The sequence below is a fragment of the Humulus lupulus genome, chromosome 7 (assembly GCF_963169125.1).
Source record: "Humulus lupulus chromosome 7, drHumLupu1.1, whole genome shotgun sequence".
Taxonomy (NCBI): Eukaryota; Viridiplantae; Streptophyta; class Magnoliopsida; order Rosales; family Cannabaceae; genus Humulus; species Humulus lupulus.
In genome coordinates, this window is record NC_084799.1 from 38848337 (window position 1) to 38920425 (window position 72089).

Genomic DNA, 72089 nt, shown 5'->3' on the forward strand with positions numbered 1-72089 from the left:
AAAGAACTCAAATAATACAACTAGTTAGAATACTAACTACTCATAATTGAGATTGAATTGACCTATGGCCAACTATATGATATGACAAGAATAGATAATAACTGTATGTTTACTTATCTTATCAACTATCAATATCGGTCCAGTCCGATGTAACAAATACATCCGATCTTATCTACTTAGCTAATGTTCTGGAAAGAACATAACACTGTAATGTGTAAGTAGATCATATCGTAGATTGGCAAGTCAGTGTAAATCCTGTGCATTGACTAATCTTAGGACTAACTTATTTTGAACATATAATCATATTTATATTCCACTGTGATTACGTCGCTATAAATAAGATTAGCTATATTCTCGGGATTTAATAGAGGTTTATATTAAAGAAATAATCATGAAAATAAAACATGTGAGCAAAGTGATTGACCAAGTTAAAAAATGATTTCTATTCTTTTATTGGTAATAAAATGAGATTACAAAGAATTTTGTTTTAATTAGGGCATAAAACCCCAACAAACTCCACTTGCACTAATTGAAACTAATGCCTTAATTCTACTAATCCCATTTCCTTGATATGCTTATCAAATGTAGCTTCTGGTAGTGTCTTTGTAAACGGATCTGCAAGATTGTCTTCAGTTGCAATCTTCATAACCTTCACATTTCCCCTAGCCACATTCTCGAATAATGTGATACTTCCTTTCTATATGCTTACTCCTCTCGTGACTTCGAGGTTCTTTCGAGTTGGATATCGCTCCTGTATTGTTACAAAACAACACAAGCGGTTTATCCATCTGGAATAACACCAAGATCCGAATAGAACTTCTTTAGCCAGACTATTTCCTTAGCTGTTTCTGATGCGGCTATGTACTCAGCCTCCATGGTGGAATCTGAGATTGCAGACTGCTTTACGCTTCTCCAAATCACAGCTCCACCCCCAAGAGTAAACACCATTCCAGAAGTAGACTTCCTGTCATTGACATCATTCTGAAAATCTGAATCGGTGTAGCCTACAGGGTTCAGAACACCACCCTTGTAGACTAACATATAATCCCTAGTCTATCTCAAATACTTCAGGATATGCTTAACTGCTATCCAATGTTCCGGTCCTGGGTTTGACTGATACCTGCTCACTACCACTGCATAGCAGATGTCTGGTCTGGTACACAACATGGCATACATCAGACTTCCAACTGCAGATGTGTAAGGAACTTTTCTCATTGCATCTTCCTCTTCAGGAGTCTAGGGAGACTGCTTCTTTGAAATATGAATTTCATGGCGGGATGTAGACGCCCTTTCTTGGAATTTGTCATTGAGAAACGTTCTAGCACTTTATCTATGTAAGCTGCTTGAGATAGAGCTAAGAGTCTGTTCTTTCTATCCCTGATGATCTGGATACCTAGAACATAACTTGCTTCACCCAAATCCTTCATCTGGAATTGAGTGCTCAGCCAATTCTTCACATCTGATAATTTCTTAACATTGTTTCCAATGAGTAAGACATCATCTACACAAAGAACCAGGAATACCACTATTTGATTTGCCTTCAGTTGGTAAACACAGGGCTCATCAATATTTTGTTCAAAGCCATTGGTTTTGATTATTTCATCAAACCTAAGATTCCAGGAACGAGAAGCTTGCTTAAGTCCATAGATGGACCTATTCAACTTGCAAACTTTTCCTTCTTGTCCAGCTACTTTAAATCCTTCTGGCTGATCCATATAAATGACTTCGTCAAGCTTTCCATTAAGAAAACCTATCTTGACATCCATTTTCCAAATATCATAGTCGAGAGCGGCTGTTATGGATAGAAGGATGCGAATGGATTTGAGCATGGCTACCGGACTAAAAGTTTCCTCATAGTCCATGCCTTCTCTTTGGGTATAATCCTTTGCCACTAATCGAGCTTTATACGTCTCGATATTTCCATCAACACCTCATTTCTTCTTGTAGATCCACTTGCACCCAATGGCCCTAAAGTCACTAGGTGCTTCCACAAGATCCCAAACTGAATTTGAGTACATGGACTCCATTTCCTGTTTCATGGCTTCGAGCCATAGTTATTTTTCAGGGCTAGCCATTGCCTATTTGAAAGACAACAGATCATCATCACTAGTGACCAACAACCATATTGGTTTCACCATCCAAATCCTAGTGAACTGGGTTCCTAGAAACCCTCCCACTACGACGAGGCTCCATGACTGTTTGCTCAGGAAAAGTGGTACTTTCTTCATTTAAATCGACTTGCGTAGATTGGAAATGAAGAGTGGGAATTTCATTATCAACTCCCGTTGATGACGATGGAACATTGGTTGGAGTCAATTCTTTAACCATCTCCTCTAAAACTACTTTGCTGCGAGGTTTAAAGTTCTAGACATAGTCATTTTCCAGAAAAGTAGCATTTGTAGAAGTAAACACTTTCTTTTCTGAATGACTATAGAAAATTCCACCCTGAGTACCTTTAGGATAGCCAACAAACATGCAAACTTCAGTTCGCGGTTCTAGCTTTCCATCCTTTTTCCTCATGACATGAGCGGGACACCCCCAGATTCTATAATGGCATAAACTAGGTTCACGACCATTCCAGCATTCTAAAGGTATTTTGGGGATTGATTTAGACGGCACGACATTGAGAATGTCATTCACGGTTTCAATTGCATGTCCCCAGAACGAAGTTGGTAGAGTTGAGTAACTAAGCACGCATCTAACCATTTCCAATAAAGTTCTGTTCCGGCGTTCTGCTACACCATTTTGTTGCGGAGTACCTGGGGCAGTAAGTTGAGATAAAATCCCAAGTTCAGTTAAATGATCTTGGAACTGCATATCCAAATATTCTCCACCCCTATCAGATCGCAAGATCTTAAACGTTTTACCTAATTGGTTCTGAGCCATTGCTAGGAATTCCTGAAACTTTGAAAATGTTTCAGATTTCCTATGCATTAGGTAAAGACATGAGTATCTAAAGTAATCGTCAATGAAAGTGACGAAATACTCAAAACCACCCCTGGCTTGTACATTCAAAGGTCCACAAACATCTGAATGCACAAGACCAAGTGATTCTTTGGCCCTATCACCCTTTGCAGAGAATGGACGCTTGGTCAGTTTGCCTTTTAGACAAGATTCACAGACAGGTAATTCACCTAAGGTGAGTTCCCTCAAAGGTCCATCCTTTGTAAGTTTTTGAATCCTATCATAGCCAATGTGGCTTAGTCTCAAGTGCCATAAATACGTCATATTATAGTTATCGGTCTTTTGACGTTTATTGGTCCTAGGTTTAACTACTTTGAATAAATCATTATTAAGAGCGAGGGGTTCGTTAGGTCGCAGAATAAAGCCCATTTTCCAAACATGCAATACACAATTATGATCCATTGAAATAAATAGATATATTAGAACTTGTGAAAGTCATAACAAATCGTTCTAATTGCAACATGGAAACTAAAATTAAATTTCTAATAAAATCCAGAATAAAAAATACATCATTTAAAATTAAAAATTTATTTCCGAACTTCAGACGAGCTCTTCCTCTAGCTTGGACCGCAACGAACGCTCTGTTCCCAACTCTAAGATTTAAGCCACCTTCGTTCGCTTCCTCCCACGATTCAAGAAGTTGTAAAGAGTTACAAACATGGTTAGTAGATTCAGAATCAATAATCCAAACAGATTTATCATTCTCTATAACACATGTTTCCAAGATAAATGAACTATAATCATTACCTTTGTTTTTAGCTGCTAGAAACTTGGGGCAATCTCGTTTCCAATGTCCCTTCTCTTTGTAGTGAAAACATTTACCTTTACCTTTCTTGTTTTTATTGTTCTTCCCCTTAGGCGTTTGTGCACTTGGTTGTGCACTCGCCTTTGCAAGCTTGGGGCTATTGTTTTGTCCACCTTTCCTCTTGTTTCCAGCTTTTGAAGACGAAGCTAGGTTAGCTTCAGCCTTAGCTAGATCAACAACAACATCAATAGTCTTATTTTCACCTCCTTTACTAGGTCCACCCACGATAGCTTCAATAATTTGAAGCTTGTTCATGAGATGCGTCAGACCATAGTTGAGTTGATCATGAACGTACAGACACGATGCCATTCGAGCATTTACGGTGTCTTCACGTATGTGCGGAGACGGTGCTATCCAAGCATTTACGGTGCCATCACGAGCACTGACGGTGCCGTCACGAACGTGCAGACACAGTGCTCGTTCTGGGGATTCTTCAATCATGACGAACTCGGAGTTGTCACCAATCAACTCTATGTTGATATTCTGCTTCCAATTAAGGAAGTTTTCTCCAATGAGTTTCTCCATCGAAGGTTGAGAAAGGATGGAAGTAGACACATACACTACTTAACTTAAAACTACAAATTACCAATAAAATAGAAATCAATCACATTTGCTCAATAAAACTTCTATTCACACATATTTCAAGAAATAGCAAAACATATACCAAAATTATGTAAGATATGAGAAAAAAAATACCAAAAACAATCATATCTCTATTTCTTTAGGTTTTTAACTAATCTATGATATCCTTGTCCCGGTTGGCGAGAGTAAAATATACCACTAGTTAAATAGAGTTGTAAATACATTTAATAATGGACACCACTATTAACAACCTACTATTCGATCAAAATAAGAAAACAAAATATTTTATTTTATGAGCTAGACCCACGGTTTCAATAATCATAGATTTAGTCCTAGTAGTCACCGTAGGGGTGAGTCTAGTAGAATTTGACCTATAATTATCTATCTTTCGAAATCTAACCTTGTCAAAATAACTAATGAACACCTTCCATAAGGGGACGAATCAAAGCACCTCGAGGCCCCATTAAGCTATTGACTATGTTAAACCAACGGTGGAGATCGAATATAATTCTTAAAATAAGCTCATTATAAAATTTAAAAATAGTATTTTTATTATTTATTTTAGAAAATTAATGACTATGATTTTTCCGAAAAAAATTAAACAGATTAAATTTTTTAAAACCAAAGTCCTATAATTTCCTATTAATTCTAAAGTGTCACATTGAAACAAATCCAATTAATTTAGAATTAATTTGTTGCTAATCAATGTTTAGGTTTAACTAATATAATGAACCTATACAATTAAGTCCAACTCAAGTAAATGTGCCTTAACAATTGGGCTTGTATGGATGAGGGCTGGGTCCAGTATATCGTTCCCACTACAAAGGCCCCCTATCTTCCATACAAAGTCCAAAAGACAGGAATTTAAACTTTCGTTTTATTAATTGTTATTAATTGGTTAGGCCCACTATAGTCATGCAAAGCAAATGAGCATTCACAAGTGGAATCACCCACAAGAGATGAATTTAAACTTTATATTTTCTAATGGGCCCAAATAAAACCTATCATTTTATGAATATTTTATTTGGCAAAATACCACATTATCTAACAAACATATAGGCCACTATATGCATCTAAGTCCAATTGCAAAAATGCCACATATAGTGCAAACATACATGTTATAATTGGATGGGCCTAATCATGTTACTATATGAGCAATTCTATGAATTTATGCAAAAAATACCACAATTTATTTCATTTGCAAAAATACCACAATTAATTATCTAGAATTTATCAAAAAAATCCAAATTAATTAAATTTTTACAAAAAATAAGTCAATTTAAATGAAATTTATCAACAATTAACAATAGTTAATTTAAATTTCATTTATCAACAATCAACTTGGTTTTTGGTTAATTTGAAAAAAAATATTAATTTAATTTAAATAGGATTTATCAACAATTAACCAAAGTTAATTTAAATCCCATTTATTATCTAATTTTAAATGATATTTTTCAAAATTTAACTAATTTTAAATTTTAAAATCAATATCTTAACTATTTTCTAAAATATCTTGTGTTGTTATAACTATTAGCTAATATTTTAACCATTAAAAATAAAATAAAATATAAATAGTTATAGCAATCCTAAAATATCTCAAAACAGTTAATCAAATTCAAATATCCATAAAAATATCGAACTAACAATATTCAAATTTCAAATAATTTAAATATTAAAAACTATAGAATAAAAATATATTTATATTTTCAAATAAAGATTTTATAAAAATATCAAGAATTTAAAAGAAAATATCTTAAATATCTCATATCTTAATTCTAATAATTTATTATATTAAAATATTCAAAATTAAGTTGTTAGTCTATTTTTAAATTTGAATTTGAATCTTTGTAGAAAATATCTAATTATTTAAATCTCAACTAACAAAAATTGTTATTTTTAGAAAATAATTTTAAATACAAACAAATATGATATTTTTAGCTTTGATTATAAATAATAAATTTTCACAATTTTAATTTTCTTTATTTTTCAAAAAATAAAATTAAAAAAAAATTTCTGGATGAACAGTACCCGATACGGGTACTGTTCACTGGTTGCAGGAGGTGCACCCGCGCAAGAGGAACATGCCGAGGGACGCGCGTGCGCATGGCAGGTGCGTGCGTTGGTGCGCACAGTGTGCGCGCGCGCATGGCAGCCAGAAGAAAAAAATTTCGGAAATTTTTTGTGTGCAATTTTTCAAACCAAAAACATTTTCTAATTAATTTTTAACATGTTTTACACAAAATAAAGTATATATAAAATTTATATCATAGAAAACACGACAAAATAACCTAAAAAATTGTTAAAATTCACATAAAATCAATATGCTTCATAAAAACATGAAAACCATCCAATTATTCAAACACATTAAACAATCCAATTTTAAACATGTTCATGCATGGAAATAAAGATTACCAAATGCTCTGAGGCCAGTTGTTGGGAAAACTTATACATGATCTTTATTTATTTTCATGTATATCTAATATTAAACAAATTAATACGAGATAGCCTAAAACATGTTTCTAAAATTGAATTCAAAGAAAAACAATGAATAGAATACTTACAGTATACACAACGAAATTAAAGAGTCATTCCTTCAGTTTCTCTAACTCTTGTATCCTCTCTGTCACAGAGTATTATCGAGAAATTGAACTGATCTTCTATTTTCTTCACAGTCTTCCAATGTATCCTTAGAATTACCTAGACTAGTGTGGGCAATTCTCAACACATGAGATAGATATAGAGAGAAGAAGAGAAAATAACAAAGAGGCTTAGAAAATGACTTGTGTTTAGAGAGAATCTAAAACTATCAGAAAACCAGTAATTAAACTTATATGTCGTCTGTTTTGACTTCTCTCTAAGCACTCATTTTATAGACTCAATTAGGCTATTTAATTTAATTAAAAAATCAATAAAATAATAGCCATTTTAAAGCCCTAGGTCGAAATTATCATGGGCTTTAGGCCCGTGAAATTTCCCATTTGATTATAAACCCATTGGACTTAAAATCAAGGCCTGTATTATTTTCTATTGATTTAATTAATTAAATAATTATTTAAATCCTTTATCAAATTAATTATTTATAATTTGAACCTTGATTTAAACTTATTTATTAATTTAGATACCAAATTATTTTAATTAATAAATCTGCCCTAATTTCTCTTTTCTTCTCTAAATTATATAACTTTGTGAAACTATCCAAAATTGACTTGGTCAACTTTGATAATTCTAATTGATGATTAAATAAATTAAATGAGACTATCTAGATGATTTTATCCAAGGTACAATGGGGACCATGGGCCTATGAAATCAAGCTCCAATAAGTTATCATAAATCTAACAAATAAATTTACTAACTTATTAATTCCCCGTGACTCCATTATAAACTCGGAATCGCACTCTTGAATTCATAGAATGCTCTATAACAAATATAGATACGCTATTAATTATCCATTGTTACAACCATAATTGTCACTCAATCCTCTGTAGATGGTCTACCATGAGATAGGACTAAAATACTGTTTTACCCCTCATTGTATTTTATCCTTAAAACACTTAGTTCCTTGTAAATGATATTTCAGTAAAATAATTTAATTACTCAAATGAGATCTCTATCATTTAACACCTTGAACCAAACTAAAAGGAAACCATTGTTTCACTTCTTCATCAAAAGCTATAGATGTTCATATCTATGATTAACACTCCCACTCAATTATACTAACGAGTTCCCAAGATGTAAGTATGGGCTAGTCCATAGGGTAAGCTAGTAACGAACAAGTCAAAGAACTCAAATAATACAATCAGTTAGAATACTAACCACTCAGAATTGAGATTGAATTGACCTATGGCCAACTATATGATATGAAAAGAATAGATAATAACAGTATGTTTACTTATCTTATCAACTATCAATATCGGTCCAGTCCGATGTAACAAATACATCCAATCTTATCTACTTTGCTAATGTTTTGGAAAGAACATAACACTGTAATGTGTAAGTAGATCATATCGTAGATTGGCAAATCAGTGTAAATCCTGTGCACTGACTAATCATATCGAAGATGATGCAGATGAAAGTTATGAATAAATGGACAAATAGTTCATTTGATGAACTTTTGAAGTTTATGAAATTTTCATTCCCGAAGGAGAATAAGATTCTAGTTTCATTCTATGAGTCTAAGAAAAAAATGAGGAAGTTAGGGTATTGACGGTGAGAACTCGTCAACGAATAAAGGTCAGAAAATTCAAAGACTTAACCAGCAACTTATAAACTGAGGAAAACTTATGGAGACTCAGAGAACAATGGCAGGAGAGTAATGAAAGAAAACATGTATATTGCTCTTTGAATAGCCTGGCATTACAAGAAGTTTCCAACCCCTTAGTTTGAGAGGTGGAGGTCTATTTAAAGCTTGGCTCTAATGGCCTTTGATACAAGGTGGTCCTAGGGGGCAAGAAGACACTTGGGTACACTGTCATGGTAGTGGCACAGGTCGTGGTGTCGATGCTTGTCCGTGGTCAGAGGCATGCAGGTCATGCCATCACTCCTCGTACTTCCACTACTTGCCAGGCATGGATGTCAGAGTCACGCCTCTGTCCTTCTCAGGGTCGTACATCCCGTACTCATGGGCATGCCTTGTACCTGATGGTACTTCTTTTATTTACAAGATATAAACTCTCTCCAAGCTTATTTACATTTTGCTAAGTAATGAAGAAAATTATGAGTTCTTCATTAATATGAAGCGGATTTCCTGCACACAGCCTCCCGTTGAGGCATTTGTGGGAGATAGGCCTTGCGTAATGAGGCCCTGCTACGTATCAGCCCCGTGGCGTGGGGTTTGGAGAACTGAGCCTTCCTGATGGACGATGTGCTCTTTGGCGTCAAGGCATGCGCTGTCATGTGGCTGAGTGGGGCTCGAAGTGCTTCTGTGTGGCCGAGGAGGTGTCCGCGAGGCCCTGGTGCGAGGCGCAGGGGCATGTCCGCGAGGCCCTTGTGCGAGGAGCAGGGGCATGTCTGCGAGACCTTGGAGGAGGCACAAGGGCGTGTCTACTAGTCCCTGGTGCGAGGCGTAGGGGCATGTCCGCGAGGCCTTGGCACGAGGCGCAGGGGCATGTCCGCGAGGCCTTGGCATGAGACGCAAGGGTGTGTCCACGAGGCCCTGGCGCGAGGCGCAAGGGCATGTCCGTGAGGCCTTGGCACAAGACACAGGGGTGTGTCCGCGAGGCCCTTGGCGCGAGGTGTAGGGGTGTGTCTGTGAGGCCCTGGCGTGAGGCGCAAGGGCATGTCTACGAGGCCCTGGCATGAGGCGCAGGGGCGTGTCTGTGAGGCCCTGGCGTGAGGCGCAGGGGCGTGTCCGCAAGGCCCTAGTGCGAGACGCAGGGGAGTGTTCACGAGGCCCTTGGTGCGAGGTGTGTGCGCTAGGCCCTTGGCGCGAGACGCAGGGGCATGTTCACGAGGCTATTTCCACCCCAAACCTATGTTTTGAGGGTCACAAGGCGGGGGGCCTCGTTCAAGCTGAATTTTGGTATTCACATAGGGTTAGGTTATCAATCAATTCATGTTTGCAAGTACGACTGTTGTTTATTCTGGAAGGAGAATTCCCTAAAATAGAGTTGTCTTGTATGTGGTGAGAGCCGTTGGGTTGACAAAGACACAAAGGGGAAAAAAGTCGCCCACAACGTGTTGCGGTACTTCCCTTTGACTCCTAGGCTGAAGCATCTTTATGGTTCAAGGCATACAACAAATGATATGACCTGGCATAGTACGGTACCATCAAAAGAAGATGGTGTGATGCTCCATCCTGTTGATGGGGGTGCTTGGAAACAATTTGATTCTAGATATCCAGATTTTGCCAAAGAACCCAGAAATATTCTGCACGTACAATATGCCTCATTAGTTGTGCATGAAAGAGTCATCATTCATGCTGACCTTATCGATTCCCAGTCTGAAATCACCCGGGAAGGATATGGTTGTCTTTTTGAGGCTTGTGGTAGACGAATTGAAGGAGTTGTGGGATGAAGGAGTTCAAACCAGAGATGCTGCAATGAACAGTGTATTTAGAATGCGTGCAACAATATTATGAGCTATCAATAATTTTCCGGTGCGTAGTAATTTGTCTGGTTGGAGTGGCCAATGATATATGGCATGGAAGGTAGTAGAAGAAATCAATCATCGAAAGATCTGGGATCATACAAGTATCGATGATGATAATGAGGTTGATGTCGTGCATGATAGTACTTTTTCAAATTTTGTACTTACTGTGGAATTATGAGAGTTGGAAGTTATGCATTTGGATCGACCTGGTCACACCAACATAATCAGGGAACCGTCTCGATCTGTTCCGGATGTGGATGATGATTTCATCAATGAAGATGATGATGACAAAATTAGTGAAGATGATTTAGAAAGTACAGAGAAGGGGGAACCTACAAAGAAGTTTTTGATTTTGGGACATTATTCACGATACTTATTGGTAACCTTATTGGTCACCGTGTCCCATTATATTATGACTCGGGGTAGAGTGTTTCGGATGAGCACAAGATAGGATTGATGCAAAAGATTGAGGTAATTTTATCAACTTATTCACATGTAATGTTTTTTTTTGTAATTTCAAAATTCTAACCAATTTAATTTTTTTTTTAGGAATTTCTCATTCTTCCCCGAGCTCTTCCTGAGTAGTGACTAATAGAGACTGGGATTGAGCGAGAGTTTTAGGATCGCTACAAGAATAGAAAAGGTCGCAAGAAAAAATACTTCGATGAACATGGAGGGTATGATGACATCGAGACAACTAGAAAGAATCCATCAGAGGACATGGACAACGAGAGTTGGCAGAAGTTGGTTGACCTTTTCACCACTCCACAGTTCCTGGCACGCTCAAAGGCAAATGCTGCCAACAGAGAAAAACTGAAGTATCCAAGTCTCTATGGATCAAACACTTATGCTTCTGCTTGATTTAAGAAGGTAAATAAAAATATATAAATAATTTGAAATATTTTTAGTTATCTTAATAATAATTTCAATATTTAACTGATATTTTGTTTTCTAAAGATGAATCTTCAAACTAAGGAACTACCTAACATTATTGATACGTTCCATGACATGCGCAATCATCCAGCACGTGGATGGGTGAACATGAATGCTAAGGATGCATATGTAAGTAACTTTCTAAGTTTTGTATATATGTTTATTATTCAATTATATTATGTATTAATTTTCTTGTTTCTAAACTGCATGATGCCTTACAGCAAGAAGTCCAGACACAATCTCAATCCCAATCCCAATCTAAATCTGAATCTTTAGGAGGAAGTGCCTCTATCGATGAGACACAAGTCATCTCAAAGGTATTTGGTCAACGCCGTGGCCACAACCAAGGTATTGGATGCAAGTTGAAGGGAACTAGTACCTTTGCCTCAGGCGCCACCAGATCCTCTTCACAATCAGAGGCATCACCATTTCTGTCCACCATAGTCGACTCTCCAATGGTACCAGCTTAGGTTTTCCAGTCCATGGTTCGACACTTCAGTCAAGCCATTATGACTTAGAACAATAACTTCTAGCAAATGCAACAATTTATGCAAAAAACAAATCCGAACATCCAAGTTCCACAATTTCATCTTGTCAACTTGGACATGAATATGATATAGTCCATGATGGAAAACTTTCCATGCTCGGGCCAATTTCCACCCCAGCAGCCACAACAACCACAACCACCACAATAGCCTGACGATGATGATGACTTTGGGATTAATTTAGATGACATTTTGTTTGGTTATATTATTCTTTTGAACTTATTAATATTTTGTGTTTTTTATTTTATTTTGGAGACTATACTACTTATGTTTTGTTTTTTACATTTTGGAGACTATACTAATTTTAAATTGGTTTTATTATTTAATTAATAAATCTGTTTTCTTATTTAATTAAATAAATTGGTTTTATTTATTTGTTTAGTTAATATTTAAAATTTTATTAAATAAATTTTAATTAATATAATTAATTATTTAAAAAAAAAAATTATATACCTACAGCGACGACCTGTCGTTCGCAGTAGGGTGGTTGCTGAACACGAAAATATGAGATTTCGTGACTCTACGGCGACAAAATGTCGTCGCTGAAGGCATATAAACCTACACACTTTACAGCGACAACATATCGTCGCTGTAGATGTTGGCGGTTGACGGACCTACAGCGACGACATGTGGTCGCTGTAGGAGTTTTTGAAATTCAAATTTTGTACCACCTACAGTGACGACATGTCATCGCAATATCCCAGTCCAACCAAAAAAAGGGATTTCCTACTGCAACCGGCATGTTGTCGCTATAGTAAAATACTACTGTGACGACTGCGTTTTGTCATCGTTGTAGGTCGCTACACATACGAACCTACATCGATGTCATTTTGGTGACAATATGTCGTCATAGTAGATCTACAACAGTGACTTCTTGATCCACAACGACGATAAAAGTTGTCGTTGTAGAGTCTTTTTCTTGTAGTGGTGGCTTTTGGGTTTGTAGATGGTCGGACTAGGTTATAGAGCAAGAATTTATGCATTTGGATAGTGAATTAGTAAATTAAATATGAGATTGAATGTTTGTTGTTACAAGATAGTTAGAACAGGAGATTAAAAGTTTGGATATTGAATTTTTTTTAATAGATTTTTAGTTTATTTTTGGATAAATTTCATCTTAGGTTGTTGTGTCGTGAAATGCTTTGTATATGATGGTGTTGTTCAAATCTGGGTTATGGTGATGAAGAACACAATGGGCAGAGAAGGAGAAGAAGAAAAGAAAAAAATGTTTTTATTTTAACTTTTTTATTATTTTTATTTTTAACTGATTTAAATATTTGTTTTTGTTATTTTTTAAAAGTTAAATGTATTTTAGTTAATTTTTTCTATTTTAAATTCAATTTAAATTATTTAAAAAAATGATAAGGTGGATCAATCATAATACACCACTTGTGCACCCAGTTAGCGTTTAACAAAACTGATATAGTGGGTACCAACAGAACCCGACAAAAGTAGACATTGGGTACTTTTTCTACAAAAAAAAAGGTGGTTACTAATTCACAGGTTTTTAAAAATATTTGGCACTTTTGTTGCTAATTTCCCTTATATATATAAATTTATACTAAATATTATTCATAATACAAAATTTGCTAAGTATATCATTCATTATGTTTATTAAGAGCACTCACAATAAATGATATAAAATAAATATAGTTTCAAAGTATAAAACAAAATGGTAAAAAAAAAAGCACTCGAATGGATATTCTATTTTTTTTTTTTTACCTTTAGCTATAGTGTCTTCTCTATACTTAAATATTCTTATTTATAATTCAAACATTTTTTAATAATATATTTCCCATTTCTTATTCTCTTATTCTCTAATCTCTTCTCATTATTTTATTTTTTAATTAATAAAAAATATAATATTTAAATAATTTAGAAAAAAAACAAGTCAATGTAAAAAAATGAGATTTTTGTGATGTATTTTGAAAAATAAAGTAGAAAAACTATTAAAAGTGCTATAAAAAAATTAATTTTGGTGAGCTAATATAATCCTTAATCAAAATTAAGAATTTTTTTCCAAAATCATCCATCTCACACTTTATATTTTTCTCTACCTATCATTGTTTGTCACGAACAAAAAGGAGTATCTGTTAGGCCCGAAAAATAGTTGACCTGGGCAAGAACTCAATTAAACGTAGTTATTGGGCCTAAAGCTTTTGGCTTGGCCCAAATAACATTTTTATAGACGATCAATACGGAGTGTTTAAGTAAATGAATTCATGTAAGTTCAGAAGCCAAGGTTCGGGGCGGAAAGTAATAGATAGTCTGCCAGCGAAAGTTGTAAAGAGTATCGTTAATAATTAAATATATTTGACCTATGCGAGAAGAGGAGGAAGTAGAGGCGGGAAAGTTGGTTACATTTTAACCAATCAAATACTCCCACTCACTTCGAACCTTTTCTCAGAATATCTATAAATAGTCGATGATTTGAACAACAAAGGCATCTGATTTTTCTGGCAACATTACTTTGCTTGAATAAACACTCATCTGATTTAAGCATCAAGAGTTTTCTTGTAGGTAACCACAAGACACTTTGTTCACTTTGGAGATTCAAGATCCAAATCAGAGAAGAGAGCCAAAGTGACCAGAGAAGAAAGATCAATTTACCAGATTACCTCGACAAAATTTTTGACATCAACAATTGACACCGTTTGTGGGAACGAAAAGTTTCAAGAAACAGTTACCAACAGTTCCCAGCTAATAACCGTGTGACTTAACGAAGAAGAAGAAGTCATCACTTTAATAACCACCACCTTAGCGTTGACTAACACAACAGACATCAACAAACAACTGAAGCGGATGTGCAAACTGATGGAAGCATCGCACCAACGTTCTGAATGAGCGATCAAAACTTTGAAGGAAACCCAAGAAAAGTTGGAAGTTAAAATGATGACACTTCGGAAATAAAACACAGAATTGAAAAACATAATCCCTTCTCCGTCAAAAGAACCAGTACCTGTCCAAGTTCTGGAAAATGACGATGATGATCTTGATCTGAATACACTTCCCAACGGCCATGCCGCCGACGAACGTGTACATGCAGGAGCACAACCTGTTCGCCAAACTGAAACTCACGCTACTATGAACCAGGATTACCGCTAACAAGGTTCTCAATGCCAAAATCAAGATCGTGAAACTTCCCACCACCAGATGGGCCTGACTGAATGTGCCGAGAATGAAACCCGAGATGTTCTCAAGAACCAGTAAAAGTTTAAATACTATGCCTCACAAGGAAATCCTCTACCGGAAGGTTGGAAAGAAGAGATGATGAAAGAAGTCTTGCAGAAGTTCTCAGAAGGAAGGTCCTCCTACCAAATGGAAGTCGCAGATTTGTCCATGAGAAGAGCTGACAAGACTCTGTTTACAGATTGGATTGTGCAAGAGCCAAAGCCAAAAGACTTTGTCATACCAACCCTGCCAGCTTTCAACGGAAGAGGCGATCCCTTGGATCATATCTTTCAATTTCAACAAAAGATGTCCCTAGTATTAAATAATGAGGCCATTCACTGCAAAGTCTTCTCCACCACATTCACTGTTCCTTCGCTTCTATGGTTCAGGCAACTTCAACCATGTTTTATCAATAGCTTCAACGATTTTAGAAGGCAATTCTTGCAACAGTACAGGGCTAATCGAGAAGCACCTAAAACTATGGGAGATCTCTATCACATTGAACAAGGTGAAAATGAACACCCCCAAGCATACCTTCAACGGTTTATGGATTTGGTACACCAAATCCATAATGTTGACACTGTCATTGCTGCAAACTTGTTTATCAAAAACCTGCAAGTTGGTACACTATTGTATGAAAACCTCACTTTAACCCCACTATATGATCTAGCCGATATAAAAATCAGAGCAGAAGGTGGCTTCCATGTCCTAGAAGCAAGAGACCACACACAAAAGAAGTTGGCATTGATTTTAGTCCTAGTTGTCAATAACCCACCTTTGCCAACCACAAAGGACAAGCGAAAGTCCACCAATTTTAACCAAGAAAAAGGCTCAAAGAGATCCAAGAACAGGGGGGAGCGCTACGTTACTCGTATTTCGATTTCAATACCCCTCGAGAAAAGATCTGTGAAGAGAACAAAGACTGCCAAATTTGGTGAACCCATTCAAGATGTAGTCTCCAACCGACCGAAAAGACAAGAACATATATTGCATATTTCACAAAGATCATGGCCATACAATATCTGAGTGTAAGAGTTTGTACGGACAGATCCAAATGCTCATGAGAAATGGGAAACTTACCCAGTACATTAAGGGATCATCTCTTACCAATCCACTTCCTCCAGCAACCCCGATAACCACACAACCCGCTGCACCCATACGACCCGTAGAGGCAGCACCCACTGAAACAAGTCCTCATGATTCATGGGATAGTTAAGCTAACTCATGAAGATGAATGAAAAGCCAAAAATTTGAAACGTATGGAAGAGCATGTCAAAAGCTACAAATCATTGGGACACACCATCAACTTTATATCACCTGAGGATCGCTTCTACCCCTTATCTCCAATTACTTTCACTGAAGTGGATCTGCGTTGCTTACAGCTTCCACACGATGACCCGCTAGTGATTAAGCTCCAGGTTGAAAAGTGCATACTAGGATAGGTCCTGGTAGACGGCAGAAGTGGCGTGGACATCATATTTTGGGAAGCCTTCCAAATGATGGGCCTCGATGAATCCCATATTTGACCCTCAACATTTCTTGTTCTAGGCTTCAACATTTTCAAAGTATACCCAAAAGGCGCAATTAAAATTTGGGTCTACGTAGCAGAATGCACGTTAGAAGTCAATTTCGTTGTCATAGATTCTCAAACAAGTTACAACGCTATCATGGGTAGAAGTTGGATCCACAAAATGCAAGGAGTCGTATCCACTTTACACCAAGTAATGTGCTGCCAATCCCTTGATGGAAGCTACACCATTGATATTAAGGGATGCCAGAAACAAGCGAGGAAATGTTTTATAACTATGAAATAAGCTATTGACACACCTTCAACAAGCACTTTTTCCCAAAACTATCAATATCAATTAATGGGAAAATTACCAACATTTCTTCAGGCCATCAAAAATGAGGATTCTTTAGAGCATAATCTCACTACAGTAGATGAACTTGAAGAAATTTATCTAGACGCCCGTGACAAAAGCAAAACACTGCCGGTAAGTGCCCGCTTACCCAAAGAAGAGAAAATATTGCTCATCAACTTTCAAAGAAACACAACAATACTTTCGCATGGACTCCACAAGACATGCCAGGTATCGACCCTTCGGTTATGACACATTGCCTTAACATTTCCAAAGACTTCCCAGCAGTAAAATAGAAGCAACGACTGTTCGCATCTGAAGTCAACCAAACAATCCAAGAGGAAGTCGACCGATTGCTACAAATTGGGCTATAGAAGAATGCTTGTATCCAAATTGGATAGACGATTTAGTGATGGTTCCAAAGAAGAATGATAAGAAGAGAGTATGCATCGATTACATAAACCTCAACAAGGCTTGCCCAAAAGATAACTACCCTTTGCCAAAGATCGATCAGATGATTGATGCAACGACCGGATATGAACGCATAAGCTTCCTTAACACATATTCATAATATAATAAAATCCCCATGTACAAAGATGACCGCATCCACACAACGTTTACCACAGAAAAGTGACTCTACTGCCATAAATTCATACCCTTTGGACTAAAAAATGTAGGAGCTGCCTATCAGAGGTTCATGAACAAAATCTTCACCAATCAACTAGGTCAAATAATGGAAGTACACATTGACGCTATGGTCATGAAATATAAGCATCTCTCATATCACATCCAAAATTTGACAGAGTATTTTTGTAACGTCCCCAATTCCCTAATAAGACTTAGTGTCTTGATTAGGGGGCCAGGTGATTAGGAGGCCAGGAGGGCAATAACTGGATTAATTATGTGTTTATATGATTATATGCATGTTATAAGAATTATGCGAGTTATAATATGATATGACTACTATAGCATGTTTAGGTGTATTAAGCATGCGTGTGGGCCTGTTTCTTATAAGAAGGGTATTTTTGTAATTTTGACCCGTTGAGGGTATATTTGTAAATATATGTGTTTTAGGATTGAGACCGCATTATTATGTGGATATATTTGAGTTATTCGGCCTGAGGCGATCCTAGTGAGCTAGTTAGTGGTTCAATCACAACAAGGTCAAATACCCGACTCGGGGTGAGCCTAGGGGTATTTTGATAATTTAGTACATTATCGAGATTTATCGGGTAATGGGAAGTTATTTGGTGATTACTTGGGGATATTGGAATTAATTGAGAAATATGGTGTTAATTAAGATTGGCAGGAAATGGCGGCAAAAGACCATTTTGCCCTTGAGGGCATTAAGGAACTAAGTAAAAGCTAGGGGTGTTTTGGTCTTTTCCCTAACCTTGGATAGACTTAAGCTAGTAGAAGCCTTCAAAAATCAGCAAAAACACTCAGTAATCCTCCCATTTTCTCTCTCTTGTTTTCTCTCCCTCCCTCTTAGTGTGTTAAGTTCTTTGAGTTTTTGAGGAAAATTGGCCTGGGAAATTGAAGGTTTGGAGCTAGGAATTGGATTAGGAGAAACTTAGGATTGTAATTACACAACTGAGGAAAGGTTTAATCTATGTTTTATTGTGATTTTCTGGTTAGTTTCTTTGTGTTCTTGAGCGTAGAAGCTGAAGATGGGATTTTAGGTTTCAATAAAGTTTTAATGAAGTTAGAGCTGTTATATTGTTGCCTATGATGTGTTTTTGAGAGTCCTAGTCTTGGAGCATCACGGTGTGTATGAACTCAAGGGCGTTTGGGGTTCTTTTGAACCACCATAGTGCCGCGACGCATGTCCAATGAAAATAGGGCTAGGGCTCTCTGCTTTGGGGCGCACTGCTACCCTTAAGGGGTTTGCCGTGGCTCTAATGGGAAAGCATGACCAAGTAAGGTTTTGAATTGTGGGGACTGAAACCTAAGGGCTCAAGAAGGATTCTACTATCTGCTTTAGTAGAATTTGAGGTCCCGGAGGCTAGGACTCGGTCCGAAAGCCTTTATTTACTTGATATTGATGGATATCCTTAATTATGGTTATGACTAGGGTACCGCTAGGGCTCGGAAGGGGATCGTGCTCGAGGGTCATTTTTATTTAGCCAGTGCTTGGACTAGAGGTAAGAAAATTGCACCCTGGGTTATGATTAGGACTCGGGCCCTTGTGAATGAGCATGATTATGATTATGCCTTTGATTGTTTGATTAAGCATGCTTGAATGCTCTGTATCTGGATAATTGTTAAATGATTTATGCTTGTCTGTATTATTTGATTAAAAGGCTTGACTTATAAGTTAAGGGCGACAATAGCGCGTTGAGAGCTAGCCGAAAGGGTAGACTTATAAGTCAAGGGTGGTAATAGCGCGTTAAATACTGGTCAATATGGTTAGGCCTATCCAGGAGCGTGGTATATGCTTGACCCTATGGTTGTTTGGAAAATAATGCACCGGGTACGCTTGGTCAACCCCAAGGCTAATTATATAGAGGATATGGAAATGGGCCCTAGGGTGACTCTACAGTCACTTAGCCTAGGGCAATGGGCCCTGGGGTGACTCTACAGTTACTTATATAGGGCAACAGGCCTTGGTGTGACTCTATAGTCACTTATCTGGATTGAATGCATGCATGAATATAATTATTATTGCTAGGCATGCTAATTATGATTCTATAGTATGTTATTAACTATTTATGAGCATGTTTAAGTTTTCTTGCTGAGCCTCGGCTCACGGGTGCTATGTGGTGCAAGTAAGGGAAAATGGAAGCTAGACTAGCCATGCATTGTAGAGCTTCAATGGTGGTGTGTACATATGCAGCTTGCTCGACCACCACGACCGAGGATTCACAAAGGAACTAGGGTTAAGCCCTAATTTTTCTGCTTAGGCCTACTTGTGTGTAACCACCCTTTTTGGTTGTAAATGACTTTGTAAATGTTTATTTTGGGATCCCATGTACGAACTTAAGCTTTTAATGAAAGTAAATATTCCTTTGGCTGAAATTTTACACCCTAATCCGTTAATTACTTCTAGTAACACATTTATGTCCAAATGACTTGATTAGCAAGTCCAGCACTATTTATAGTACACAATGTAATGGTCTTGGCTATCCAGGGCGTTACCATTTTGTTGTTTTAGATCGCTTTCAAATGAAGTTAAACCCGACAAAATGTGCCTTCGACATTTCTGCGGGTCAATTCTTGGGGTACGTCATTAGAAGAAGAGGAGTTGAAGCTAATTCCACTCAGATTGCATCTTTTTCAGAAGTTCAAGAACCACAAACAGCTCGGGACGTACAAAACATTACTGGGAAGATTGTAGCATTAAGTTTCTTCATCTCTAGAATGTCAAATAGGTGCCAACCCTTCTTTCAAAGCATCAAAATATCAACAAGCACACTTTGGGGGGATGAACTGATAAACGAGTTTTAGGCTAGTTTATGGTCTAGTTTTAGGATGGTTTTCATAAGTTTAGGATTATTTTATTGCAGAATTATGTTTGTTTGTTCATGTTTCAGGTTTTCCATGATAAGTTGGTGAAAAGGAGTGGAAGTGGAAGAAAATATAGATAAGTTGGAGAAAATCTTGTTTTTCGGGGTCGATATGTGCGGGTTTTGACGCTGTCAATAGTGCTACGACATTATCAAAGGAGCGCCATAGTGCTAGGAAGGATATGAAGGAGTTGATCGATTCTGGAAGTGGCGCCCCAGCGCTACAAAGACAGTGCCCCAGCGCTATCAAGAACTGAAAGGCAGCGCTACAGTGCTACATGGAGGGCGCTACAACGCTAGTGAATTTTTTTTAGGCGTTTTGGCTCTGACTTTAGCGCTACAACGCTCCAGACACTGCGCTGTATACGCGTTTTGCTGATTTTAAACCACTTTTTGAAGGGAAAAATGGTCTATTCACTTGGGAATCTTGGAAGACTATTTAAGGAACATTATTATGCGATTTTGGAGAAGAGTCTCAGTTTTTAAAAACCATAGATTAGAAGAGGCTGCTGTAATTAGTTTTCTATTTCATCTGAATTATTTAGGTTGATTTTATGAACAATTATTTGCAGTTTATTTCCATCATGTTATTTATGAACTAATTTCTTTTATCTAGGAATTAATATAGTCACTGGGATTTCTATTTAATTTTATTATGATTTTCTATTGATACTTATTTTCTATTCTAATCTATATGATGTTTGTTTAATGTTAGTAAATACTTGATCACTATTTACTTGATTTAATGGTTTTGATTCAAAATTCGAAAGATGAGAATTGAATATGCTATCATTGTATAGACATAGGTTGCATATTGGACGAAAGTACCTATATGACTTGTGTAGTAATTAGGTTTCCATGTTTAATGCCTTCTATATGTTCAAGTTTATCATAGAAATGTAGAAAACCTGCATATAGATTGAGATCTTATATCTTGAAAAAGAATAGGAATCGACTATATTAACCTGCTATTAGAATAGAAAGAAGAGATTTAGAATTGATTATTAAAATTAATAGAATGAACAGTTGATGAAATTAATTCCTAGGTTTTTTTTATTGATTTTTAATTAAGTGTTTCATTGTTTTGTTTCCAGTTCTTTAATTTTTGTTTATAGTTTATTGTATTTCTTTTACCTTTAATTATTCACTTAAATTTTAATTCACCAAATATAATTTGAAAATCAATTAGTGATAATTGGAAGATAGTCTCTGTGGGACGATATCCATTTACTACTTGACACGACTACGTATACTTGCGTATAGATTTTCACGATCAAGTTTTTGGCGCCGTTGCTGGGGACTTATATTCCAATATCATCGTTAATTGTTATTTGTTCTAATTTGGTTATTTTATTTCTGTTAACATTTATTTGGATCAAGATTCTATTGTGTCTCAGGACTTGTTGGTATATGCGAAGCAATAGATACAAGGAGATTATACCAATCGATCTAGAAATTGAAAGAACGTGTAGACAAAACAGGAAAACAAAGAGGAGATTGGAGTTTACCATGGTTGACAATTTGGGAAATGGTGCTAATAATGGCCAAGGGGTTGCAGAGGTTCAAAGGGAGCAAGGACCAAGAACTTTGAGAGATTATGTACTTCCTACTGTTACAGGAGTGCATTCATGCATTAGACCTCCAACCATTGCTGCAAAAATTTTTGAGATTAAGCCAGCAATCCTCCAAATGGTCCAAACAACTATTCAGTTTGGAGGCATGCCAATGGAGGACCCCAATTTACACATAGCAAATTTTTTGGAGTTATGTGCTACGTTTAAGATGAATGGGGTGAGCGATGATGCTATAAGATTAAGGTCATTCCCATTTTCACTGAGGGATAGGGCAAAGAGTTGGCTAATATCCTTACAAGCGAATTCTATCACTACATGGGAGGAGTTAGCTCAGAAGTTCCTTGCCAAGTTCTTTCCTCTAGCAAAGGCTGCAAAACTAAGGGGAGAAATTAATAATTTTTATCAGATGGATGGAGAGTCACTGTATGATTCTTGGAGCGCTTTAAGGAGTTGTTAAGGAAGTGTCCACACCATGGAATAGAAAAGTGGATGTTGGTGCATAATTTTTACAATGGGTTGAATGGAACAACGAGAACAATCATAGATGCTCTGGCGGGAGGTGCTTTTATGAGTAAGAGTGCTAATGAGGCGTATGAGCTATTAGAGGAGATGGCGATGAATAATTACCAATGGCCAACTAAAAGGGGACAACCAAAGAAGGTGGCTGGAATGATGGAATTGGATGCCATATCAATGCTTATAGCTCAAGTAGCAGCTTTGACAAAACAATTACAAAAGACTACACTCCCATCTCAAGCTATGCAAGTTCAAAACCCATGTGAATTGTGTGGAAATACCCATCCACCCAACCAATGCCCTGCTCTAGATATGAATAACATGCCCATGGAAGAAGTACAAGCTATAGGGAAATACCTAAGACAACCCAGTAATCCAAATTCCATGACCTACACCCCAGCTTGGAAGAATCATCCTAATTTTTCTTGGTCCAATACTCAAAATATCCAACAACCTTACCCTCCACCTCAGCCACAATATCAACCTCCACAAAATAGAACACCATATCAACAACATGCACACCAACACCCTCCACCTGGATATTATCAACCTTAAAATATACCACAACAAATGCCAATGAAACCAGCTGAACCTCAACCTGATGTACTTAACCAATTCATGAATGAAACCAGGGCGTCCATAAGGAGTTTAGAGACTCAAATAGGGCAGTTGGCTACTTTAATGTCAAATAGAGCTCAAGGAAATTTGCCTAGCACTACAGAAGTTAATCCTAAAGAACAGTGCCAAGCTATTACATTGAGGAGTGGAACGAGGTATGAAGGACCAAAGAAGAATCAGTCAGAAGAAGAAGAAGGTCAGAAGGGAAATGCACAAGGTAAAGAAGAAAAGAAGTTTAATGATGAAAAGGTTACTGAAGACCGTAAGAAAGAAGAGGAGACACCACCTGTGAGTATTGAGCATCATGTTAAAATTCCATATCCACAAAGACTTCGTAAGCATAATTTAGATAAATAGTTTGCAAAGTTTTTAGAGGTGTTCAAGAAGCTACATATAAATATACCGTTCGCAGAAGCATTAGAACAAATGCCCAGCTATGTAAAGTTTATGAAGGAGATTCTGTCTAATAAGAGAAAGATGGGTGATTATGAAACAGTGGCGTTAACGGAAGACTGTAGTGCGATTTTGCAAAGGAAACTTCCTCAAAAGTTACGAGATCCTGGGAGTTTTACTATTCCATGCACGATTGGGGAGTTTGAATGTAAGCATGCACTTTGCGATTTGGGGGCCAATATTAATTTAATGCCTTTGTCAGTATTTCGTAAACTTGGTTTTAGGTGAAGCTAGGCCAACTACAGTAACATTGCAGCTGGCTGATAGATCTGTGAAGCATCCACGTGGTATTATAGAAGATGTATTGGTAAAGGTGGATAAGTTTATATTTCTAGCTGATTTTATAGTTCTTGATATGGAGGAGGATGAGAATGTTCCTATTATTTTGGGGAGACCATTTTTAGCAACTGGGCGAGCATTGATAGATGTGAAAAAAGGAGAGTTAAAGCTGAGACTTCAAGGGGAAGAATTAGTATTTAATGTGTTTAAGGCTATGACTTATCCTAAAGCAAGTGATAATTGTTTCTCAGTTGATGTGGTAGAAGAAGTAGTAGGAAGAAAAAAAATTAATTGAGGATCCTCTTGAATTAATTCTTATAGTTGATGATGTAGATGAGGAGGACAATGAAGAAGCGATGAGTTATTTGAAGTGGTTAAAATCATCTGAGCCGTGGAAGCATAAAAAGTTGGAAGAATTGGGTGAGGGACCGGAAAGACCTTTACCATCGATTCTGAAGCCACTTGTTTTAGAATTGAAAGTTTTACCAGACCATCTCCGATATGCTTATCTTGGGGAAAAAGAGACTCTTCCGGTTATAGTTTCATAATTTATTTCAGAAGTAGAGGAGGAGAAGTTGTTGAGGGTGTTAAGGGCTCATAAAACTGCTATAGGGTGGACTCTGGCCGATATAAGAGGAATTAGCCCATCGAAAATTATGCATAGAATTCTCATGGAAGACGATGCGAGACCGATTATTGATGCTCAACGAAGACTTAATCCGAAAATGAAAGAAGTAGTGAGGAAAGAGATTTTGAAATGGTTAGATGCTGGAGCGCTTTACCCTATTTCTGATAGTGCTTGGGTAAGTCCAGTACAAGTAGTACCTAAAAAAGGTGGTATGACTATGGTGAAGAATGAAAGTAATGAACTGATTCCAACTAGGACGGTGATGGGTTGGAGGATATGTATCGATTATCGAAAGTTGAATAAGGTAACTAGAAAAGATCATTTTCCTTTGCCTTTTATTGATCAGATGTTGGATAGGTTGGCAGGGCATAATTACTATTGTTTTCTAGATGGGTACTCGGGCTATCATCAGATTGTAATTGCACCAGAGGATCAAGAGAAGACAACGTTTACATGTCCTTATGGGACTTTTGCTTTTAGAAGGATGCCATTCAGGCTATGTAATGCACCAGCCACATTTCAACGGTGTATGATGGCAATATTTTCTGACATGGTTGAGAAGGGGATTGAGATTTTTATGGATGATTTTTCGGTTTATGGGCCCTCTTTTGACACGTGTTTGACTAATTTGGAGCTGGTTTTGAGGAAGTGTGAAGAGTCACATTTGGTGCTTAATTGGGAAAAGTGCCACTTTATGGTAAATGAAGGAATTGTATTAGGGCACAAGATTTCTAAGAAAGGCATTGAAGTGGATAGGGCTAAGATTTCTACGATAGATAATTTGCCACCTCCGGTTTCAGTAAAAGGAGTAAGGAGTTTCTTAGGCCATGTAGGATTTTATAGGAGGTTTATTAAAGATTTCTCCAAGGACTCGAAGCCACTGTCCACTTTGTTAATGAATGGGGTTACGTTCGATTTTGATGAGAAGTGTTAACAAGATTTCAGGATACTTAAGGAAAAATTGATTTCAACACCTATTGTTGTTGCACCTCAATGGGATTTTCCATTTGAATTGATGTGTGATGCCAGTGATTTTGCAGTTGGGGCAGTGTTGGGACAAAGAGTTGACAAGGTATTCAGAATGATTTATTATGCAAGTCATACCTTGAATGATGCTCAAATAAATTCCGCAACTACAGAAAATGAGTTGTTGGCCATAATGTTTGCTTTTGATAAATTTAGGCCATACTTGATTGGGAATAAGGTGGTTGTTTACACAGATCATTCTACGATAAAGTATCTTATGACCAAGAAAGATTCCAAGCCTCTTCTTATTCGGTGGATTTTGTTGTTACAAGAATTTGATGTGGAAATTAAAGATAAGAAATGTACTGAGAATTTGGTGGCTGATCACTTGTCTAGATTGGAGGTTGATGAAGATTCTCTTGACAAAGAAATTCAGATCAATGATGCTTTTCCTGATGAGCAGTTGTTTGAATTGAGTGTTTGTAAAGATGTTCCATGGTTTGCAGACTATGTTAATTATTTGGCTGCAAAGGTTATACCTCCTGAGATGACAAGGCAACAATTTAAGAAATTCTATTTGGAGGTAAAGCACTATTACTGGGATGAGCCTATTCAGTATAAACATTGCCCTAATCAAGTTATCAGAAGATGTGTGTCCGAAGAGGAGATGTCAATCTTGACTCACTGTCATACTTTGCATTGCGGCGGTCATTTCGGAGGAACAAGAACAGCAGCAAAAATTTTGCAGAGTGGGTTTTACTGGCCTACATTATTTAAAGATGCTAATGTCTTTGTTAAAAGTTGTGATCGTTGTCAACGGACTGAGAATATATCAAGAAGAGATCAAATGCCAATGATTGGTATTTTGGAAGTTGAGTTGTTTGACGTATGGGGAATAGACTTTATGGGACCTTTCCCATCATTGTATAATAATAAGTATATTTTACTTGCGGTGGATTATGTTTCTAAATGGGTAGAAGCTGCAGCAAATCCTACTTGTGATGGGAAATAGGTACTTAGATTCCTTCATAAAAATATCTTTACTCGATTCGGCACCCCCAGAGCAATTATTAGTGATCGGGGAAGTCATTTTTGCAATAAGTGGTTCACTGCTCTTTGTGCTCGCTATGGTGTTCATCATCGAAAGGCGTTATTTTATCATCCAATGGAAAATGGCCAAGCTGAAGTGTCAAACAGGGAAATAAAAGGAATTTTAGAAAAGACAGTAAATACATCAAGGAAGGATTGGTTGAAGAAGCTCGATGATTCATTCTGGGCTTATCGCACTGCATTCAAAACTTCGATTAGGATGTCACCATATCGATTGGTGTTCGGTAAGGCATGCCATTTACTGGTGGAACTGGAGCATAGAGCTTATTGGGCTGTGAAAAAGTTAAATCTTGATCTCTTTATGGCGGGGCAAAATAGACTTATGGAGTTAAATGAGCTTGAAGAATTCCGAAATGAAGCTTATGAGAATGCGAGGATCTATAAAGAGAAGTCTAAAGCTTTTCATGATAAGCGAATACTGAGGAAGGATTTTCAACCAAGAGATAAAGTGTTTCTATTTAATTCCAGACATAAGCTTTTTCCTGGTAAATTTAAGTCGAGATGGTCAGAACCATACACAGTAATTACGTCACTTCCTTATTGCGCAGTGCAAGTTCATAGTGAGAATACGTGACATTTTAAGGTAAATGGTCAGAGGTTGAAGCATTATTTGGAGGGTCCTGTGGAAAAATACAAGTCCGTGGTGATTTTGGAACTACTTTGATCTGAATACAAACAAGGGTCCGGCTAAAAGACGTTAAAGACAGCGCTCTAAGGAGGCATTCCTAAGTTTATTTTTATTTCATTTGTATTTTGCATTTCTGATTTTTTTTTATTTGGTTTGGAACAATGTTTAGGGAATTTTTTTAGTGATTATTTTAGTTTTAATTAGAAAAATTTTGATGTATAGAATGAACCGTGAAAAACGTGAAAAAAATGCAAGGGTTTGCAAGAAAAAAGGTTAGAAAATGTTCATTTATCAGGAAGTAGCGCTACAACGCTTGTAGGGAGGCACTATGGCGCTTGTTACAGAGAAGATTGGGGATTTTATTCGAGCACCAGCGCTATTAATAGGGCGCTATGGTGCTAATCTCAGAGCCAAAAGGGTTTTTTTTTGAACGTTTATTAGTGCTACGACGCTGTATTGCTAGCGCTACAATGCTCTTTCCAGAGACAAATAGCCCAGCAACCTTATGTAGTGCTACAGCATTGGACATGTAGCGCTATAGCGCTCTATAACATAATTTTTTTTTTAAAAACCAGGGAGTTTCGAATTTCATCTCCTTCAAACCCTCATTTTTCATTCTCCTCCCGTGTTCTCTCTATCCCAACACCCCAAAGCCTCCATAGATCTTCCATTATAGCCTCTTACCCGAAAATTTCACCATATATTCCAATATTTTTTCTTCATTTTTCTCTTCTATCTTAGCCCTTTTGTCCTTTGCTCAATTTTTTCTTTTAAAACCAATTCCTCAATCACCTTTTCGAACCCTAAAAATTAAGAGTTTTAATTTCTTGAAGAAGATTAACATTTTCAAGGGGTTTTATTCACTCAAACACAAGGGAATCCATTTCAAGGGTTAGTAGTAAGTGTTTTCAATCCCTCTTATTCTAAAATTTTTGTTGCATTTGGGATTGGGTTTCATTGTTGATTGTTTTTGGTGGATTGATTTTTGTGTTGTGTTGTGCTGTGGAGAATTTGGATATTGTGTTTGTGAGATTGAATATATAGGGTGGTTTTGAAGAGGAAAAGTGTTTAATGTAAGGGGAGGTGCTGTCAATTTTTTTTCTGGGTTGGTGAGAGTGTGGATAATGGCTCCTAAGAGTAGAGCGGGTAGGAATAAGGATAAGGGGAAAGGTCAAGCGTCTGCTTCCCAACCAAGGGATGATAGTTCAGAGCAAGAGTATGATGAAACTAGGTTTATAAATTTCCAGGCTCAAGAACGTTATGAGAAATTTGTTAGAAAGCCCTTGATTCCTGAGTGTGAGGTGGAATATCAGTCTGACCCTTTTAATCATCAGACTTTTGAGTTAGTTAGAGAAAATCTTGCGGCTAGGAAGTGGGAAAATTTTGTGACAAAATTGGCGCAGTCCAACGTATTATTGGTGTATGAGTTTTATGCCAATTTAAGAAATAAACACAATGATACAGTTTTTGTTCAAGGTAAGCGAGTGCCTTTTATTGCATAGTCCATTAATAAGGTTTTCAAGGTCCCGCACATAAAAGAGCAGGAGGAGGAATACAATAAATTTTTGAAGGGATATATAGATTATACTGCTGTGGATGACAAATTATGTTTTGAAGGTGCTCCTTGGACCTTATCTGTCTCTTTACCTAAAAGTATAGCGTCTTGTCAACTGAATATTGAAGCTAGATTTTGGGCTTTCTTTGTTTGTGCTTGATTCATGCCAGTAAGTCATGTGTTTGACATGACTAAGGATCGAGTACTTCTGATGTATGCCTTGATGACAGGGGTGACTATTAATATGGGTTCATGGCTTAAGGAAAACATTGAGTTCATTGAAAAGGGCCATACCACTGGAGGTTTGGGCCATGGATCTGTCATCACCATGTTATGTTATAAGGCTGGAGTTCCGGAGTTTGTGACCGATATTTATCATTCGTTGCAACAGCCTTTATCGATTATTCTGATGAAAGATTATCCCAAGCCTGCTTTATATGTGCCGCAAGCTTGGAAAAAGGGTAAGCGCCGTGTCGAAGCAGAGGTGGAAGAAGAGGCTGATCCAGTGCTGCAGGGAGGTAGTAGTGATCAGAGCATGCAACATGTCAGTGATAAGTTGGATTATCTTATCCAACAAAATCAATATATGGTTCAACAATAGCACATGATGAATCAGTATATGGGCCAACGGTACGAATATGAGGTGAACCATGTGGCTCTTTTAAACAATCTAGTGAGTCGGTGGTCTTTAAATGAATCAGATCAAACTTATTTTGCTCCACCACCACCATATCCGCCGTATTCTCCATTCTACTCTCCACCTCCGCCTCCGTCATTTGCTGGTTTTCCAGGGCCTTAGCCTTCGCAGTCTCAACAGTTTGAGGGACCTTCGTCTCAGCCACCATAACCGCCATACTGACGTGGCTGGTCAGGTAAGTCTCTGTTCTCATTCTTTGAGTACTTAACATTGGAGACAATGTTTGGTGTTAAGTTTGGGGGAGAGATTTATTTCTTATGAATTTTTGTTTGTTTTACGGTTTGTTTGTTTTTAATTTTCATTAGTTGTTCATTTTGAGTCATATTTTAGATTATAAATTATGATGATAATTATGGCCATTTGAATATGATTGACTGTTGTGTAATATAATCCAAAGGAAAAATTGGTGTGCTTCTAAAAACAATCTGTGTGCTTGGTTAGATTACTTTATTTTTCACTGTGATTTGTTGACATTAGAGATCTATTGCTCATACATTGCAAATGTTATATGTAACGCCCTACTGCCTTAGAGCCGTTACTGAGTGAGTTTTAAAATGTGCTTTCAACTCGCTAATCGAGGTTTTAGGTTAAACAGTGTAATTAAGCCGTAAACAGAGGAAAAACATTAGAATTAGTAATCTTTCATAGTAAATCATAAAAGTTTGACACCTGGGATCCCAAAATACAGTTTAGAAATATTTACAACATGAAAACTGTACTAAGTCAGCCAAACGACAAAATTCAAGTTCATTTACAAGCATCTCCCAAAACCACTGGCCGTGGCAGCCAGGCTGGCCGAACATGTACACGCTGCCTCACGCCTGCTATACTCATGGTTGGTTGATCTTCTCTTTACCCTTACCTGCACCACAGAGCATATGTGAGTCGAAGCCCAGCAAGAAAACCCACAAGCAAATAACATATGCAACACATAAGTTAAGCATAAATACAGGCCACCAATGGCTAAACACATACGGCCTAGCCGTCCCAGGCGTCTACCAAGCCTTGGGTTCGCGGACCATACCGTGAGGATATCCCAGGTATCCTTTTATGGACTCGCCCTGGCAACTCGCACCCCACGTGCTCAACGCTGCTCCCGGCCCCTTGCCGTTCTCGGCCTTGCACTCAACGTGCCTGACGCTGTTCCCAGCCCCTCGCCATTCTTGGTCTACACCGTTCCCAGCTCTTGCCGATCACTCACATAATATCATACATGATATAACAACAAGTACAGAATTCAAGCATAAGCAGATAAAGAGCTACACTCTGCAGTTCTAGCATATTGGGCTTGGCCCTGCATATCATTTCCATTCAACACATTGGGCTCAGCCCTGCACACAATCTCTATGGAAACAGGGGTTTTCTTACTTGAGTTTCGAGCTTTTTGAGCACTGATGCCCCGAGCACAAAGTGGTTCAATTATTTTATTTGCGAGTTATGAGTAAATGAGCTTTGGTGTTGATAGATTGCAGTGAAAGGGTGAAGTGATTTAGACTGAAAATCTGGATTAATGTTTTACATAGTATGATTGTTTTTTCCTGCGGATTATATATTCATAGCAGTATTGAGTGTTTGAATTGGTTAGATATGTCAACTTGATTTATTTAGGTTTGAGTTTAGTTAGATTCTTTACTCGAGGTCGAGTAAAGGTTTAGTTTGGGGGAGTTTGATAAACGAGTTTTAGGCTCGTTTATGATCTAGTTTTAGGATGGTTTTCATAAGTTTAGGATTATTTTATTGCAGAATTATGTTCGTTTGTTCACGTTTTAGGTTTTCCATGATAAGTTGGTGAAAAGAGTGAAAAGGAGTGGAAGTGGAAGAAAATATAGTTAAGTTGGAGAAAATCTTGTTTTTCGGGGTCGATATGTGCGGGTTTTGACGCTGTCAATAGCGCTGCATCGCTATCAAAGGAGCGCCATAGCGCCAGGAAGGATATGAAGGAGTTGATCGATTCTGGAAGTGGCGCCCCAGCGCTACAAAGACAGCACCCCAGCGCTATCAAGAACTGAATCAGATGAAGCTAGAGGCTCTCCACCTATTCGAATCAGATGAAGCTAAATGGATTTGGATGCTGAGCATTGATGGAGCTTCTAATACCAAAGGCTCGGGGATTGGAGTCATTCTGGAAGCACCATCAGGGTTGAAACTGGAAGAGGCCATCAGACTTGACTACCAAGCTACCAATAAAAAAGTCGAGTATGAAGCCTTCCTGTACAGGTTGGAACTAGCCAAAAGTTTAGGGGTGAAACACATTCGCATCCGAGTTGATTCCATGTTGATGATAGAACAAGTCCACGACAACTACGAAGACATAGCCCCAAAACTGTCACTATTACTTAAGAATATTGATGATTTGTGAAACCAATTTCTTTCTTTTGAAATGACTCAATCCTCGTAACTCAATACATGAGTCTCATCTGATACATACTTCCTCAACATGGAAATATGAAATACATTGTGCATACTAGACAGTTCTGGGGGTAAGGCCAACCTATAGGCCATCTGACCGATCCTCTCTAGAATCTTAAATGGTCCAATAAACCTAGGGCTCATCTTGCCATTCTTCCCAAATCTCTTCATCCCTCTCAGTGGTGAAACCCTAAGGAAGACATAGTCTCCCACTTGGAACTCCACGTTCCTCCGCTTTGGGTTTGAATAACTCTTCTGTCTACTTTAAGACGCGAGCATCTGGGCTTTAATGTTTTCAATAGCCTCATTGGTCCTCTGAATTGCCTCAAGATCCAAATATTTCCTCTCACCCATCTTATCTCAATGAATAGGCGATCTACACTTCCTACCATACAACATCTCATAAGGTGTCACTCCAATAGTCGACTGGTAGCTATTATTATAGGAAAAATCTATCAGAGGCAAATATTTACTCCAAGACCCTTCAAAGTCCAATACATATGCTCTCAGCATGTCCTCCAGTATCTAGACAGTCCTCTCAGATTGACCGTTAGTCTGAGGATGATAACCTGTACTGAACTTCAGCTGTGTACACATCGCCTTCTGTAAACTTCCCCAAAACTTGGAAGTAAAGATAGGGTCTTTATCTGACACAATAGACCTTCGAGTCCCATGAAGGCGTACTATCTCTCTCACATAGATATCTGGATACTGGTCAACTGTGTAGTTCATCCTCACTGGTAGAAAGTAATTTTGTATACCGGTCCACGATGACTTAGATTGAATTGTGCTGGTCCACTGTCCTGGGCAACCCCACCATGAAATCCATCGTGATGTCCTCCCACTTCCACTTTGGGATATCTAGAGGCTGTAGTAGTTTTGCTGGTCTTTGATGCTCTGCCTTGACCTGCTGACAGGTCAGACACTTTGCCACGTACTCAGTCACATCCTTCTTCATCCCATGCCACAAATATAAAACTTTTAGATCCTGTTACTTCTTCATGGTGCCTGGATGTAGAGAATAAGGGGTAGTATGAGATTCATCCTGAATCACCTGTCTGATCCCAGTGTCCATCGGAACACAAATTCGATCCTTGTATCTCAATAAACCCAAGTCTGACACTGTATAGTCCTTAGCCACTCCAGCTAGGACATCCTCTCTAATCCTTCCCAATTGTGGGTCACTCAACTGTTTCTCCTTGATACTTTCTAAAAGAGTAGACTGTAGGGTGATGTTGGCTAACTGGCCCACCACTAACTCAATACCTGCTCTAGTCATATCCCTTGCCAACTCCTTAGATATCTGTCTCGCACTGTACAACTGTCATGGACCCTTCCAGCTTAAGGCATCTGCAACCACGTTGGCTTTCCCTGGGTGATAGAGGATCTCACAATCATAATCCTTCACCAGCTCTAACCAACGTCTTTGCCTCATGTTCAAGTTCTTCTAGGTGAAGAAATATTTCAAACTCTTGTGATTTGTATATATCTCACACTTCTCACCATACAAGTAGTGTCGCCACACCTTCAGTGCAAAAACTACTGCTACAAGCTCTAAATCATGTGTGGGGTACCTCTACTCATACTCCTTTAGCTGACATGATGCATAGGCGATCTCCTTTCCTGTATGCATAAGGACACAACCTAAACCCTGTCTCAAGGTGTCACAATAAACCAAAAACTTGGTCTTGATCTGTAGGAAGACTCAGAACCGGAGCGGTGATCAAATTCTTCTTCAGTCTCTAGAAACTGTTGTCACACTTGTCTGACCATATGAACCTCTGATTCTTGCATGTCAACTATGTTAGTGGTGACATAATCTTGGAAAACCCCTCCACAAAGTGTTTGTAATAGCCTGCCAATCCCAAGCAACTTCTGATCTCTAAAGCATTCTTCGGCCTTGGCCAATCTCTTATCGACTCAATCTTTGCTGGATACACCATAGTTCCATCCTTACTGACTATGTAACCTAAGAAAGTCATCTGTGGCAAACAGAACTTGCACTTCTTGAATTTCACATATAGCTTGTGCTCTCTCAGCCTCTGTAGTACTAATTTGAGATACTGCTCGTGCTCCATCTCTGTCTGAGAGTATACCAATATATCGTCAATAAAGATGATCACGAACTGATCTAGGTAATCTTTGAACACTCTATTCATCAGATCCATAAATGCTGCAGGGGCATTAGTCAGTCCAAATGACATCACCAGAAACTCATAATGCCAAAACCTGGTGCGAAAGGTTGTCTTCAGTATATCTTCCTCCATGATCCTCAGCTGGTGATAACTAGACCGAAGATCTATCTTGGAGAATACCGTCATACCCTGTAATTGAACAAACAGATCATCAATCCTTGGCAGAGGATACATGTTCTTGATAGTTAACTTGTTCAGTTCTCTATAATCGATACACATCCTCAGAGAACCATCTTTCTTCTTCACGAAGAGAACTAGTGTGCCCTATGACAAGAGTCTGGCCTAATAAAACCCAACTCTAGTAACTCCTGTAACTGAACCTTTAGTTCCTTCAGCTCTGCTAGAGCCATTCTGTACAGTGCCCTTGTCACTGGCTCTATCCCTGGCGCCAGTTCAATCACAAACTCTATCTCCTTGTGTGGAGGTAACCCTGGAAGATCCTCTAGAAACACATCCAGATACTCACAGACTAATCTGGTTCGTCCTGGTCCCACTAGCACGACCCGAGTGGTATCCACCACACTAGCTAAGAATCCTATGCATCCCCCCTGCAATAGGTCTCTAGCTATGAGTACAGATATCATAGTTATACGTGGTCCATGCACAATACCAAAAAATACAAAGGGATCCTCACCCTCAGGCACAAAGGTTACCATCTTCTTCTTGCAATCTATCGTTGCCCCATACTTCTCTAACTAATCCATTTCTAAGATCATATCAAAGTCGGTCATAACGAACTCTACCATCCACTGTCACTGGTAGTCATCTGACCCAACTCCTGGAAACCACTAACTCCCCAGTAGGAAGCAAAGTACCAAACCCCATAGGATAAAAGTCACAAGGTCTACACAATCCATCAATAATCCCACTAGCAACAAAAGAGTGCGTAGCACCCAAATCAATCTAAATAGTATAAAGGGTCCATGGTTAGCCGAGACCATTACACTGTGTATTTTAAATAGTGCTTAACTCGTTTTAACTCGCTAAACGAGTAACTAGGCCATAAACATGCATCTAAGTGTGATTATTAGTCTAGGGTTAAAAATTTTGGTTTAAAGGAATGGATGTTTCATTAAAAAACATTAAACTGTACATGGGATCCCATAATAACATTTACAAGGTTGTTTACAGTTCCAAAATGGTCATTACAACTCAAAAGTTACAGCCCACCAACCTGAGCGACAAAAATAGGGTTACACACTAGTTCCTCTGAGAAACCTTGGCTATGGTGGTCAAGCAGCTGCATATGTACACATAGCCACCTAAGCTCTCCAATTCATGCCTGGTCCAGCTTTCCTTTCCCTTTACTTGCACCACGTAGCACCCATGAGCCAAGGTCCAGCAAGAAAACTTAATGCAAGTGCATGAACAATATATACAGATTCAGATGCATATCTAGCATGCCCAGCAGTAATAACACTACTCATGTATGCATACCATTCATATAAATGACTACAACGTCATTGTTTACCCAAAAATGGCTGCTTATGATGTGGCAGGTATTTCTTACACGTGGATGACACGTGTCAGAGTTGAAATAAGGCGGTGTTGTTCGGTTATCGACCAACTACACATTGCTTCATCAAGCCTGATTATTAGGTACGACCAGACTGGTCGTATGATTCGGTTTATTCCCTTATAAGATTGTGATCTTGTAATAATTACATTTATTATTTCATATTTATTACCTTGATACATGGATATTAAGGAGAGTTAAGGCCCAATGGCCCATGTAACCCCCCTTGAGCCTATAAATATGCATGAAATAGCTCAAGGAGGGGACTTTTTGTAACGCCCTGGCTACCCCAGAACCGTTACGGTGAACGGTGGACCGGAAATTTGACTCACTACCTGAGTCCTTTGGTCAAAGATGTGCTCTAAGTGTAATTAACAGGTTAAGGTATAAAACCAGTAAGAAGGAAATGGAGATCTTATTACAACTGCTCTGCAGAGCTAAACAAAACGTTTACAAGCTATTCTCAGTACAAAAGGTCACTACTGTTGTAAAGTTACAAACCCGCCGACCTAAGCGGCAAAAATAGGGTAAACCCCCTAGTTCCTCTGAGAACACCTTGACTGTGGTGGTCAAGCGGCTGCATATGTACACACCACCACATCAGCTCTCCACTCAAGGCTAGGTGAGCTTCTCTTTCCCTTTACCTGCACCACATAGCACCCATGAGCCAAGGCCCAGCAAGAAAACATAACACTTTATATAAACATTATCAAATGATTATCATTATAATCACACTGAGCATAAAGCTTTCAAACAAATGAGTGAACACCACATGAGGTCCTGATAAACCACACTGAGTGACTGACAAGCGAGTCACTAATTCAGATGGAAGAGTGGCTGATGGGTAAGCCACTAGCCTTCAACGGGTTCTGGTAAACCGCACTGAGTGACTGCCATGCATGTCACTTATTCAAGTGGGAGAGTGGCTGCTGAGTAAGCCACTAGCCTCCAAGCGCTTATTTCATTCATCGACCCTCGGGGTCAGTCTGGCATTAATGCTCTTTGAGTCATTCAATGCTAATAATCGATTAGATCCAATCTTACTGGCCTGCGTGACACACGCCAAGGCCGTCCTGACTAATAAGTCAGTTCATCGTGATCAATGCCCAATACCACTGCCGAACCTGACTAATAAGTCACAGCTTCACAGTGATACTAGCACCCTTTCCAAACCTGACTAATAAGTCAGTGCCATGCACAAATGAGCAACATATGCTAAGCATTCTATGTTCAATCCATGTCCATATTCTCACATTCAACATGCCTCAGGAATATCCATGCATGTTACACTTGGGGTGCAGTTTTCTTACCTCTGGTTCGAGCAAGAACGAACAAAAGAACAACCCTGAGAACGATCGACTTTTTGGTCCTTTAGCGGTTACCTGGTCATAACCAAAATGTAGGATTCATCAATAAAAAGTGATAACTGAGGATTCCCAAACCAAAACCCAGCCCCCGAGACCTCAAATACTACCCAACCGGGTACTAGGTCCAACCCCGAGGCCCATGGTTTGAATCCCTAAGCTAAAAACCATTTTTAACAAAATTTGGCCTATGGGCCGTGGCCCCAAAAAGCCGTGCCGCGGCACGCCTCTAAGCTCCATCTGCCAGACGCGCGTGGGCCGCGGCACGCAAAAGCTGTGCCGCGGCACCCAGCCCAGTTCAGCCCAAAACCAGCACGCGAACTCAGAATTGCCCCTGCATTTTATCCTTAAAACCAGCCTCTCAAACCAACTTTAAACCTCTTCCAAACACCCAATTCAACCCCCTATCAACACCCTTAACTCACTCTCATCAAACCCCAATCAAGCTAACACAAAAAACTCCTTTGATTCATGCTTCCCACATCAAAAACATGAATTGAAAACTATAAACAAAAACAGAGTATAACCTGAAATTCAAAGACAATTCCTTACCTCCAACTGGTTTTGAACCCTCTTAAGATGATGAACTAAGACCACAACCTCCAAGCTTTGATTCCCTAACTTGCCACCTCAACTTGGGACCAAAAACCTCAAAGAATGATAGAGAGGAAATGATGTACGGGAAGGAAGAAGAAGACTCTCTGTTTTGCTCTGTTTTGAACGGTTTCCACAGCCTTCTAAAACCACATATATCCTAGTCAAATGACCTAAATGCCCCTAGGTCATTTAAGGCTCTAAAACCAACTTAAGGGCAATTTTGACATTTTCCACCTACACCGTTAATCATAATTAACGCTTCCCTTTTCCCGCTAATCTCAATATTCTCAAACTCCAATATTTCACATCCCGTTACCCTTTAATACCCGGTAACACTCTAACCATTAAAACACCCCGAGACTCACCCCGAGCCCCGAGCTTAAGCATGTTATGACCAAACCGACGTTTAACATTTCTTTGATCGTCTCATACCAAATGGCTCGAACAAACCCACATCATAATGTGGTCTCAAATTATATCACCAACATGCGAACAAATAATCAATTTACCCTCAACGGGCCAAATTACCATCACACCCCTGTATAAAGAAGTATGGACTCACATGCATGCATTTCACATCATATCATAATATAATCAACATATACATGCATTTAATCAATTAATAATACAATTAAGCAAGTAGGGCCCTCCCGGCCTACTGTTCACACCGTTAAATGCATCGGAGAATTTGGGGCTTTACACTTTTGATCTCTTGATCTTTTTCCTAAATATTGAGAGAGAGAGAGCCTATAGTGCGATTATCCATAGTCTTGTTGTACTTCTCCCAAGGTTTGTGAAACTCAAAGAACCCTAGTTCTTTTATCACAGCATTGGAATTCAATATTAATAATAGCACTAAGTGGACGTAGGTCATTACCATTCATTGGGGCCGAACCACTATAAATTGTTGGTGTTTCTTCTTTACCATTAGATTAAACTCTTAATTGTCATCTCATTTCCTGTCGTATTTTGGACTCTGTGTCGTTGGCCAAATTGAGGGTCAACATTTTGGTTCTTTCATTGAGAGATTGAAAAAAAAACTGTAAGAAAATCTAATGGCGAAGACATCCAAGAGAGTTGGACAGACCGCTGGCGCTGCATCATCCCAACCTCCTCCCCCAAATGTGGCTGAGAATGAACCACATTTAGAGTTTGAAGAGGAGGAGTTAGATTCGGATACGCTGAGGGCAACACTGGGGGTGTTGCAGGACGAGTTGGCTAATCTGAGGACTAATTAGGAGAATGCTGTGGAGAAAATGGCGCTGCAGCAGAGAGAAATTGAACGCCAGCGCCAGGAGTTGAGTGAGCGGCAAGCAGACATGGATCGTCGGCAGAGGGATGCCATGGCCACTCTCGAAGCAGCTATCCAATTGGCTCGGAGTCAGGCTGTGCCAGCCTCTCAATCAGATCAGCCACCGAATGTGCCGCCTCAGAGAGCTCCCAATCCTAGCCCTCTGCTCCAGCCAGCAAGCCCTCAAAGGCCAAAGCAACCACCTGTGGCTTAGGATGATGTCCCAACTAGGGATCCTGAGCAGCAGCCTCCATCTCAGGCTGGTCGAGGCAATCCACAGCGCCCGAGGCAGAATAGGGCCGGGCAGCCACCCCGCAGCCCTAGACACCCAGGGGATGAAGAGCCGAATCCACCGAGCAGGGGACAGCGTCCTTCTGCCAACAGAAGGAACGTCGAGTCAAGCTCTGTGGTCAGGGGCCCCCCATGGCATAACAATGCATAGGGACCCAATGACCAGTGCAGGCCTCCCCCTGACGCTCGGGAAATTCCAACCCGAGGAGGAAATAGCATGAACAGTCGGTCGCGCCGTAGTCGACCCCAGTTTAGAGATGGCTACGATTATAATGAAGCTGACTCTGGTAGAGGAAATGCTGGTCGGAGGAATGAGGAAAGAGGCGGAGGTAGAAGCCCCCCACCTAGAGAAAATAGGCCAGCCAGCCATAATGCTGGGGGGCAACCCAAACAGTAGAACGTCTTTGATCGGCTAGGAGCTAGCGAGCATAGGCGTAGGGATGACGATTTAAGGGACGTACTCAACGACCATCGTGAAAGGCATGATGAGTACGCTTCCCCAACACCGGTCGCCCCTGCAGTCCCGGAAACGGTTCAGGCTCATATTGGTGCTCTGAACCAGGCAATACAACAGCTGGTCGGGGGACGAACGTCCCACATAGAGTACGATAGGAGGAGGGGCACTCCCTTTGTACAGAGAATTGTTGCGGCTGAAACCCCCAGTAAATTCAAGATGCCAACACTGCCGAACTTTGATGGGTATGGAGACCCAGTATCTCACGTTAACAAGTTTGAGATACAAATGGATATACAGAAAGTGTCAAAAGATGCCCGCTGCAGGATCTTCCCCGCGACACTATCTGACACCGCCCAGGAGTGGTTCTTTAAGTTCCCTCCTGCTAGTATAGTATCTTGGGAGATGTTCGTGAAGGAATTTTACGGACAATTCTATGTGGGTTGCGTACATCCCACAGAGGCTAACCAGCTGGTCGAGATACGCCAGAAGGAGGGAGAGCCCTTAAAGGAATATGTCCAGCGCTTCATGCGAGCAACAGCTGGAGCCAAGACAGTGGGTGATGAAGGCAAGATGATGGCCCTAACTGCTGGGGTTAGGTGCCATTCACCCCTCTGGAGTAGCCTAAGAAAGAATGGGGTAAGGAGTACCCAGGAGTTTTTGGATCGGGATGATCGATATATCAAGCTCGAGGACGCGATTGCCAATGAGGGGAAATCGACAACAAAAGACAAGGGGCCAAAGGAAGAATCCGCCAAGGCCGCCAACGGGTCGGAGAAACCCAATGGCAATGACAAGGGCAACGGGAATGGCAATGGTAAGAATGGTGGAAAATGGGCAAACAATGAGCCGTCAGCCTCTAACAATAAACGTCCCAAAGGCAATCGATATGAGCCAAGATTCACCAACTACATGAACTTTATCAAAAGTCGAGCGGAAGTCTACCAGGCAACCAGCTCTAACGTGCCATATAAACGACCCGCGCCCATAAGGAAGGATATCTTTAAGAGAGATACGATGAAATTCTGTCATTTTCACAACGACTACGGGCATGACACTAACGAATGCAACCAGTTGAAAGACGAGATTGAGTTCCTGATTAGGTAGGGACATCTAAGGAGATATGTGCGAGCCGCAGGAGGGTCTCAGTGAGAGGCTCAAGGTGGCAACGAGCAGGCGCCTGGACGCCAGCGCTCACCACCTTTACAGCCAGCTCCTGTGGCAGGCACTTTACTCACCATCTGTGGCAGCCCACACCTTACAGGGGACAGTGGGAAGGCAAGGGAACGATACGCTGAAACCCTACGCCACGACCAGGACATTGAGATGATGAGTGTGGAGGGTCGAGCAACAAAGAAGGCTCGAACAGAGGAGGAATTGATAACCTTCTATGAAGATGATGCCCAGCACGTACGATTCCCACACTTCGATCCGCTACTCATGGACGTGCAAGTTGCCAACATGATGGTGAAGAGGGTGTTGGTTGACACAGGAAGTTTGGTCAACATCCTATACAAGTCTTCACTGGAGAAAATGAAGTTGTCCGTCAAGGACCTGGAGCCATGCAACCAAACCATCTATGGTTTTTCTGGTGAAGGGCTCACCCCAACGGGGTCGATCAGGCTTCTAGTTACAGCAGGTACTGCACCTGCTAATAGGACATTACTCACTACTTTCATAGTAGTTGATTGTCCTTCGACATATAATGCTATAATTGGGAGGCCAATTCTGGTCGACCTACGAGTCGTCACTGCAATATGGCACCTTGCCATGAAATTCCCAACAGACGCGGGGGTAGGATGCGTATTGGGAAATCATCGAGAAGCAAGGGAATGCTACAATGCCTCGATAACCAAAGCAAAGAAAGGTATGTCGAGAGATGCTCCTGGAAAGGAGTTGCAAACGACAGTTGATGTTCAGGCCAAGTTAGGTGATAATGTCACCAAATAGGGCATTGCCCAAAGGGAGGATAGAGACTTGGATCCTCGCTTTGGGGATTTTGAGGAAGAAATAGGACCCATCAAGGACCTTGAAGAGGTCGAACTCGATGAAGAAAATTTGACCAGGGTTGTGAAAGTCGGTAAAAACTTAGAGACAACAACAAAATAAGCATTGGTGGAGTTTTTGAGGGAGAACCAGGAAGTCTTTGCCTGGTCGCACAAAGACATGGTTAAAATAGACCCTGCAGTCATCAGCCATGTCCTGAACATCGACAAGAGTTTTCCATCGGTGCAACAGAAAAGAAGGCTGCTCGACAAAGATAGATCAAAGGCCCTAAAAGAAGAAGTCGAGAAGCTGAAGGAGAATGGGTTCATCAGGGTGGTGTTTTATCCATCATGGGTCTCTAATCCCGTACTAGTTCCCAAGCCGAATGGAAAATGGCGAACATGCGTGGATTTCACAGACCTTAATAAAGTCGGCCCTAAAGATTGTTTCCCACTCCCTAGAATCGACAAACTGGTTGATGCCACTGCAGGGCACGAGATTCTCTCATTTATGGATGCATACTTCGAATATAATAATATTAGTATGCACCCACCTGATGAGGATCACACTAGCTTTCGGACTGACACCGAGCTTTACTGTTACAAAGTAATGCCCTTCAGTTTGAAAAATGCTGGTGTGACTTACCAGCGACTAGTCAACCACATGTTTAGGGAGCTGATCGGCATAAACATGGAGGTCTATGTCGACGACATGCTGGTTAAGTCAAAGAAGGCAGAAGGGCATATAGAGGATTTGTAAGAGTGCTTCAACGTCTTGAACAAATATCAGATGAAGCTGAATCCCCTCAAATGCTCCTTCGGGGTAGGATTAGGGAAGTTCTTGGGATTTATAGTTAACTCGACAGGAATTGAAGCCAATCCCGAGAAGATCAAAGCTCTGATCGATATGAAATCTCCAACAAAGATTAAGGATGTTCAAAGTTTGACCTGAAGAATTGCCGCTCTCAGTAGATTTATTTCGAAATCAGCGGACAAGTGCGTTCCATTTTTTAATCTACTTAGAGGCAACAAGAAATTTGAATGGACGGAGGAGTGCGAGCAGGCTTTCCAAGCATTGAAGACTCACATGGCGCAACCACCCATTCTATCGAAGCCGGTCGATTAGGAAACTTTGTTTGTCTATTTGGCGATTACATAATATGCTGCTAGTGCTATTTTAGTAAGAGAAGAAGAAGAAGGCGTCCAGAAGGTTGTTTATTATGTGAGAAAAATGCTAACTGGAGCGGAGCTGCGGTACCCACCTATTGAAAAGTTAGCCTATTGCTTAATTTTGGCCTCTAGGAAGCTGCGACCTTACTTTCAAGCTCACCCAATCATGGTTTTGACCGACCAGCCTCTACGGCAAGTTCTGCAAAAGTCAGAGGCTGTAGGCAGATTGTTGAAATGGGCGGTCGAACTTGGGCAGTTCGATATCTCTTACTTGCCACGAGCAGCGATAAAAGGGCAAGCCCTGACTGACTTCATTGTAGAGTTCACTGAACTTCCAGATAGTGAGCAGACTGAAGAGCCTGAGTTTCAAAACTAACCTCCCCCATGGAAGTTATTTACAGATGACTCCTCCAATGAACATCACGCAGAGGCGAGGGTGATCCTGATTACGCATGAAGGGCATCAATTTCACTGCGCAATCAGGTTTGACTTCACTGCTTCCAACAACAAGGCTGAGTATGAAGCATTGCTCTGCTGGGTTACGATTAGCCAGGGACATGAATATAAAGGTACTTGACATCTACAATGACTCTCAGCTGGTGGTAAATCAAGTCATAGGAGAGTACCAGGATCGAGGTTTAAAGATGGTTGCTTATTTAAACAAAACAAAGGATCTATTGACGCAGTTTGACAAGTACACCCTTTAGTAAGTACCTCGCGATTAGAATTCAAATGCTGATGCTTTGGCCAAGTTAGCAAGTGCGAAGGATGTTGATACGCTGAACATAGTGCCAGTTGAACGACTATCTATGCCAAGCATCCAAGCAGAGGAGACCACTCTGGTGATCTAGGTGGCAGATACATGGATGGCACCATACATAGAGTATCTGACGCAAGGCGTGTTACCAACGGACAAAAACAAAGCTAGGACCCTTTAGCGGTAGGCTGCTAGGTATATCCTGGTCGATGGAATCTTGTACCGAAGGGGATACTCAATGCCACTCCTCAGATGTATTTCGAAAGAGAAGGCCAAGGAATTGATGAAAGAGGTACACGAAGGCTTTTGCGGGGACCACGCTGGGGGCAAAGCTTATCAAAAAAGATCCTGAGGCAAGGGTATTTTTAGCCAACAATGAATGAAGACTCAATGGAATCTGTACGGAGGTGTGACAAGTGCCAGAGGTTCTCCAAAATCCCGCGAGCAACCCCTAATGAACTGAAATAGATGCAAAGCCGTGGCCGTTTGCAGTGTGGGGTATAGATTTAATCGGATCTTTGCCCACAGGAAAGGGCGGCATCAAGTATGCTGTGGTTTCCGTCAATTGCTTCACTAAATGGGCTGAAGCCGAGCCACTCGCAACCATAAGGACCAAGAAGGTGCTGGATTTTGTGGTTAAAAACATCGTTTGTCACTATGGATTTCCAAGGAAAGTCATCTCAGATAACGACACACAGTTTGATAGTGATTTATTCATGGAATTTTGCGAACGACATGGGATTATCAAGAGCTTTTCTTTAGTTGCTCATCCCCAAGCAAATGGACAAGTCGAAGCAGTCAATAAAATGCTAAAGGATACTCTGAAGAAAAGACTAGAAGAAGCTAAGGGGGCATGGCCAGAACAATTGCCTGAAGTCCTTTGGTCGTACAGAACTTCCCATCGAACAGCAACATGCCATACTCCATTATCTTTGGCTTATGGGTATGAGGCTATGTTTCCTGTCGAGTTAGATCCACCCTCGCATCGCAGAAGAACGTACGATTAAGGCTCTAATAGCCAACTATTGATGGAATCCCTGGACTTGATCGATGAGAAGCGTAAGCAAGCCTAACTCCGAGTAGCTGCATACCAAAAAAATTCGCCAGGTATTTCAATTCTAAAGTGCGTGAAAGAAAATTCAACGTTGGAGATCTAGTACTTCGAAGAGTTTTCCTAAACACCCGCGACCAGGCTGCTGGAGTACTCGGACCTAATTGGGAAGGGCCTTACCAAATTGAAGAAGTCCTCCATCCAGGCACCTACAAACTTGCTCGCTTAAATGTAGATCTTGTTCCTTGCTATTGGAATGGAGAACACCTGCACAAGTAATTTCAATGAACAATTCTTCTTAAAGAATTGGCTTGTATTAATTTTACTTTTTACAAGTTATGAAAAAGGGTTGGTCATTTTATGTGACTAATCGCTTATAAGTGTAAGATCTTATTGATCACTCGTACATACATGTTTTATCCATTTATTACGAGAAATATAAGGGACTGTGCGCAGCCAGTCATTCTTGCCAATTATTATATTTATTACAAGTATTTGCTCATTACATGTGTTGTTTTGATGTTTTATCATTTTAATTACTTTACTTCGAGCAGTAATGTTCGAACAAGTTTTCGTCAAGGCAAGTGACTAAGGACCTAAAGCTCCTCAATCACTTGGGGGGGCATAAAAGGCATCTAGTAAGCAAGGCATATCGAAAGATATGTAAACACATGAGCAAAACAAGTGAAAGCATGCTAAGGTACTTAGAGTATTTTTTAAAAATTTGTATTTTGTTAAATCAAACCAAAGTACTATGCTAAGTTCGGTCATGCGAACATATGTTATAATAAAATGCAAATATTATAATATCTTAAGGAAACCTTTTACACCGCGAGCAGTTACTGCTCAGATGTAATTGTTTAATTAAAAGTAAAAGCTGCCCATGCAGGCATAAAATTTTAACTAGAAAATTAAAGTGTCTTTACATCACGACCCATAAGTCTTGTAATCAAAAGATAAAAGATAGAAAGGAAAAAGACTAAGAGGCTGGAGGGTCTTGAGGAGCATCCTAGTCAACAGCTGTGCCAGCTTCATTGTCTGCACCATCTATCCCTGTTGCTAGGAAGATCTCTGGGGAAGCAGGAACTTTAGCCCTCTCTTCTTCCTCCAGGCGAATGGCACACTGGGACATTAGAGTCCACCTCAAGTGATCTGACGGGTAGCTGAAGTTGGCCTCCGGTTGTGCTTCCAAAACTCGTAGAAGCAAGGATGGGTGGCTTCCTTATACTTCTCCAAGTTATTGGCTTCAAGTTCCTCCAGCTCCTTCATGCGCTTTTCCAGCTCCTCCGTCTCCTGCCTGCTCGCAGTCAAATCGAGCTCGAGCTGTTTGGATCGTTGGTAGTTGAGTTTGGCGCTTTCCCTAGATTTTTCTTTGTCTTCAATTGATTTCTTCAGGGCGCCCCGACTCTCCAGCAACTCCTCGGTCAAAGTGGCTTTTTGCTCGAGCAGTTCCTCATTCTGCTTGGATAGCTCCGCACTTTTCTCAAGCAGCTCGCCGTTCTGCTTGGTCAGCACATTGTTCTTCTCGAGTAGGTCGGCATTTTTCCCTTCACGCGCTTTCATAGCCTTAGTAAACCTGGTGTCAAAGTTTTTGGTCTGGGACACCAATGCACCTGCACGGCGCCAGCCAGCAGTCATGGTCAGCAATCCCTGCAATCAGATGAAAAGAGTAAGGCAATGCAGAAAATCAAAAGCAAAATATTCAGCATCAGAAAGTAACTTACGCTGACTATCTCATACAGCCCTTGATTGAGTATCTGGTCAGTCTCCATGGACATGATGCCGTCAATAGCCTCTTGACTGCGTTTGTGTTTGGAGAGCTTGTATATTCTCTCCCTGGCTGAGCTAACCATGGAGCTGGATAGGGAGCCTTCGGGCTGTGTGGGCTGAGTGCGGTGTGTTCGACTGGTAGGGTCCTGAGGTGTGGGATGCTGGCCGACACGTGTTGGAGGAGTGGAATTCAGGTCGACCGGAGGTGTTGAAACCGGCTGCTCGAGTGGAGATGGAGGTGGCATGTTTTCCTTTGAAGGAACAGTGGCTGGAGGATCCTCAGTTCGAGCCTTCTTTGAGGCAGTTTTACTGCTCTCCCCCCGAGTCCTCTTGCTGTCTTTCTTTCGGCCTAAAGAAGCAGCGACAGCCTTGTAATTTTCGAATACGTCTTTAGATGACATATCTACATAAAAGGAAACAATACGAGCAGTGAGACAAGATATATAGATGGAACTAAAAATGAAAGTAAAGAGATTATAAGTAAAGTACCCGTGCTACAACTACTGGTCGCTACATTACTTACTGAACTACTTACTGCCTGGAAGAACTCTGCACTTAAGTTTGGAGTATACTTAAAGTTGCCATCCTCGTCAAATAAGTGACAGGGAATTGGCAAACTATCTAAGAGCGAGAGATCAATACCGTTCTCATCTGAAGATTCGTCGATGGGAGCGGGAGGTTCGGTGGCTTTCTTTTTTCCCTTTCCCAGTGGGGCAGGAGGAGCGGCAACTCGCAGGATGCTGGAGGGTTCCCTGATTGTCACTTCACCCGTCCTCCTCCTTTGAGGTTGTGACAGGTCTGGGTGCTGCTCAGGAATCTACTCACCAGTGGCACTTCCCGCTGTTGACTCCCTCACATCTTGGTGAGGTGCCAAAAGCTCGACCAGCCTAAGGTTAGCTTCTGTGACCAGATGCTTGACGTTCTTCTCCATGTCAATCATACTGGCCAAGAGGGCTGATCGGATTTCCATGTCTGGTGTGGGAGCTGGTCGCAGCCATGGGCCTGAAAGGCGCTAAAAATCTAAGGAAAATGCAGGAAAAATTAAAGAAAAATAAACAACCAGGGGTGTTAAAGTATTACCTCCTTGGGTGAAGGCCAGATTGTGGGCAACCATGTACGTAGTCAGGAAGTACTCAAGGTGGTACCTCCCCACATTGGAAATAAAAGTTGTGTCACTCAGGAAAGTACAGGACGTTTCCTGGTGACAGAAGTGGAAGAACCCTGTGTTTTCCTGGTTGGGGTTGGATTTTAGGTCGAACAGATATTTGACCTCGTGTGGTGTGGGGACAGGCCATTTCTTATGGATATAAAGGATATAGAGTGCCGAAAGCATTCTATATCCATTAGGGGTTATTTGAAAAGGAGCGACCCCGAAATAGTTGGCCACTCCTTGGAAGAAAGGATGGAGAGGCAGGATTGCCCCTGCCTCGATGTGATACCTCGACTAGGCGCTGAAGGCGCCTCCAGGAAAATTTGCCCGTTGGTCTTTGGTGGGTTGGACTAGGGTTACCCCAGGAAGTCCGTATTTTTTAATATAATTTGCAATCATCCTAACCGTTACTCGGCTAGAAGGGGTGACGTACCATTCAACATCTGGTTGAATGGCGTTTCTAAGTTGAGCGTGGGTTTGGATGCTAGGGTCGGGGATATTTCTTTCTTGATCGCTGGTCGAGGGAATTTCAGCCCGAGGAGTAGGCTGATTTGAAGGATTGGAAGGTTTCTTTTTCTGGGCTTTAGTTTTTGCTCGACCCATATTTTGAAGGAGGGTCGATGGAGTGTTTGAAGTGGCGCGAGAAAAGGGAATTTCAGGTATTAGTAACGACGGTTGCTCCTCGTCCTCGAGCAATTGGGCTAGCAAGTCATCGTCGATGGGTCTCTCACCTCCCCACGGATCTTGCATGAAAAGCTGCGAACAGAAAAATGGGGAGATGAGAACTTAAAGCCTAAAAGCTTGTGTTGAGAGTTGGAATAACGTTGCTCGCGTATAAAAATTAAGTTTTTATACGGCTAGCAGCATTCTAGAAAAAACACTAAGTCTCTTAAAAATAGTTTGAGAAATAGATTAAAAAGCATAAGTAAAAAGTTTTTCAGAGAAAATTTTTTCGACTCCGAGAAGGCAGGAAAAACCCAGTTTTTCAACTAGCTTAAAAATCAAATTTTTACTTCTATTTTACGCCTTAAATCTATAGTATCGACTACCAAACTGACTCCTAATTCCTATACTACATTATTTCACTTCCTTATCAAGCATCGATCAATATTTGCGTTTACCCCAAAACAGTTTCAGCCAAGAACATTCAAAAGTTCAGAGATAAAAAAAGATAAAAGACAGTTTTGCATGGCATCTCAAATAGCAAAAAGATTCTGGAAACTTACTTGGATGAAAGTTAGAGTATGAGCATGAATGTTTCAAGCGTCTGAGCAAAAAATCCTAGAATCGGCAGTGAACATTTCAAGGTTTTATGAGTTTCTTGGGCTCTGAAGGTTGAGGTTCTTTAAATTTCTTGAAGAAGAGAAGGCGAGTGAAAGGTAAAAAGTAAAAATATGATCTGGGGGTATTATTTATAGTGATCGTAGCGCTGTAAAAGAGATAATCATGGAATTACTTTTTTCAAAGCATGGGGAAGTGAAATAGCCGTCAGAATTTTTTTTGGGAAACCGAAAATACTTGATTAGACATGATTGATCACTTTTTTTGAGAAAGCATGGGCGGCTCTGATAGATTTGGTGGGGTAAGCGAAGAGTTAGTTTCCAAAGTTTACTTTATGCTGGTCGCAGTAAAGTAAACTTGGGGGGCAAATGTGTACCCAAAAATGACTGCTTATGACGTGGCAGGTATTTCTTACACATGGATGACACGTGGAAGAATTGAAATAAGGCGGTGCTGTTCGGTTATCGACCAGCTACACATTGCTTCATCAAGCCTGATTATTAGGTACGACCAGGCTAGTCGTATGATTCGGTTTATTCCCTTATAAGATTGTGATCTTGTAATAATTACATTTATTATTTCATCTTTATTACCTTGATACACGAATATTAAGGAGAGTTAAGGCCCAATGGCCCATGTAACCCCCCTTGAGCCTATAAATATGCATGAAATAACTCAAGGAGGGGACTTTTGATCTTTTGATCTTTTTCCTAAATATTGAGAGAGAGAGAGAGCCTATAGTGCGATAATCCATAGTCTTGTTGTAATTCTCCCAAGGTTTGTGAAACTTAAAGAACCCTAGTTCTTTGATCACAGCATTGGAATTCAATATTAAAAATAGCACTAAGTGGACGTAGGTCATTACCATTCATTGGGGCTGAACTACTATAAATTGTTGGTGTTTCTTCTTTACCATTAGATTAAACTCTTAATTGTCATCTCATTTCCTGTCGTATTTTTGACTCTGTGTTGTTGGCCAAATCGAGGGTCAACAGTCATATGGGACCAAATGCCCTAAACAAATGATTAACAGAATTATATCAGGGCCCATTGCCTAAACACATGACTAATAAGTCACACCGAGGTCTCAGCGCCCTAGGATCTGGGACTAATAAGTCACCCTAGGGCTCATTGCCATATCCTTTGCATAACAAGCCTTGGAGCTGACCTAGTGTACCTGACACTTTAGTTTTCTACGACCATTGGCTCGAACAAGCGTGTAATGCGCTCCTGATTAGATCCAATCATATTGACCAGCGCTCAGCATGCTATTGCCACCCTTAAATCATAAGCCAATGCTTTACGACCAGTGCTCAGTGCTATTGTTGTCCTTGACTAATAAGTCAATGCTTTTCTCAAGTATATAATGCACAACAGACATACATCATATAACAAACATCCATAAATAGAGCACTCAACATGCTTCATCAATAATCATAGGCATATTCATAATCGTGCGCATTTACAGGGGCCAATGCCCAGTCAAAACCATATTCAGTATTCGTTCCAAGCCCTAATCACGTATGTCACATAATGGGTGCAGTTTTCTTACCTCAGGTCCGAGTATAATGTAAAATAAGAATGACCCTCAAGCATGATCTTGATCCTGATCCCCTAGCGATAACCTAGTAACAACCAAGTATAGAATCTCATCAAAATGAGTACATAAAGGCTTCCGAACTGAGTCCTAGCCTCCAGGACATTGAATCCTACTAAACCGGGTAGTAAAATTGACCCTGAGCCCTTAGGTTTGAGTTCCCACACTCAAAACCTCCCTAAGGCCAACTTTACCCTTAAGCGCTGCGACCCCACACCCCCAAGCTGCGACCTGCCTCCAAACAGAGGCCCTTGCCCTTTTCTGCTTGCGCCTCGCGTCACGGCCCGCCTACCAGGCATCGCAGCCCTAATGCCCATTAGCTATGTTCTCTTTTTCGTTAAACTTGGGTTGCGGTTCCCAAGAACAGGGCCGCAGCCCGACCTGAAACTCAGCCAAAAACCTTCATTTTTCCCATTTCAAAACACTCCATAAACCTATCCAAATCCCAAAAACAAAGTTTCCAATCATCTCAATTGCCCAAAACCATCAAAACCCAAGCTTCAAACCACTCAAAACTCATCAAAACATAGAATCCAATTCAAAACTTAAGAAACTTTAGAAAACAGAAACTCAGAAATTCAAAGCTTAGATTACCTTTGATTATATCGTTTCTTTCTAAATCCTTTGGTTAATAAGCTTCCAATCTTTCTTGGAATTACTATGACTCAATCCTTGCTTGAATCCGAGTCCTAAAACTCGAGTTTCCTTCGAAAATGCGACGAATGATAAAAAGGAATAACAGAAGAGAGAGAAAAAGTATTTTGAACGTGTTTTCTTGCTGACAATTTACTTCAAGCTTAAGTAACCTCAAGTAAATCCCAATGCTCAGGGTCCCAAAAATGCCCCCGAGGGTAAAATAGTCAAAATTCCAAGAATTTCATCCTGATCTCACTAACCCCCAATATCATCAAATAATCACTCCCATTACCCAATATCCCGGTAATGTACTAAATACCCAATATACCCCTTGACTCACACCGAGTAAAAAATTGATCTCGTTGTGACTTTCCCACTAGCTTGCTCCCTAGGATCACCTCGTGCTGAGTAACCCAAATATATCCACATAATAGTGTGGTCTCACACATATGCCAAATATACCCATAAAGGGCCAAATTACGAAAATTTCCCTTTTAATAAGAAACAGGCCCACATGTTTAATTAATACACCTAAACATGCATATCAAGTCATATAATAATATAACTCACATAATCACATATTTACACGCATATAAACACATAAACATGTAATTTCCATAATTTTCCATCTTGGCCCCCTAATAAAGGCCACAAGCCTTATTATGTAATTTGGGACGTTACAAGAACCATTCTTGGGACTTCAAATACACCTTTTTCTTCACGAACGATTTTCTGACTCGGAACAACCCGGCCCTGATCCTCGACTTCTCCAGGGTTGGTGAGTATCTACCCATTCATTTTATTTTTCATGTTTTCTGGGTTCTTTTGTGTTCTGCACTTAGCCATTTTTTTGAATAGGCCCATTCCGCTGAACTCATTACATCCAACTCTTCGAGGATCATCTTCAGGCAATGAAATCCCTCCCAGACCAAGATATGGACCTTAGCCTCCTAGCGACGTAAACCAATCTCATTGGGTCGAGGCTCCTTATCAAGGGACAAAGAATCAACAACCTTGAGTTGACTAAGTACCGCCCATCTAAGAAGTCTCGGGAGTTGGTGTCCCGTCACATTAACTACATTGATGGGCAAGCTCGGGCGATTTTGCACCAGCAGCTTGCAGAGGAATGGCTGGAAAACATGCGCGCCACTGAAGAAGCCTGAGAAGCCCAGGAGGATCGGGAGCTCGAGGAAGAGCTTTAGGCGGGTATAGAGGTCTTTCATCTTGCTCCAGGCAAACTACCCCTCACTCTAAACTATGCTCCCCGTGTAGGGGATAGGATAAGTCCTGAGCAAGTTTGGGTTTCCCCTGTTCTCCTTCACTGTGGCCAGATTTCACATCAGTGTTGGACTAGGGAAGAGTTTCAGGACTATTTAAATGTGACAGACATGTACCTCCACTGCTTGAGGAGGCAGTTGCCTCCTCGAGGCTTTGTACCCTTAGATCGAGTGACATCTTTCAACTCTAATTGGTTATGCCAATTTGGAACTAACATGAGTTATGAGATCGGATACAGGATAAGACACCCTCAATGCCTACACCGAGGCTCGACTCATGGTGGGCCTTCGAGGAGCCTATGTTACTGCATTACACTATTGTGGAATATACACTAACTATTTACTTGTTCTTGCAGATCATATGGGACTAGTTGATATTGCTCGGTCCACCTTGAAACTAGGAGCACCCCCAAGCTCTTCATGGCAGGGGGTTTTCATGTCCTCGGGAGCATCCAAAACTTTCTTCACCAGCTAAGAGGCATAGAGTTCCCACTCCCCCTGCAAATATTCCTGCGACGAACTTGCCCCCGATCTTGGAGACCCTTTCCTCACCCGCGCCACACGAGGTGGTCCAAGGATCGGACCAAGAGGTGGCACCACCCCGTGCCAGAGAGGTACAAAGGGGCCCTGCTGAAGCAATATGAGTGGATGCTTCAACATTTTGAAGCGAGGATGGAGGAAGGCAATTAAACTCTCCACGAGACCGCAAAGGCCCTTCACCAACTGAAGCCACCCAGAGAGAGACCAATCATTTTTCTGATAGGTCAGACCGAGTTGGAGACCTTATTCTCTACCAAGCTAGGGGAGATTGTCGCCACTCTCGCCGTCGAGCTCCTTCAGGGGGTTAGTTCCACTATGTGTGAGCTGACCACCCGTAGTTTCGCCCAACTAGGCGACGACAATGAGGCTTCTCTCATGGCCTCGAGTTGATATGCCTCTATCTAGGTAAGTCATTAATTCTCTACATTCCTTTTTAATTCAGCACTGCTTGAGCTAATCTTTTCCTTTCCTATAGTCTGCCTTGGCTTGCCAATGCTTGGTATGCATCATGATGGAGAAATCTTATCAACTCCAATGATCCCAGGACAAGGTAGCCTCCCTTAAGGAAAAGCTCTAAGGCCCTCAAGAAAAGCTTGCTCGAATTCAGGTTGCCCTGGAAGCCGAGCAAAAACACTCTTAAGAGCATGAAGAAGCTATCCAAAAGGCCACCGAGGGCATGTGACGGGCCCAAGAGGAGGCAAAGAGGGCCACAGCCGAGGTCGGCTAGGGGTCCTTGAAAACTCCCAGCTTTAGGCTTAGATTAAGGAGGTCATCGACCGGGCTGAACTTGGTGAGAGGAAATCCCTTCAAGCCATGGAGATGAATAGGTCCTCTCAGCGTCAGTGGACATTCTTAAGAAGGAAGTCGAGACTATCGCTGAGGACTCCTTCTACGTGGCATGGTACCACAACCAAGGTATGAGTTTGGACTTAACTGGAGAGCCCGAGAAGTATAGTCTCCTCTTCGAAGAACGTCTCCAAGCGACCCAGGCTGCGGAAGCTGCTCTAGTTGCCGAGGTAGCCCAAAAGGCTCAGGCAACCGAGGCGATCCAGTCTACCGAGGTGATCCAGTCTACCGAGGTGACCACCTCTGCTGAGGTAGCTTAAGTGGCTGAGGAAAATCTAACTGCCAAGGCGGTCCAAGCTGCGGTTCACCAGGCAGGGAGTGCTTCGAGGACAGACCCGACCACGGACCTAGTGGAGGAGGTTCCCTAGGACTGCTGAAGTTCAGGGCCCCGAGTAGTTGTCACCATTTATGTTTTTATTAATGTATGTTTATATTTTGTACAGACGATACAATGCATTTCCTTAAAATGGGTTTTTTATCCCCCTGATGCAATCGACCATTTAGTGTTGCTCTAAAGGCACGCAATCCTCGAGTGTAATTTTAACGCTTTGTCAAATGGTCACTTGACGTGGCCCTACATCTTCAAGTTCCAACGACTCAGAACGGGACTTGCCTGTGGTACTTAGAGCATGAGGATTTTCCTTTAGTTCATCGTAACATTACATTCACGAGAACAAGAACGCTAGGTCTTGTTTAGTTTGATTTGGTTCTATAAATTCAACGTAGCATGATTGCCACGAGAACAAGAACTCAAACCATTTTAAATATTTTATTTGGTTCTATAAATTCAATGAACATGATTACCACAAGAACAAGAACTCAAGTTGTTTTAACTATTTGATTTGGTTCTATAAATTCAACGTAACATGATTGCCACGAGAACAAGAACTTAAACCGTTTTAAATATTTGATTTGGTCCTATAAATTCAACGTAACATGATTTTCATGAGAACAATAACTTAAACCATTTATAGGTGATTTCCAGCATTTATTGTCTCTTGTAGGCTTGTAGTCCTAGAAGTAACTTTAATGCGAAATTTAGCATTAATCTAACACAGCTCAGCGTCCTCAAGTTCCTACGACTCAAGATGGAGCCAACTTGTTGTACTCGAACCTTTAGATGTTTAGTGTTTTCCCAGGCTCAGAATCCTTGAATTAACTTATCGTCCTCCTGTGTCTTCGTAGTCCAAAGACTCAGGTTTTCAATTCTTGCACACCATCTACCTGTCCCCCGAGTAGGCAATACCCAGAAGGTCAGTCAGGGGCTTTAACTTTGCCCCCTGAGTTTATATCTCGGGGCTCCCATTCATCTTTCAAGACAACCCCCGGGCTTGATATCCTCGAGAGGTGATGTTAATCCGTACTAGCGCTACTAAGGATTACTTTTAGGGTTTACTCCTTCAAGTATTTAGCTCAGATCGCGACAACGGGTCAAGACTATGACTCGGTCAGGGGTTCCCAGGCGCGATGTCCACGGGAGGTGTCTGAGTACAAATGACTCGGGCACCCGTTCACATCTCGAAGATTAGGATCTGGTTATTACTCCTCGAGCGCGCACTATCCTTGGGAGGTAAGCTAAATCTCTAAGTTCGTGTTACTGGATGTTTTACGATGGGTTTTCTCTAGGAGTTTTAGCTATGGGATCCCGCGACACTAGGGATGCTTCACTCATTGACTAGCTAAGCTCCCCATGTCATGGAATTCTCGACGTTATAATATTCAAGGCATTCTGAGGACTTGGGCATAACTCCTCGGACGCAGTGTCCACGGGAGGCATCCCAAGTCTGCCCCGGGACCAAGCACTGAGTACTCGGTCTTTCATTCACATCTTGAGATCAAGGACTTGGTCAGAGCTCCTTGGGCTCGATTTCCACGGGAGATACCAAAAGTCTATTCTTGTGCTACTAAGATTGTATAATTTCTAGGTGCTAAGCCCTATTCTGCTTGGAACAAGCTTAGTCTCCTAGGCTAGACTCGATTAGCTTCCTAGGTTTTTATATACTTGGGGGTGGCGACACTAGGCTTACTTCGCTTGACAAGCTTAGTTTCCTCGGTCGTTCCTCGCAAGTTGTGACGCTGTCCTAACTCCATGCCCCTAAGTGATCGGAGACTAGTCTCCGTTCACTTGTTCAGGCCAGTGAGCGGGTGTTCTTATACATAGCATTAATAGAATAAAGGAAACCAAAAAAATATAAGCAGACGATCAATTTCTTACCGTGTTTTATATACATGGTTTTCATTAAATGTGCCCGAAGGCTACAAGGGATACTACAGAAATTAAAAAGGTTCATTGCTCATATTACTAGTAATACCAGTGAAGATGCTTGACATTCCAGGCATGGGGGATCAATTCCCCACTTATTCGGGCCAACTTGCATGTTCTCGGGCATACAACACTCTCGACTTGTTACGGGCCTTACCAATTAGGTCCTAATACTCCTACACCGGGGTCTCGGGTGGCTAAGAAAACTCTTCGCAACACTAAATCTCCGATCCCAAACTTCACATCCTTCACTTTAGAATTGAAATACCTAGCTACCTTCTGTTGGTAGGATGCTACTCGAAGCTGAGAAGCTTCGCGTAGCTCCTCCATGAGGTCTAGGGATTCCCATAGTAAAGGTCGGGTCGTACGTATCTTGTCAATGCGTGGAGATTGCTGCCTCAACTGGGAGCATAACCTCATATTCACAGGCCATTGAGAAGGGCGAATGGCCGATGGAGGTCTTGGCAGTAGTGCGGTAGCTCCACAATTCCCTAGGCAACTCCTCGAGCCAAGCTCCTTTGGCCTGTTCTAGTCTTTTCTTCAAAGTGTACTTGAGTGTCTTGGCCGTTTGCCTGTGGATGGGCCACATAGGAGAAGCTCTTGATAACTCCATGCCATTGACAGAAGTTCCTGAATACTTCACTGTCAAACTATAATCCATTGTCGAAGACTATCTTCCTCGGGAGCCTGTATCGGCAAACTATATTCTTAATGACAAAGTACAAGGCATTTTTATAGGTGATCATAGTGAGTGGCTTGTCCTTGACCCACTTCATGAAGTAGTCAACGACCACTATGGCATACTTCACTCCTCCCTTTCCAGTGGGCAGGGACCCAATAAGGTCTATACCCCAGACAGCGAAAGGCCATGGACTAGTCATCTGCGTAAGCTCATTTGGAGGTGCTTGGGGGATGTTCGCGAAGCGCTAACACTTGTCGCATTTCTGGACATAATCCATCGCATCTCCATTCATGGTGGGCCAAAAGTATCCTTGCCTCAAGATCTTTTTGGAAAGGCTTTGCCCCTCAGCGTGGTCTTCGCAAAAGCCCTCGTGTACCTCTCGGAGTATCAGATTGGCTTCTTGCTTGGAGACACATCAGAGCAAAGGTAAAGAATAACCTCGTTGATATAGTTTACTGTCCATGATTATGTATCGAGGTGTCTGATAGAGCAGCTTTTGAGTTGCCTTCTTATCTTGGGGCACCTCCCCGGATACAAGATACCTTATTATTGGCTCCATCCACCCATCTTGCGGTTGTATAGCTTCCACCTCGTCGAGAGCTGAGATGCTCGAAGCATCCAAGTAGTCAATGGGGACTACGTTGATTAACTCAGCATCTTTGGTGGTGGCTAGCTTGGCTAAGGCGTCAACATTGGAATTTCGCTCTCGTAGCACCTGCTGAATAGTGAATCTTTTGAAGTTATGTAGCATTTCTTGAGACTTTTCCAGATACGTTGCCATTTGTTTCCCTGAGCCTAGTACTCTCCGAGTACTTAGTTTACCACGAGTTGAGAATCGCTGAAAAATCTCGAGGCCCTTGGCCTTGAGCTCGAGTGCCACTTGGAGCCCAGCAATTAAGGTTTCGTACGTCACTTCTATGCCCCTCGGGGGAAACCAAAATGAGCCCAGCTCCGACACCATTTCTGTTTGAATACCCGTCTGCATACAACTTCCAGGCTGGTCTGACCACTGGGACACCTTCGGGCTTCTCATGATTCCCTGTACACTCGGTGATGAAGTCGGCTAGTGCCTAACCTTTTATAGAAGTACTCGGATGGTAGGTGATGTCGAACTGACTCAGCTCCATCGACCACCTCAAGAGTCTTCCCAATTACTTTGGCTTTTGAAGGAATTGCATAAGGGGATGGTTTGTGAGGACTTTAATTGGATGCGCCTGGAAGTAGAGTCTTAGCTTTTGAGAAGCCACCATTAGGCAAAAAGTTAAATTCTCCATCAATGGGTACCTAGACTCTGCATCGAGGAGTCTTTTGCAAACGTAGTAGATGGGGTGCTGAACACGACCTTCCTCCCGCACCAATGAAGCACTGATAGCATTCTTTGAGATAGCCATATAGAGCAGGAGAGATATTTCGTCTACTGGCTTGGACAAGAATGAGGGAATTGCCATGTGCGCCTTGAGCTGTTGGAATGCCTGTTCGCACTCTTTCGACCATTCAAATCTCTGACTTCCTCGAAGAACATTAAAGAAAGGGATACACTTGTCCATTGCCTTGGAGACAAAACAGCTCAAAGCTGCGATCCTCCCTGTCAGGCTCTAAACGTCTTTATGTTCCAAGGAGGCGACATGTCGATTGGGGCCTTGATCTTCTTGGAATTTGCCTCAATTCCCCGAGCACTGATGATAAAGCCTAGGAACTTTTCGGAGGCAACCCTAAATGTGCACTTTTAGGGATTTAATTTCATTCTGAATCGATGGAGCACCGAGAAAACCTCCGATAAGTCGCTCACATGGTCGGGATGTTGGGAATAGTACCCTTAAAGAAATTGTAGTTGACAAATGTTTTAAATGAAGTAAATAATTGAATTGAATTATTATATATATAGACTATGTCCGATATTATATGATAATATTAAGTGAATACCAGAAAATTCCAAAGTTTATCTATGTGGTCTTAATCTCATATTGGTATGAGAGGATCGAGATTAAGATAATAAACTTAAAATAGTTCGCAGTAAAATAAAGTTAAGGAATCTTTAGTTTAATTACTGCTAGTACGGTCCACTAGTGTTATGAATCCATGTGACCTAGATTCGAGTTACTAGTGTAGTAGGACACTTTAGTGGAGGTACTTTGCATGCTGAGAGTATGTAGAACTGGACCAGATGTGCTTTGTCAATACTTGTTTAAACACCGTTTCATAGTATTAATCAAACAAATCAAACGATGATCATATACACGACGGTCTTAATCCTGAGGTTGCTATGAAATCCTATATGTGTTATCTGATCCTTTGATTCATGTGTTAAGGTTTGTTAGAATGATTTGACTAAGAACAATTGTTTTGGGGACCCAATGATGTATATGGTTGGGGACGTAGTTTAACAGATATGAAATCTATACCTTCTTATAGATTGAATAATGGTTCCCTATACCTTCTTATGAAATCAATGCCCCTACCGCGAGCCTTCTACGCCCAGCCGAGCCTCATCGTCGGACCACCTGCTACCACCGCACCATTGGTACACACCTAGTGTGTTGTTACCATAAATATATTTTTAATTATTCATTTAATTAAAAATTAGAAATGGAATTAAAATGGTTTCAATTTGGAAATTTCTTTAATTGAAATAATGTTTATTATTTATCTTAATTAAAAATTTATTAAAATTAAATTATTTAATTTTATTTTTTGAATTAAATTACCCAAATTCAAATTGGGCCTAAGAAACTTTTGGGTGTTAAAACCCAAAGTTTAATTATTTTAAAAGTTTGTTTAAAATAATTAAAAGTTGTATAATTCAAAATGGATATGGTAAATGGTGGTATTGGCTCAACAAGAATACATCTCAAGGTTCAAGATCAAAGTGTTCTTAATCAAGCCTTAGTTAGTCTAGGTTCCATTTTCATGTATATTTTTGCAAGTGTTGTAATTTTTCTAGAAATACCCAAAAGTTATTGTTATTCCCATTTCCTGCATGGACTCGGGACCTTCGTCTAGGCCCATTGTCAGGGGCTGTGTAAGCATATGGGCCCGGCCCAAGGCCTCTTGGTACGGAAATGTCCGAGAGGGGTATGGGCCGGGAGTGCATGTTTGGGCCCATTAGAGGAGTCCGGCATGGCCCTCCGGTTTCTATCCTCCGGGACGGTCGTCCGGGGGATGTATAGATCATTCGAACCCCCCACGATGTACGCGCTCTGGTCCTGGACCCTGGTACGGTCCGGGCCTGTGGTAAATGAAGAGGGACAAAGGTAAACGAACCCGGATCACCTCATCCCTGGTTGGAGGGGTCAGGCGTCCAGGATCCTGAAGCCGCCCCCCTCCCGTGGGCGTTGTCCCCACTTTTCACCTGCAGAAAAGGCCACCTCGGGATTGCACGTCATTGTTTCAGGTCTACGCAGCCAAGTACTCTGACTGGTCTTGTCTCCTGAATCTACCTCGTAACTCAAGGTGTCCAGACCAAAAGCACCGTTTTGTCGGGCAAGATATAGCTCTTGAGTCAACTTGTTGGGCCTTAGCTGATCTGGGTTTCATATATGTTGTATCTTTTGTATTGGGCTTCCACTAGAAAGGCCAAGAATACCCGTGTCTTCAATGGGCCCGGGTCATACCCGGCCCAAATCCAGTATTCCCATAAGCCTATAAATACAAGCTACAGAACACTGTGAAAGGGATCTCTCTTCACCTAAGATACAGTAACTCAGTCAAAATATAGAGGAAAACTCCATTGTAAAAGGTTTTTCAAGCTCTAATACTATAGACTTGTGGACTAAGGCTAGTTAACGCCCCAACCACGTAAAAACCCCGTGTTAATCTTCTGCTTTCACTACAATCATCCTTAAGTTATGTTTATTAATATAGTTACCGAAAATCTCGGTTAACAGTTTGGTGCTTTCATTGAGAGTAGAAGGAAGCTAGTGCTAATGACATACCTTTGCTACAATGGTGAACACACGACACACAACCTTCGACCCTAGCAATCCAGAGCAGGGCAACAGAGACCCGCTGCCTTCACAGCATATCCCTTAGGATCTGCCTGAGAACGCGCCTCCTTAAACATCTCACCAAGACGAGTCACAAGACTACGAGGGTGGGACAGAATCCGAAGAGGAAAACGAGGAGGAATATTATGAAGAGGAAAATGAAGGGGAGTACCACGACGAAGCTGCGGATCCCAAGACCCCCGAAAGAAAGCCCGATCAGCAGGACTTGGAGGTGACCAGACTAAGGCGGCAAATCCTGGATCGCTGAACAAGCAGAGGCGCATCGACGGATGCAAGAGTCTCTCCAAGCCCTGCAGGCACTCATGGCCGCGTAGGGTCCGGCAGCCAATCCCACAACTGGCCCACTTCTAGAGGCGCAACAGCCTACTCCACGAAAGCGAGCCAGAGTCCCCGGAGGAGCCAGCCCGGCCCCTCCCCTGGAGCCTTTTCCTGAGCCAGCTCCAGGAAACCCGGACAGGGAGCGACAGAAGGCCGGTGGAAAGACCCGGGAAAAGACCACCCCGTCGTGAAAGTCGGGACCCATTCCCGGCCACTCCCTAGGAAAGAAAAGGTGCGCCCCGTCCCAGGACGAGGCCACCCAATCGATCCGCAAAGGACGCGGCCCCGGCACACCCCAAAGCGAGACGGGCGGGAAGGGTCTCTACACCCGAGTGCCTCGGTTAACAAGAACCGTCGGGAACGACCTCCCCGCGATGAACGTCATGCCCTCAGTTCAGGAGACGACACTTCCCGGATAGACTTACGCGATGGGCTGAACGCTCGGAAGGAGCGGGCCCGCAAGGAAAAGATCCTCCCCCGTGGTGGTGACCTCAGGAACAACATCAATGACGGGAGGAACGAGAGAATCCCCCTAGAAGACGGCACGGCCAGGCAGCTCATGGAACAGATGGCCGCGTTGAAAAAGGTCACGGATCGCCTGGTCTGCAAGCAAGAAGGCGCGGACACCGACTCCGATGAAGAAGATAAAGAGCCCTGCGCAAGGCACATCCTGGACGCCGTACTCCCCAAGGGGTTCAAGATGCCAAGCCTCACCGCCTATACTGGAAACACCGACCCCAGGGACCATCTGTCCCGATACAACTGACTCATGACAGTGGCCCATGTCAGCGACGACTGCAAGTGCCTCTGCTTCTCAATCACTTTGGGCGGTCCCGCTGAAGAGTGGTGGAAGAGACTTAAGTCGGGGTCCATCCAATCCTGGTCCGGGCTACAGTCAGCATTTCGAAAGCAGTTCGTGGCCGCCATGAGGATGGATATGCAGATCAGCGCTCTCGCAAATATCAAGCAGCTCCCCGCGGAGACACTGAGGGCCTACATCCAACGCTTTACTGAAAAGGCCTCCAAGATGAAAGTAGACGACGTATAGCGCCTGGTGGCATTGCAGTCCAGAATCTGGGCCGGGTCCCCCCTATGGGATGACATGCAGCGTAGCAAGGCCGCTACCCTGGAAGAGTTCATCAGGAGGGCCCAAGGATTCATCAACTGGGAAGATGCCTAGATCCAGGCCTTCGGGTGGCCCCCTGCTCCACATCCCGTCCCCCAGACGCTCCCGGGGTATGGGGGACTGTTCCCGACGCAGTCCTACACCGCATCCCCCGTTGCCCCGGGACCGGCCGTTGCTCCCGGATTCAGCTACACACCTACGGTGTACGGCCTTGCCACTTCAGGGTACGCCCCGGCCCAATCCACCCACTTCTCCGGTTATGGCGTCGTGCCGGCGGGGCAGAGCATGGCCCCTGTCGTGGCCCAGCAGTCACAAACAGGAGTGACTGAGGCGAGCGTGAACCCCTCCCAAGGGAAGCGATCGGGCAAAGGCTAGAACCAGCCCGAGCCGGTCAAGAAGGGGAAGAGGGGCTACAAACCCCAATATTCAGAATACACCAACCTAGTGGACACCAGGGAAAACATCTATCTGGCGACAGAAAGGGCGGTTCACTACCGGAAGCCTAACCCCATGTTCAAAGGGGGAAGGAATCCGAGAGACACCAGCAAAAGGTGCGCCTATCACAAGGATGTGGGCCACACCACTGATGAATGCAGGCAGCTCAAGGATGAGATTGAAAATCTCATCAAGCTGGGGCACCCCCTCGAGTTGACGGATATGTGACAACCATCTCGGGCGGACCTCACCTGGGAGGGCCATCCAGAAATGACCAAAAGCGCTACCTAAGCGAGCTGGACCATGACCAGGAGGTGTGCGCCCTTGTCCAGGCTCCAGCTCAGCGCCCTAAGTTGATAAACCTCCCCATCACCTTCACGGAGGACGACGCCCGCAACGTCCACTTTCCGCACCACGACCCGCTGGTTATAGACGCTCAAATCGCCAACAAGTTGGTGTCCCGCCTGTTGGTGGACGACGGAAGCTCCATCAACCTGTTGTTCAAGCCCGCTTTCACCACCATTGGCTTGACGGAAGCGGATCTGGCCTCGTGCCCGACCCAGATTTATGGCTTCAATGGAGATGCACTCCTCCCCATGGGAAAGATCCAGTTGCCGGTTACGCTAGGTAGTGAATTGCAGCACTCGTTCAAGTTCTGCACCTTCGTAGTGGTGGACTGCCCCACCGCTTACAATGTCATCTTTGGCCGACCTGCATTGGTCGAGTTCGGGGCCATCACCTCCATCCGCCATCTGTGCATGAAGTTCCCATGTGACAGCGGAGGGGTAGGGACCGTTCGGGGAGACCAGAAGAGCGCCTGGAAGAGTTACCATGTGTCAGCCCGGCCCATATACATGGTCTGGGAAGAGCCCGTCGAACCAATTCCCCTCCCGCCTGCTGAGAGGATGGTCCAGGAAAAGGACGACTTGGACCTGCGGATAGGGGACGACCGCGTTCTAGAGCCAATGGACGAAATGGAAGAGGTGTGCATCAGCGAAACCGATCCGACCCGGATCATCCAAGTCAGAAAAAGTCTGCCAGTAGACATTTGGGCCGCCATCATTGCCTTAGTTAAGGGAAACCAAGATATCCTGGCCTGGTCCCACTCAGACATGACTGGGATCGACCGCAATGTCATTTTCCACGCGTTAAGTATTGACCCAAACGCGACCCCGGTCCGCCAGAAACGCAGGCCTTTGGGGACAGAGAGGGCCGAGGCCCTTAAGCTGGATGTTGAGAAGTTGTCTTCCATCAACTTCATATGCGAAGCTGTGTACCCCGTGTGGCTAGCCAATCCCGTCTTGGTGCCGAAGCCGAACGGGACATGGAGAACATGCATTGACTTCACGGACCTCAACAAAGCCTGTCCGAAGGACTGCTTCCCACTCCCCCGGATCGACCAAATGGTGGATGCTACGTCCGGGTACGAGATCTTGAGCTTCATGGACGCTTACTCCGGCTACAATCAGATCTCTATGCACATGGCAGATCAGGAGCACACCAGTTTCCAAACCGACAAGGGAATCTACTGTTACATAGTCATGCCGTTCGGACTGAAGAATGCCGGAGCAACTTACCAAAGGCTCGTCAATCGAATGTTTCGGGCCCAGTTAGGGCGAAACATGGAGGTATACATCGATGATATGCTGGTCAAGTCCAAGACATCCCGGAAACATTCGAACGACCTGGCGGAAGCTTTCGCAGTCATCCGGAAGTACGGGATGAAGCTGAATTCCAAAAAGTGCACTTTCGGCGTGGCCTCCGGGAAGTTCCTGGGCTTCATAGTGAGTTTGCGGGGAATAGAAGCCAATCCAGATAAGATCAAGGCACTGATTGACATGGCCTCTCCCCAGAAACACAAGGACGTGCAAAGCCTGATGGGGCGAGTAGCCGCTTCGTTTCCAAAGCCACGGACAAGTGCGTCCCGTTCTTCAACGTCCTTCGGGGAAGCCAGCGCTTCGAATGGTCGCCCGAATGTGAAGAGGCCTTTCGAAAGCTGAAAGAACACTTGGCCTAAGCCCCAATCTTGGCGAAACCGGTAGAAGGGGAGCCCCTGTATCTGTACCTAGCCGTGACTAAGCACGCAATCAGCGCCGCGTTGGTACGAGAAGAAGAAAGGACACAACTCCCGGAGTACTATGTGAGCAAGCGGTTGCTAGACACTGAGTCTCGGTACCCATGGATCGAAAAGCTGACTTTCTGCCTACTGATGGCGTCCCAAAAGCTTCGACCATACTTTCAGGCCCATGCCATAAAGGTCTTAACCAACCATCCCCTGCGGCAGGTTTTACAGAAGCCCGAGTCATCGGGAAGACTTCTGAAGTGGGCCATGGAGCTGAGCCAGTTCGATATATCCTACATCCCCAGGGTGTCCATCAAGGGACAGGCCCTGGCCGATTTTATCGTTGAATGTTCTGGGATTTCTCCGGAAGACAATATTCCAGAAGCCCCCGCGACGCCCGTGTGGAAAGTCTTCGTGGACAGAGCCTCAAACGAGAATGGGGCTGGGGCCGGGATCATCTTGGTGTCACCGCAGGGGCACCAGTTACAAAATGCCCTCCGTTTCCAGTTCAAAGCGTCAAACAATGAAGCAGAGCATGAAGCTGTCCTAGCCGGCCTGCGCTTGGCCCGGGAGGTAGGGGCAGCGAACCTGGAAATTTACAGCGATTCCCAGCTAGTCGTTAGACAAATCTCAGGGGAATATCAGACTAAAGGAGCGATAGGATGGCAACATACGTGACTCAAACGAGGGAAATGCTACAGGCGTTCACAAAGCACACCATCCGCCAGATCCCCCGGGAACAGAATGTCTTCGCGGACACACTAGCAAAGCTGGCCACCGACGCCGAGTCAGAGCTTGCCGGATTTGTCCCCGTCAACCATCTCCCCGTCCCAAGCATCCGGGCCCCCGCGGTCCACGCCGTCGATCACTCCACTTCCTGGATGGGACCACTCATCCATTATCTATCTGCCGGGGAGGTTCCAAGCGACCGGGCCGCTGCCAGGAAACTCCAGTACAAAGTCCACCGATACGTCATGATGGACGGAAAACTCTATCGCCGGGGTTTATCCATGCCTTACCTCAGGTGTGTATCTGGGACTGAGCTGGGCGCCATCATGCATGAGGTGCATGAAGGATTTTGCGGAGATCACACTATCGGGCCCAGCCTGTCCAAAAAGATCCTGCGCCAAGGGTACTTCTGGCCAACCATGAAGAAGGACTATATTGAATACGTCCACAAGTGCGAACAGTGCCAGAGGTACGTGAAGGTCCCACGGGCCCCCCCGACAGAGATAACCTTGATGCACAGCCCCTGGCCCTTCGCAGTGTGGGGGATCGATCTCGTCGGGTCTCTCCCGACTGGGAAAGAAGGGGTAAAGTAAGCCATCGTGGCCGTGGACTACTACACGAAGTGGGTTGAGGCGGAGCCCATGAGCACAATCACTTCCAAAAAGGCCTTAGACTTCGTCATCAACAACATAGTGTGTCGGTATGGCCTCCCCTACAAAATCGTGTCTGACAACGGGAAGCAGTTCGACAGCGCCCACTTCACGGATTTTTACGAAAGGCACGGTATAGCGAAGAGCTTCTCCGCGGTTGCCAGGCCCCAGGCAAACGGGCAGGCAGAAGCCGTGAAAAAAATCCTAAAGGGGACGCTGAAGAAAAAACTCCAGGCCTGTAAGAGCAAATGGCCCGAGGAACTGCCCCGCGTACTATGGGCTTACCGGACGACCGAGAGGATGTCAACCGGACACACCCCTACTCTATGGTCTATGGATGCGAAGCCGTCATCCCAATCAAAATGACTGTCCCGTCCCACCGATGCGAGACGTACGATCCCACCCAGAACCACGCCTTACTCCAAGAATCACTAGATCTCATCGAAGAGATCCGGGAAGAGTCGCAGGTACAGCTGAAGATGTACCAAGGCAAGATCGCGCGACACTTCAACTCCAAAGTCAAGAGCCATAAGTTTGGAACTAGCGACTTGGTCTTGCGAAGAGTCTTCCCTGCTACTCAAGATCTGGGAGTGGGGGTTCTGGGCCCAAATTGGGAGGGGCCATATGAGATCCAACACGAGGTGTGCCCCGGAACCTACCGCTTAAAGCGGCTCGATGGCTCGGAAGTCCCGCGAGCCTGGAACGCGGAGCACCTCCGTAAATACTATCAATAGTCAGGGAGCCTTTCCCAGTTTAATATTTTCATTGTAAATAATGTACGCCTCAGGGTGAACCTTTTTCAAACAATGAAAATGACGTGTGGAAAACGTCATAAAGAAATATTGTGAAACCATGCTAATCTTTCTCAAGTGACCCCAGACCCGTCTCCGCTCACTTGCGGGGGGTATCCCGGGTGTAAGCAAACACCTGGCGGGGTGCAAGCTTAGGCTAGTCCTGGCTCGGACCACCAAGGTCCGGGTGACTCAAACCCCAAGGTCCCACCCTGGACGAATGATGTCCGGGGGTATAAAATAAAAAGGACCGAGCCGGAGGCCGGTCCCACCCCGGACGAACAACGTCCAGGGGTATAAAACAGAGGACCGAGCCCAAGGCCGGTCCCACCCCGGACGAACGATGTCCGGGGGTATAAAATAAAGAGGACCGAGCTGGAGGCCGGTCCCACCCCGGATGAACAACGTCCAGGGGTATAAAACAGAGGACCGAGCCCAAGGCCAGTCCCACCCCGGACGAACGATGTCTGGGGGTATAAAATAAAGAGGACCGAGCCGGAGGCCGGTCCCAACCCGGACAAACAACGTCCGGGGGTATAAAATAGAGGACCGATCCGAAGGCTGGTCCCACCCCGGACGAACGATGTCCGAGGGTATAAAATAAAGAGGACCGAGCCGGAGGTCGGTCCCACCCCGGGCGAACGACGTCCGGGGGTATGAAGTGAAGGAGCAAGCCGGAGGCTGGTCCCACCGCGGACGAACGATGTCTGGGGATATAAAAAAGAGGACCGAGCCGGAGGCCGGTCCCACCCCGGAAAAACGACGTTCGGGGGTATAAAACAGAGGACTGAGCCCCAGGCTGGTCCCACCCCGGACGAACGATGTCCAGGGATATAAAATAAAGAGGACCGAGCCGGAGGCCGATCCCACCCCGGACGAACGATGTCCGGGCGTATAAAATAAAGAGGACAGAGCCGAAGGCCGGTCCCACCCCGGATGAACGATGTCCGGGGAAAAAAATAAAAAGGACCGAGCCCAAGACCGGTCCCACCCCGGACAAGCGATGTCCGGGGGTATAAAACGAAGGACCGAGCCCAAGGCTCGTCCAGTTCGGACAATTGATGTCTGGGAAATAGAAGTATCCGGTTTGCCCCAGGGGAAAGCCATGGCCTAAAACTGATAAAAGGAGAACAAAGCTCCAAGTTAAACTAAGCCCCGAGGGCCCTGGACTTGGTGCCAGGATTAAAAACTTGGAGAGTTAAGTCGTTGGGTCTAGTCCAGGCCGTTGGAACCGGAACTAAACCCTCACAATCAATTAATCGCGGCAACAGAATGAAATTTCTACTCGGAATAACGAAAGGAAGCCTACATAAAAACCAGAGAAGGTAGCAGTGTTCTAAATTTAATTACAAGCCAAAAACACTAATAAAATTACAAGGCCAGGGTTCGGGCCTACAACTCATCTGCCCGGAGGTCCGCATCCTCCTTCTCCTTGGCCTCGATCTCGGCCCGCTTTGACTCCGGATCAGGGAAGACAAGGAGGTTCATACTCTTGTCCTTGCACCAGGCCATGTAGATGGCCTCGTCAAAAGGGACATCCAGCAGGCCCTCGGCCTCCTCCTTTTCACGACGGGTTGTTTCGTGCGCCGCCTTCTCCTGAAGCAGAGAATCGCCCAGTTCGCTGACTCAGACCTTCAAGGCCTGGATCTCCTCCTTATCCAAGACGGACTGAGCCGCGACTGTCTCCAAAAGTGTCGCTCGTTCATCGGCCTCCTTCGATTTCCGGGACAACTCCTCTTCCAACCCGGCCTTGGCACGGTCGAGCTCCTCGCGCTCTGTCTGGGCACGGGCCACCTCCCGGCCAAGAGCCTCCTTGGCGGCCTCCCTTTGATTCACGGCTGCCTCCAACTCCAGCTTGGCCGTCTCCATCTTTATGGCCAGCTCGGCCACCAGATCGGCACTCCTTTGGGACAACAGGTCAACCTGGAGCAAAGAAAAGTTAGAAAATAAAACCCTCGTCAACAAGTAAGGGAAGGAAGGTAAGAGAAGTGAAAATTACCGCGGTGGCCTGATGGCGGAGAGCCTGGGAGATGAAAAGTACGTCCAGGTTGGCTATCGTGGCGTACCTCTTGAGCTGGAGGTTGGACATGGTGCTCCCAATCTGGTTTAGCAGGTCAGTCGCCAGGGGGCAGTGTCCTGGTCGAGTTTAGGGCGGAAGCCGCTTCGGCGGCTGGCCGATCCACGATCGGCTGAGGAGCGCTGAACTCGGCAGGACACTCCGCGAATTCAACCTGACGTCGGATCGTCAAGGCCTTGTAAGTTTCATACCTCCAGCACCGGCCGTTTTCCCAGGTCCGGTTGATCAGCCGGGACTACTCATCCCGCAAGGTTGACTCCCCCTCCTCGAGAAGAGTCAGGCGTATGGGGAGAACAGGCAGCGCAAGGATTTCCTTCGCGGCCAGCCGACTCTCACCATGTGACTCTTCAGCCGAGCCAGCTCGCCTCGTCCGGGGCCTCTTCTCGGTGTCGCCCTCTACGACGCTAGCATCCGGGCCCCTCTTCCCCGAGCTCCGGCTGACCGCCGCGCCCGCCTCCAAGTCAATCACGGGGGGATGGGCGGAGGCGAAGATTGCAGCAGGCTCCACGGCCTGGAGAGGGACCGCGGCCAGGACTCCTTCACCGGGATGGAGCTCTGTCCCGGACAGTTCCTTGGTAAGGTGGGGCTCCGGGCCCGTCACCTCACTCTTCTTCCTGGCTGCCTTCTTGGCCGCCCTGTCCTTGATGAGCCGCCTCATTTCGCTGGCAGGGGTTGACATATCGGAGTCCCCTGCAAAAGTACAGAAAAAGGAGTTAGGAAGATAAACCAATCAGATAAAAACACATAAATCAAAGCTAGAAATGACCCGGGACGAACCCTCATCTATGCCCCGGGCGTGACTTGATTCCTCTAAAGCAAATGAGTGGACCCGATCCCCTATGTCGTCCGGGTTCAGGATACCCCCGTCCTGGAGGAACCCGGATAAGAGCATGAGGACCTTCGAGCCTACGGGGACGGGAATTGAAGGTCTCATCTCCCCATCGGCCCCAAACGCGGGGCCCGGGGGTACTAGCCTATCCCTAGCTAAGTCCCCGACTCGGGGAGCATAAGTTAAGATTGAAGGGGAGTTACCTCGCCCCGATACGCTAGCCCCGGGAGTCCCAATGTTTGGTAGGGCATCTTCGAAGAGCTCTTCCAGCTCCTCTGAGGTGGCCGCCTCTTTCGGGGCCTGGTCCTTCTTGCGCCGAGCCGCGTCAGCTCGCGCCACTCTTTCCACAGTGGCAATGTGATCCAGGGCCAACTGCTCCCGGACGTCAACATTTTTCTCGCAGGGGATGCCCCGAAGGTTCGGGATAATAATGGTCTGGGTGGCCGCGAGCATCCCAACCAGTCGGAGATTGTCGTCCGTGACATAGCCCCCTACGTCCAGATCCTTTGCGCTTAACTCGGAATAAAACCTCCTCCTTTCCAGAATGAACTCGGTAAGGGGAGTTTGAGCGAAAGGCCCTGCCACCCGGAAGATATGATAAGAGACGACTAAAAGGGATAAGGAGTAAAAGAGAGGATCAGGGAAATACTTACACACTCGCTGGAAGTCCAGCAGTAGTGCGGGGTTCTTGTCCATGAGGAACCCGGACGTCAGGAACCAGTAATGCCTGACGTCCGAGGGATGCCTCCAGGAGCTGGTAGGAGCAGGATAACCACTTCGCGGCTTCAGTCTATAAAAGCCATCCAGGGTCTTGTCCTTGACGTTGACCCGCGGCTTCAGCTTGTAGAAGTACAGGACCTCCGTAGGGGTGGGCTCCGCGACGTCCTTCACGATGCAAAACACCCGCCATCTGGCAAGTAGCCGGTACGCTTGAGGTAGAAGCTGGAACGGTGTGATTCCCACGTACGTCAAGAACCGCACTAAATAGTCGTGAAGCGGGAGCGTTGCTCTCGCGCTAATGTGGCTAGCGCTCCAGGCTCCGAATCCTTCCACGGACGTATGCGCCTGCTCTTCGATCCTGGCCAGGTGGTTGTGAAAGAGTCCTGGAGTTGATTCAATGCCCAGACGCTGCTCTAGGAGCAGCATCATCCGATAGTTCCAGAACAGGTTGGGCGTCACGTCCATTTCCCACCTGTTGCCCTTGGGCGTCCGGGATCCAGCAACGGCGACGGGGGCCCTATTGACCTCTTCTTCAGAATGGAGCGTAACGCCCGTTGCCATAGCTGACGATTTGGGAACAAAGAAAGAAAAGCCAAGCAGTCAGTACCTAAACCCAAGAAAGTCGGTCAAGGTAAGGGGGGTCTCCTAAGGACTGCTTGGAGCCCCTTCAGATCTGGTCCAGGACTCCGAAGAGCCACAGGACCCTGATCGGGAAAGAAGGAAACTACTAAGACTAGCCCTCTGTCCGGGAAGCATCTGGATACAGAGCAACTCGAACCAGGCGGCCTTCCTAACAACTCCTAAATATAAAGCCTAAACGCATGCATTAAAAGAACATCATAAGTTCACAAAGTCATCAAGAGAGTCAGGAGGACTTACTGTGAGTTGTCGGCCGTAGAAGATGGTGGTGGTCCGACTGTAAGGACGGCAGAACCTCGTTCTTGAAGTGGTGTATCCGGTCTAGCAGTTCGTCGATAGGACATGCCCGAGATGCGTCTTCAGGTAGAAGCGCAGAAGTTGGGGTTCTGGGGAACAGGCAGCGGCGCAGAGTCAATAGGTGGTGATATATGCCTTCGAAAATGTCGGACATGCGAGGCTCGAGCAAAGCTTATCGGTTCTTAGACTGGTTCGAAGGTGTAAAAGTGCCAAATTGGCTTTCGTGGGGTATTTATAATGGCCCCAAGTCCTGGCCTCCGATCCAACGGATAGGTGTCTCCTCATCGGACGGTCAGGAGTCGCACAGGGACATTTATGAGTCCTCTCAGGTCGGATCCTCACCATCTCAGATCTGACGGCCCAGGAGGGGCGGATGCCAAAGGTCGCCCCATCCTACGGTCCACCTCATCCCAGGGACATTAATGATGGCCCCCCGTGCGGATGGGAGGCTTCGTAACGTGCGCTGACACACTAGCCTAGGGCTAGCGACCCTTGGGAGGGCTAGGCGACCTTTCAGGACCTGCGCAGCAATCGCCTGGTGACATGTGTACCCTTGCCACGAAGCGGGACAAAGGTAAACGTCCCCGGATATTGGTAAACGGTCCGGCCCAGGCATACGGCCAATGCCACGGCTCGTGGTCACGAACCCTTGATCCCGGGCAGGAACTGGGAACGCAACCATGCGAGCGTCCTGGGAACGATGCAACCCTCCTCCTGGTAGGCCTAGCCGAAGGCTTGGGGGGTAAATGTTATCCCCATTTCCTGCATGGACTCGGGACCTTCGTCCAGGCTCATTGTCAGGGGCTGTGTAAGC

At 43.2% G+C, this 72089-nt stretch overlaps 2 protein-coding genes and 1 non-coding gene across 3 annotated transcripts; 2 read left to right on the forward strand and 1 right to left on the reverse strand.

The window, feature by feature from the left end:
* Positions 1 to 15183: 15183 nt before the first annotated feature.
* On the forward strand, positions 15184 to 16113 carry LOC133791606 (uncharacterized). Its single transcript, XM_062229527.1, has one exon. It carries the CDS (start codon positions 15184 to 15186, stop codon positions 16111 to 16113), a length of 930 nt encoding a protein of 309 aa, XP_062085511.1.
* A 6286-nt stretch (positions 16114 to 22399) lies between these two features.
* Positions 22400 to 22505, reverse strand: LOC133792834 (small nucleolar RNA R71). Its single transcript, XR_009874306.1, has one exon. It is a non-coding gene; the product is annotated as a small nucleolar RNA R71 (small nucleolar RNA).
* Positions 22506 to 24563: 2058 nt separating this feature from the next.
* On the forward strand, positions 24564 to 27170 carry LOC133791607 (uncharacterized). Its single transcript, XM_062229528.1, has 5 exons — positions 24564 to 24824; positions 25083 to 25366; positions 25466 to 25592; positions 25725 to 26273; positions 26589 to 27170. Exons 1-5 carry the CDS (start codon positions 24564 to 24566, stop codon positions 27168 to 27170), a joined length of 1803 nt encoding a protein of 600 aa, XP_062085512.1.
* Positions 27171 to 72089: the final 44919 nt, after the last annotated feature.

What these genes read in the sequence shown, in the direction of transcription:
- LOC133791606 (XM_062229527.1), top strand. Translation starts at nt 15,184, where the DNA reads ATGATGAAAGAAGTCTTGCAGAAGTTCTCAGAAGGAAGGTCCTCCTAC.
- LOC133791607 (XM_062229528.1), top strand. Translation starts at nt 24,564, where the DNA reads ATGGAAGACGATGCGAGACCGATTATTGATGCTCAACGAAGACTTAAT. An exon ending in ATTATCGAAAGTTGAATAAG is followed by an intron (nt 24,825 to 25,082) that starts GTAACTAGAAAA and finishes ATGGTTGAGAAG; the next exon opens with GGGATTGAGATTTTTATGGA. An exon ending in CATGTAGGATTTTATAGGAG is followed by an intron (nt 25,367 to 25,465) that starts GTTTATTAAAGA and finishes ACAAGATTTCAG; the next exon opens with GATACTTAAGGAAAAATTGA.